The sequence below is a fragment of the Drosophila rhopaloa genome, unplaced genomic scaffold (assembly GCF_018152115.1).
Source record: "Drosophila rhopaloa isolate 14029-0021.01 unplaced genomic scaffold, ASM1815211v1 contig_167, whole genome shotgun sequence".
Taxonomy (NCBI): Eukaryota; Metazoa; Arthropoda; class Insecta; order Diptera; family Drosophilidae; genus Drosophila; species Drosophila rhopaloa.
In genome coordinates this window covers 6,443,634-6,507,393 of record NW_025335047.1, presented here as the reverse complement: position 1 = coordinate 6,507,393, position 63,760 = coordinate 6,443,634, and the positions used below count along the sequence as shown (strand labels likewise).

Sequence of the window (63,760 nt, the reverse complement as noted above, 5' to 3'; positions counted from 1 at the left end):
AACAATGAAATTGTTGCTGCGTGTGCAAACATAAAATCAAATTGTGTGTAGGTGTGTGCAGCTGTTGCGGCATACGGATACGGATACAAGGACCGAAAACAGACGCAGATACAGATACAGATACAAAGATACTCGGTAAGGTGTCGCATCTGCGGGCGAGCATTTGCCTTGATTTGATTTCGCCCTGTTTTACCTATTTGGGGGAGTCCATAGATATGCAAATTACTTGTCGGGCGGATGGCAGGTGATGGCTCCATAAAAACCGTAATCAATATGTCGGCCGAGAAAATCAGGGAAACGTGTGCCATTACATTCGCATTTACTTGGCAGTTGGGCAAATGAATTTAAATAAGCGCAGGCAGCAGCAGCCAGTGATTCGCTAACAAAGTGCAAATCGAGAGAAATAAATCACTGGGCCGCGACACGGAGCCACAAACTCCACGATCTGGCTAAATTAATCACTTGGCAATACATCAAAACAAACAGATCATGACAAATGCAGAGCGTAAATCGAGCAGGGACTTTCCCGGCCCCCGATCACTACTCCTTTATTATTCTGCGCCTCCGAAGACACCTCTTTATTGTCCGTCGCCTCAGCTCTTTCGTTTTGATACTCTCTGGTAGAGGAGAATTTCAGAAATATAAAGCAAATGGCACTAATAAATGAATAAAGTTTAATAATAAATATATCAATAATTCCTATATTTCTTGTAATTATTTATAACAAGCTATTTAAATATAAGGAATTAATTTGTATGTGGTTTACCAAATGTATTCAGTTGTGCTACGTATTTTTAACATATAAAAACACTGCCTAAATTTAATGTTATTTTATTGTTATTGGCAACCCCTTATTCATAGTTTTTCCCTTAGAAGAGCACTTCTTGTTCGACTTCCTTAAAATGTCATATCTTTTACTGCTGCTTCTTTAATTAAAATAATTTTAACGTTTGCGGGCTGCGCTTTTTCCACGTGAAATTCCACCGCAGAACAAAGAGGAGACCCAGACGACATAGTCGACGTCATGTTCGCTTGTCTAGAAATGTGTCCGCTGGCCAGGTTTTGCATTGCATCCAACACCAACTCCATTACTAGCCAGTCCCTGTATAATCCCCAGTCTCCGGCCAATGCCAACGCATAAATTATGCTTCGTTGTCGTGGCGGGAAAAAGTAGAAGTCGAATAGAGTCTGAGGTGACAAAAGGTACCGAGAACAGAGAACCGGGACCAAGAAATGGGAGACTTGCTGCGGGAAATTTCTTGGCAGGCAGAAAATAGATTTTCCTGACTGACTGACTGCCTGGCTGGCTGGCTGGTTGGCTTCATTGTCCGAGGCGCAATGGAGTTTTAATTGTCCAACGGGGCCACATAAATTTTGGCTGCGCGATTTAAGATTTTCTAAAACATTTGAAGTCAATCTATCGCAGCCCCTTAATGGTCAGCCAGGTGCCAAAAGGAGCAGCATCCCAGACATGACCGCAACAGTGAACAGAGAACAGAAAAGCAAGAAACACAATGTTTCGGCACAAAAACAGAACACATAAACTTTTGGCCATCAGCCAGGCCAGACGATGGCGATGTCGGGACAGGAAAACTCTTAAAGTGTCGCCGCCCATGGAACCAAATCGGTCGAGAGTGGGGAAATGTTTTGCATTTCAAATTGCATTTTAATCGCATTTCAACCTGAAATGCCATTAGACATAATTCGTTTAGCTGCATTTGTCATTGGCCCTGCTCTATGTGCTGTATGTTCTGGCCAAATCATTTCGATATGGCCATAGTTGGGGGCTTTTCGGGACTGTTTCGCTCCAGTGGAGGACAATTGACGTCCGCACACGTAAATCAACTTTGGCATTGATTTCCACTGGCTGACTGGCTGACTGAACGTCCCAGGATGATTGCGATTTGTATGCAACTGTCCAGATTATGCAATCACTCCCCCATGTCAAATTCGTCCTGCCGTAATTGATTGTGAGCCGTCGCCCATCCACTGGCATTTAATCAATTTATGCCCGGTGCCCGAATCGACATTCGAGGGTGCTGAATGAGTCCGTCGAGTTTCGAGTCGATCGATGCCGGTGCACTGCACCCGGTGCTCTGCCTTGGCACCTGTCACCACCTTCGATCGAATGATCAATCTGCACTGCCCAAAAACAGTGCCAACGAATTAGAAGGAATGAATACAATGTTGAAGACAATGGACCAATTTGCAAATTTTTAAGTCCTATCCTACATTCTCCCATTCTCCATTCTCCCGTTAGCAAGTCCATATCCGCTATACAGAATAAATGAAATACCTCATTCATAATTTTAAAACACCTAAAGAAGGCATTTCATTTATTTTTTTTAAATACTTTTCTTTAAGAAAGAGTTTAGATCTTTTTTTAAAAATTTCATTAAGCTGTATCTATATTTATTAAAATAAATTTTAAAAAATATTTATTATTTGTTTTTAAACTATTGGGAAATTTTTCTTTAATTATGACTCATATAATTCCTCAAGGAATCTTTTTAGGGTATTAAGTATTAAGGCTCAGTGTCTTTACAAGTTTCTAAATTTTTGCTTAGCTAAAAAGCATCTGCAAATAGTGGGGGCAATGTCTCTTTCTTCTGTGAGTTGTTCAGGTATAAATAGAGAACTCACCTTGCCGATGAAGGTGTTGAAAGGCAGGTCCACCGATTGATCGCCTGATCGGTGACATATCTAGATTTAAATTTAAATTAGCCCGACGCAACTTATCGATTTACCCAAGCTGACCCTGAGTTTGGCAGAGACATGAATTTCTTTCTTTTACGTTACATTATTTTTGCCCGGCCATCTGCTTGAAAAACTCAATTTCCTGCGCGAAGACTGGGGAACCCATCAAATGCTTTATTACGGCAGACCGCAACTTGAAATTTAACACACGTTGTACACACACACAGTTGGTTTTGACCCCTTCGGTCTGTCTGGGCTGTGCGCCGCTACTTTTTCATTTTTCGCATGTAATGTGTGTAATCAAAGTAACAAAATCCAAATCATATTTCCTTCATTGACCACAAAATGTGGGCGGCCAACCCTTTTCCCTCCGCCAACCTACCCATTCATCTTCGGTGCGCATATAAAACATTTTACTAGATTTATACAATCAATGCTCTCCGCCTCGGAACATTTCTTAACCTTGTTAGATACGTTTTTCCTCTTTTGGCTGTGGGCAAAATTATTGGTCTGCGCATATGTAATCATCTCTGTGGAAAAGTAGAGGTTGGTTGGGCCGAGGACACACCATAAAGTGCACACAATCAAATCGAAATTCGTTTTTAGGTACAACTCCTTTGAGGCTGTGGCTATATGCGACTGTCTTGGGTACGCTTTAGGGGTTATTCCTTTATCATCCTTGATTTCCTGTGCAGGACACTCTGAATTCTTACAGGCGGACGGGGTCTGCATTTGGCCATTTGATAGTCAGCAGGACTTTTTCGCATATGTCGGCAATTTTTTATTTATTGACATTGCGCTTTATTAAAAGGTGTTGGGCGGCCAGTCATGGCAACAAACCTTTTGGCAATCCCGACTATATTAGATTTTATAAGATATATTTGGTTTTTATTTTTTCTACAAGTTTTTAAAGTCGCCCCAAGGGAAATACTTAAATAAAATAGATGTAGATGACTAACTTACATGCAAATAACTCAAACAAAAGGTGTATTATGGAATGGGTTCCGTGGATTTTAACTAACAAAACTGCCGAATCAGCTGGTTCAGCAGGTTGGGGGCCAAAGGTCTGACACCAACACGTCGCTTGGCGGTGGGCGAGAGTTCATTATTAAAAGTTTTTAAAAGCAGATAAGTGCACAGACTGATAGAGATATACTCGTATCCCAGCTTGGCAAACACACCCAAATACACACGCAAAAACGAAGTAACACCGAACGAAAAAATGTGTAAAGCTATAAACTGTTCTTACTTTAAGTCAATAACTTTATAAATAAATTGAAAACTATCAAAAACAGCGATGAGTAGCCGAAATGCTAAGCTTTAGTTAAGGGAACCCTTTTATGTGTGATTAAAAATAAAAGATAAATTTATTGTGTTTTCTTTAAACACAATAGTCAAAATTAATCAAAGAAAAGATACGAATTATTATGCTTCATTAGTCTACTTAGTTGTTTCTCGCAGTGAAGTGAAGCGATAACGATAGCCCCTGCTCGGGCGCCACTTCACCTCTAATTGAAACATTAAGTTGCACATCACGTACGCGGTGTCAGACACTAGACGCCATCCAGGAATCGGGGAAGGAGGCCGCCTAGGAGTATGCTAAAATGCGGCTGCGGTGGCCTTTGGTTTTACCTTGGTCCTGGAGCACCAGATGCCGCTTCCCTTCCGTTACCCCCTCGACTATCAGGACTATCAACCACTCAGCACTTTATTTTTTCCGTGTTGGCATTTTAAAAAGGCATTTAAGCTGAGCTGGGTGGGTTTTTGTTAAGTGTGCAGAGTGATTATGCCGGAAATTTGTTTGTCTATGATTTCGTTCTGCTCAGTTTCGAAGAGGTGCCCGTGGCATGGGGCAAACAGGGTCTGATAAAGATCTGCTTCCATTCGCGTATCCACTCGGTCATCACTGTCAAGAGAGTTGGGTTTTAAATTCGGGTTAATCACTGGCACGAAACTCACCCCATTTGGAACCCACTATCACTGGGCAGGCGGCATGTTGTGTGCGGGGATCACCGTTCCCATCAGTATTCAAGTTAAACCAGAAGATGGCTGTTCCAGCCCGAGGATATATGGAGTATCCTGCATTCCTGAAGATCGTGGCTCCACCCTGTTCAACGTCGGTCAACTGCAAATGAGGGAGTAATTGAAATATCAACCAATAATTATTCACTACATCTACTTACATAAAAGAGCACTGTGGCAATTCGATCACCCAAAAAAATTGCCTGGCGATTACGTTCTCCCGAATAATTAGCAGATGCAAAGTCAAAGTAATCAGAGTGCGTGTGATAGTGTCCACCTATCCCATAGTTAATCACCTGCAAAATGAATGCGATTCAATATAGTAAAAGTTATAATAAATCCAAGATGTTACAACCTGAAATTCTTCGGAATCGGTCAAGTCAAAACCAGTCATGTCTTGAATCCGCCTATCGATTCGTCTGGTTAACTCGTCATTCTCCTTACTGAACCAATGTCCCTTTGCTGTCCTCACTTTGTTTTTGTTTTTCGGATTTGTGTTATAGATTCTGGCCACTTCCATTTTCCGAGAGGCACGACTCATCAGCAGGGACATTTCCCGTTTGGATAGAACTTCATGATAGAGCACCATATATGGATCCAGTCCGATTTGCTCAGTTTTTAGTGGTGCCAGACGAAGGAATGGTGTGGTAGTGAAGTTGTAGAAACAGTGCAGTCTACTGGACCTCTCGGAATTTCCCCTGCAGCTCACCTTATAGCCCTTTCCAATTGAAGCTTTCAGCTGCTTATTTTCCGGAAGTATAGTTTTTGGTTGACTGGCAATAAAGTCCATTGTTTTTAGTCTGAGTCGCAGAAGAGCAGCATCGTGGGGCTTAAGCTGCTGACAATTATCCAGCAGAATCAATGCTTTTGAGAAGTGTTCTAGAAAACCCTGATTATATTTGTTATTGCTAATGGTAGGACAACTTACTTAGATTCACGTGCATTTCAGCCAGTAATTTCAGGACCTTCACCTCCTTTATTGCCAGGTGCTCTGGGAAAAGGTCTTTCTTTAGGCGGTGGGGCATCTCCTGTAGCCAATCAACAGCTTTCGCTGATCTATTTTCCTTTGAAAGATGCTCACCCACTGCAAAAATATCTGCAGAACTCATGCTGGCACTTTAAGGGGTGGCCAAAAGATATTAACAATATTTTAAAGGCAAAAACTTCTAAATGATACCCACTTATACTGTTTTCCATCAAGTTTACCGTTGATAAAGTCACTTGTTCCTATGTTGTAGGTGCTCTGAATGCGGATTATTCCGGTACAAGCATCCCACAAGTCTAGTTTTGTGGGTAGTTCGCCCTGCCAAAGAGCCAAATTTCGCATTTGGGAGATGCCCACTGGTTGTTCCAAGTATTTTCGCCACTTAAACCAATCCTGATGCAGTCGTCGGATGAGTGAGAAGCCATTCAGAGGATTGGAGAGATAGGATATGGGATCCCGTCTACCTTTCTCGTTCTCAGCACGCATCACTGCGATTTGGCTAAGGAATGCTGTTTTATACATAGAAGATGTTATATACTGTAGAGTATATTCACCTCCTTATGATCTGCAGCTTCTGCTCTAGGGCCTTGGCATAGTTATTGAGGTTATCGATCAATTTCCTCTCAATATCAAGCAGCGGAACCATTGTCACCAAAGACAATGATTGACTCCTTTCCACAGGACTTTTTTCGAAGGCCATAGTGCTAAAAAGCAATACCGTCTGCAGGAATACTAGTAAAAACATCCATTGTGGTCTTCTTAAAGCCATATATTATATTATCAAAAATGTACTTTTGTAAATAGACATTTAAACAGGCCTACTTTATATATAGAACTTCTTACCTATACCTCGAGTAATCCAATAACTACAATTATTATGATTATATATATTTTTTGGTAGTATTTTTAAGCAAACTACTTATTAAAAATATTTGATGAGGTAGTAAACACACTAATATTTGAAAAATATCTTGCCGTTTTACAGCTAATATAAAAAGGTGATTCGCTTGTTCTATTGACTATATGACTGAGTTTTACTAAAAACTATATATATACATCTTAAAAGCAGAAGAAAGCGGAATATTTGTTTGTTTTAATGACCTTTATGTCATTTGTTATGACCTAGAAATAAGTATTCATAATATTTTTTGAACTAAAGTCTAAGCTAATTGCTGATACTACAAAATGTAGCAGGTATTTCCACTTGTTGATTATGATGAATGGTTTTTGGCTAAAGACACTTCTAATTATACAGCTCACGAATGTTCAGTACTGATTTCAAGTTGTTCTTATCGCTAGTAATGCGATTTTAATTGACAGCATGATCGATTTTTGGTTGACTTTATTGAGTTTTATAGTGGGCTATTATCACTTGTCTACATTTAGTTAACTTGAGAATCACTTTCGCCTTTTGAGGCAAGGTCTGCTGAATATCTGTTCGCGCTCTCGAATCCATTTGTTGCACACTATAAAAAATAAATTAAAGGATACAGAATCGCGTATTAATGTTTATAGCAGATATAACTTACCCCACTTAGATCCCACTATAACGGGACAGGCGGCATGAAGAGTTTGAGTATTGGGTTTACCGTCATCGTTGAGGTTGTACCACATTATGACTGATCCACGTTGGGGGAAGACTGCTGTCTGAATGTTTGGAAAGACGGTGGCACCGCCCTGTTCCACATCTGATAGCTGAAAATTATGATAAAAATAAAAATTATAAAGTACACAATATTGCCAGATAGCGTATTCAATAGTGTTGTTAAATATTAAAACTTTTTAGTATCAAACTTATACTCACATAGAAGAGTACTGTGGCAATGCGATCGCCACTCATGAGAGTAATATTGGAGTTCTGTTAAAGAAAGTAACCATATGGTAAGTAAAGCATTTTCAAAAGTACATTTACCTACAGTTTGGTTGAAGAAGTCGTAGTGCTTGTCGTAGTGGCCACCCAGGCCGTAGTTCATCAGCTGCAACATCTCGGAGCCGTATAGATTGAAACCGGTCATGTCGGAGATACGGGCATTCAATCGAACGGTTAGGGGGCTATAGGAATCGGGGAACCAGGTAACTTTGGAGGTCCGGGTCTTTACCACCTCGTTGCGACCAGAGGCGGCCTGGAAGACAGTGGCTCTTTTGAGACCCGGAGTGGCCATCCCCTGAAGTTCTTTGATTTCCGCCGCGGAGAGCACATCGTGGTAGAGCACCATGTACGGGTCCAGACCCACCAGTTCCATCTTGAGAGGAGCGAGGATCAGGAAGGGCGAGGTGGTGCTGTTGTACCGACAGTGGAGCCTCCCATCCACGGACGGTGGGAACTGACCTCGGCAGCCCATCTTGTAGGCTTCTGTTGCTCCCTGTTGAACCTGTAGTGGTTTCGATTTCAGTTAAATTTAGCCCTATCTGAGTGGGTGACTTTATCAGCCAGTCGACAATACCTTGGGTGCCTGATTTTTGGTGTCCGTCCTTATCATCGTTTCAATTTCCGACTTCTTCAGCAACAGTTTAATGTCATGAGGCTTATCAGCTAGTGCAATGTTGACAACTTTCAGGGCATCCGCGTTTTGGTCTGTTTGGAGCCGACTATAAAAACAAGTTTCCATTGGGATTGTGGAGAAACTCACTCAATTTAAGTAGGGCTTCGGCGTAGACCATTCGCACCTCGGTTTTGGAAACCTCCAGGGGAGCAGATATTGTATAAACCTCCATCAAAACTATCGACTGATACAGCCAACCAGCAGCTGCCCAATAGTTTCCCTGATCGAAGAGAATTTGTCCCATGGCGTAGGTGTCCAATGCTGTTAAACTCACACTGTAAAAATAAATAAAGAGTTAATGGTTGTTTTCCATTTTAATATCCATAAACTAATTTAATTTACTTGTACTGCCTTCCATCGAGGAGCCCATGAGCAATCTCAGCCACTTGAAGGCCATAGGTGCTCTGAATGCGATCCAAGGCGGTCACAGCCTCCTCCACATCCGTGCTGGTGGGCATATGCTCTCTAAGTTCCTGAATCTTCTCCATCTGCGTCAGACCCACAGGATCATCGATGTAGAGCTGCCAAATCGTCCAGTCACGATTCATGCGGCGAATGAGAGAAAACGAGTTCAGGGGATTGGACAGATACTCCTCCGTTGAACCACGGGCTCTGTCGTTTTCCAAACGCATGCTAGCTATGCTCCTAAATAAAAATAAAGAACAGAAAATAGTTAGGAAACATAGTTAGATGTTATGGGTCATCTTAGATATATTACTACAATTTAACAATTTCATAATATTTGTAATGGTTTCTTTTTCAACAAGGTAACATGCTCTAAGAATTTAGTTCGAATAGTATAAGAATTTTGGTGGAAACCCAAAAGTAATCGAAACTAACTAGTAATCGGAAATAAAATAAAATCAATTGAATTAGCTTAATTGTTTTAGAAATGCATATAAATATAAGCATTACAATTAGCCCGTGTAAAATTACCTTTGGAAATTAGCCACGGTCTACAGTATTACACACCTTTTAACGATATCCAGCTTTTTTTCCAGCTCGTCAGCGTAATCGGCCAGGTTATCGATTAGCTGCGCCTCCAGGTCGAGCAACTTGACCATTCCGGCCACCGAGGTGCAGTGGCTCTCCTCACCCTTCACCAGCCGGTGGAGGAGCACCTGGCAGGTGAGCAGCATCAGCGGAAGCAGCCACTTGGAAGAGCGCATCGTTTGGTACCTTTCTGGTCGGGGTTCTAAACGGGTCTACGTGCCAGAGCCAACTGTCGAAGCCACAAACAGTCGAAGTTGGCAAGTTAACATCGGGCCGAGATAAATATTCACCGTTTTCCGTTTATAGCGATTCTTTCGCCACCTGATAAGCGCCGCATTGATAGCGGCACGCAGCGATTTAATTAACCCAAGAGTACCGGAACAAAAGTAACGCGTTGGCACTACGTGCCCACGAATCGAGCTGCGTCATCGAAAGAACGTGCCCACTGACGAGATCACTGACCACCGGCAAGAATTGCGGGGTGTCTACACTTTCTGTAATGGTCAAAGGGGGGAATCACCCACTCAGCAGTACTTATAGTTGGAATCACTAGTCCAATGCACAGTTGAGCCATTCGGCTGTAATCTTTTATTGATAAATAAATATATGTGTACATTAAACTAATAAGAACTTGTAGATAACAATCCATAACTTGGTATTGGGGTCAACAAGTTTCAGATCTGATTGAAATATTACTTATTATATGCATTTAAATAGCGCAACTGTACCCAATTATTTAAAATTTAATTATTATTTAATTATTTTATTAATTATTTAATTTAGGAATCCAAATGTTAGGCCATTTTTTCCTAAACTATATAGCTTGATGTCACTACTCCAATTACTTTAAACTTCATTGGCTCACATTTCACATTCACAGCAAAAATTCCTATTTTATACATTTTTACACGCACAAATTCAAATCCTTGGTCGGCATGATCAGTAAATCCATGTATTGGATTCGTGGTCGGAGATGGAATTCGGGTACCGAATCTGAGTTCCTAATCTACCAACCCGATTCCCTGCGGCCAGTGCTGTTTTTATTTTATACCCTGGAAACGGTGTTCAACATGTTCTGCATGGGGTTTCACATAGAGGGCTTCATGACCGTCGATATGGAAACGCTCCACTGGGATGGCCAGTCGCTGCAATATTTTTACCTGGTCACTTTCTACATTTTTATGGTTTGGACTCCGTTTCAGAGCATTGGGATTTGCACGGGTCACAGGCCCAACGTTTGTGTGGAGATCTGGAAGTCATTGGCTGCCGCCATTGCCTTCATCATAATATCCCTGACCACGATGTGGGATGCAGAGCGGCAGTTTCATCTGTTCTTTGATACTGAAGTCAAGGAGGTATCGGGCAAATACAACGCGCCAGTTCCCGTTCACCGGTTCTTTTACTATATGCGGGGACAGTCCATTTCCTCGTTGGCCTGTGGACTTCTCTATATGCTCCATGCCACCATAATGATCGACGTCAAGTTGACCACGGACTTGAACAACGGCGAACATGGTGGTAACCACATGCCCATCCCCTTGTTTGTAATGGGCGGAATGGTCCACAGGAAGCTGAATTCCTACGAATGGTTCCGGGAGTTCTGCGAGAACAACACCATTGACTTATAGTTGCTCTTTCTAGAACCTAAAATTGTGGATTGTACTCGTGTATGTAATAATATTGATTTATGTAAACACTACTAATAATAATAGTCTTTAAGAAAAATGTATTTTTGCATTATTTTATTTTACTTTATAGGCTAGTTCATAAGTGTTAAAAGATCAAAATGTTATTGTATACGGAGTCCTTGCTTAAGTAACTGTTGAGGAACCTCACTAATATTTATAATAATCTAGCATATTTAATAGCATGTAAGATATTCTTTTCTTGAGATGGTCTGGTCTTACTTTGTTATCGGTCTCTCTCTCTTCTTCCTGACCACGAGCTGTCAACATGTGAAATAAAAGCGTATATTCCTATTGTGAACTAATTGACTAATATTCTATCAACCCAATTTGAAGGTGGTCTTACAAACCATTTTAGCGTGATCTATTCACCATCATTGTCTGGTCCTTCGAGCCGGATTACTTCCGCATCTACAAACTGTTTAAGTATATCTACACACTATGGAGCAACAGACGCTTAAACGCCTTACCCAAGCACGTGGTCGGCTAAAGGCGACCGTAACTCGCTTGGTCAATTACATTGAGAATCCACCTCCACAGAGCACTTACTCCGGAGTCGATGCCATGCTGGCCCGGCTAAATCAAGCCTTCAGAAGCCTTGAGGAGATCACTGACGAAATGCACGTGTACGATAATGTGGAGGGTTTCGAGGATCCTACCGAAGACTTCCAAGCCTATGAGGAGAAGTACCTGCGCGCGCTTACCTTATTCGCGTCGTTAAAGAGCGACCTTCAGCCAAGCGCCATACCTCAAGCGGATCACAACATGGCCATATTGCTGCAACAGCAAAGTGAGTTCTTGCAGCGACTTTCTGAGAACGGAGCATCTACCTTGGCCACGCCGCCGCCTGCTGCAGTTTGTTTAACTGAAAACCCGTTGCCGAAAATCCACATCAAACCCTTTGGTGGAGACTACAAGGAATGGCCAGCCTTTAAGGACATTTACGAGAGCACCGTCCACAACAAGACCCACCTGGGAAAGATTCAGAAGTTTCACTACCTTAAGTCTTTCATAGTTGGTGAAGCGGCCAATCTTCTCAGTCACATGTCCATTACGGAATCAGCTTATGATTCAGCATGGGAACGCCTCAATGATCGCTATGATCGCCCAAGGCATATCGTGAACTCCTTACTGGACACTTTCATGGCACTGGCTGCTGCACCCAACGGCGAGGTGTCTAATCTACGCAAACTTACTGATGGCGCCAATGAAATCATTCGTGGCCTAGATGCAGTTGGGGAGACCAGCCGTGACTGCTGGGTGATTCATCTTGTACTGGCTAAAATTGATCCCGACTCTAGAAGGAAGTGGATTGAGGACACCAGAGGCTCAGCGACACCGACCGTTGCCGACTTGTTTAGATTCCTTGATGATCGTTGCGAGGATTTTGAATTAAGCCAAGCTACATCGGCAATCAAACTCGATCCTGGCAGCCACACGGACAAGCCTGCCAAAGCGAAGCGCGCACTTATTGCAGTGAACCGTGGCAATTGTGGTAAGTGTGGCTCTGCTGACCATCAGCTGTATAGATGCTCTCAATTTCAAAATCTGAACACTGAACATCGGCGCTCCTTTGTGAAAGGAAAGTCGCTTTGCTTCAATTGCCTACGCCCTGGCCACCGATCTTCACAATGTCAATCGAAACATTCGTGCAAGCACTGCAATGGCCGTCATCATTCTCTTGTACATCCTGAAAACATGGATTCCATGACAGTTGCTCCTGCGGACACTGCACAGGCCAGTCCTCAAACTTCTGGATGTAGCTCAACTTTGGTCGCCCAGAAGCAAAACAGCAGCTCATTAACACAGTCACCGGGACTCAAAAGAAGCACATTGCCCACAGCTTTGGTGTATGTCCAAAACTCTAAAGGGACTTACACAATTTGCCGTGTGCTTTTGGATAGCGGCTCTGAGCTATCCTACGTTTCTGAACGATGCGTCAACGCACTTGGGCTTGCACGTTCACCCTCAAGAATACTAGTTTCCGGAATATCTTCCGTCAAGGCCGAAACTACAAGAGGATTGGCAACGCTGCATATCAAGTCAATGGTGTCACTCCAGACGATTGTTGTCGCAGCCCATGTGCTGGGCAAAATCACATCATCACTTCAGCGGGACGACATTGACGAAAAAGCTTTAAGGATCTACGATGGACTCCAGTTAGCTGATACTTCGTTTAACACATCTTCATCTGTAGACATTTTACTGGGAAACGAACAAATTTGGTCCGTTTTGTCAGGTGATAAAAAATATGACACCGCTGGAAATATTATTGCCATCAGCTCAATCTTTGGATGGATAATCACTTCCGTTGCAATGCCGCATCCATCAACCGCCAACACGCTCATGACTACTGTTGACATAAACGCCTCTCTTCAACGCTTTTGGGAGATCGAGGATAACACTGAGCATACACAACGAGACCCTTCGCACGAAAAGGTGGAGCAGCACTTTCTGACCACACATTCCCGAGACCCAGACGGCAAATACATCGTTGAATTGCCTTTTAAACACGAATGCCAAGAGTTCGGAGACAGCCTGCAGGGCGCTGTCTCGCGCTTCTATGCTGTGGAACGTCGCTTGCAGCGTGATTTGGAGCTACGCAAGCAATATTCAAAATTTATGAACGAGTATCTAAGCCTAGGTCATATGCGTAAGCTGGCCCCTGAAGAATGCAACACATCAGCCAAAACATTTTACATGCCACACCACCCAGTTCTAGGAAAGAAGCTGCGCGTGGTATTTGACGGGTCATTTGAAGACGTAAACGGACATGCTCTAAATGACGCCTTACACATCGGACCCAGCATACAACGCAACCTTTTTCACGTATGCCTTCGCTTTCGAATGCACAAGTTTGTGTTTTCGGCGGACATAGTTAAAATGTTTCGCCAGATCTGGGTTGCCCCTCAGCACCGCAACTTTCAACGGATCGTATGGAGAGAAGCTCCGAAAGATCCTCTTCAACACTTTCAACTCTGTACAGTCACCTATGGAACAAGCTGTGCACCGTTTCTTGCTGTCAGAGTACTGGAACAACTAGCGCGAGACCACCACGATGAGTTTCCCACAGCCTCAAAAATTGTGCTTGAGGACTTTTACGTAGACGATGTCCTCACCGGCGCTGAAACTGAAGACGAACTACTTAGCTGCCGCGACGAACTCATCCAGTTGATGTCCAAGGCTAAGCTTGAGCTTGGCAAATGGGTGTCTAACAGCAGCGTCATCAGCCACACCCGGCAAGACGAGCTCCAGATAACCAGTGCGGTTAAAGTTTTAGGAATGCTATGGAATCCCCAAGACGACGTCCTGTCCTACAAAGCTTCACTTTCTACGGAGCCAGATGCTACTAAACGGCAAGTATTGTCAGATGTCTCACGAATTTTTGATCCTTTAGGTATTCTGGCGCCTGTGGTAGTGCAGTTCAAGATCCTTTTTCAAGAACTCTGGCTACTTGACCTGGACTGGGATTCCAAACTCCCACCGAAGCTGGCTGAGTGGTGGCAGACCTGTCGCGACGATATCAACTACATAACAAACCTAAGGATTCCACGTTATGTACACAACGAATCGGAAAAAATCGAATTACATGGATTTTCAGATGCATCTATAAAGGCATATTCCGCTGTCGTCTACAGCCGTGTAAGCAACGCGGACGGCACCTGCTTGGTGTCCCTTATGGCAGCTAAAACACGCGTTGCGCCACTAAAGCAACAAAGTCTTCCACGGCTGGAACTCTGTGGTGCACTATTGCTCACTCGCCTTCTCCGGGCTGTTAAAGAAGGCTTGCATCACAAGGATATAGTTGTGCATGCTTGGTGCGATTCCACGATTGTCCTTTCGTGGCTGTCGCACACCCCATCGAAGCTGAAAACCTTTATCGCCAACCGTACTTCGGAGATCCTGGATGTCATACCACGCAGCGCATGGCATCACGTTGGCTCAAAGGATAACCCTGCCGATTGCGCATCGAGGGGAATGCTAGCAGCCAATCTCATGAGCTATGAGCTGTGGTGGAATGGACCACATTGGCTACACCTCAACGATCTGCTTGCTTCAAAGCTGCGTAGTGGCAACAATCCCACAATAATTTTGGACACGCCCATAATGGACGGGCTGAAATCCTCTTCACTATCCAGCCGTGTTGAACCTGAACCTGAAGCGTCCCCGATTGAGTGTCTATCGTTTCGAGTTTCTTCCTGGACCAAGCTGATTCGCTGCACTGCTTATGTTTTACGGTTTATGCATCGAAGAATGAAGAAACGGATTCCGTCAAACCTCACACTCACGTTTGAGGAAATCAGCGAGGCCCGCATTTATTGTCTAAGGCACGCTCAAGGAAGCTTCTCATCCGATCTACACCTGTTGCAAAGGGGAAAAGCTGTTGCAAATTCGTCAACACTTCGAACACTCTCACCCATGGTTTGCAAGGATGGCCTGCTTCGTGTAGGTGGGCGCCTCTCAAACTCGCTACTACCGGAGGAAGTCAAGCATCCAATTATTCTGCCGAAACATCATCGCATTTCTCTGCTAATTTTGGAACACGAGCACAGGATACATCTTCATCCAGGTGTGACAGCACTTTTCGTCATCGTTCGCCAACAATATTGGATAGTTGGCGCACGCAACATGATTCGCAAGCTTACACATGCTTGTCTCAAATGTTTTCGCCAACGCCACAAAACAACTGATCAATACATGGCTGACTTGCCAGCCGTTCGGGTACGTCAAGCATACCCATTTGAAAATACTGGGTGCGACTATGCCGGACCGCTTCTACTCAAGGTGCACAAGGGACGGAATCCACGAAAGGAAAAGGGATACATTTGTCTATTCGTCTGCCTAGTGACCTCCGCAATCCACTTGGAGTTGGCTACAGATCTCAGCACGGAGACATTTCTCGCTGCACTTCGTCGTTTTATCTCCCGTCGAGGCAAGTGTACCCACATCTTCAGCGACAACGGTCGCAACTTTGTGGGAGCAAAGAAGGTGTTAGACGAAATGTATAAGCTCATCCTGTCGCAGCAGCATAACACTCAAGTAACCCAAGCGTTGGCCAGTGAGGGTATCAAATGGAGTTTTATACCACCGCACGCACCCCACTGGGGCGGAAAATGGGAATCAGCTGTTCGCTCCGTAAAGCTTCATCTGCGTCGTGTCATCGGGAATTCTATCCTCACATTTGAGCAAATGCACACCCTTCTGGCTCAAATTGAATCCGTCGTCAATTCACGCCCTCTCTTCGCTACGTCAGACATCGAGGTTTCCTACTTGTCACCCGCACATCTGCTGATTGGACGCCCTTATACATCAGTTCCAGAGGGCGATCTTGGCCACATAGCAGTTAACCGACTGGATTACTGGCAAAATGTACAGGCAATGCTACAAGGCTTTTGGAAGAGATGGCATCAGGAGTACCTCACTACACTTCAACAGCGCCCAAAGTGGAATACGGAAAGGAAGAACATTGCTACTGGGGATATGGCGATCATCAAGGATTCAAACACACCCCCCGCCGCTTGGACTTTGGCGCGCATAATTGAAGTCTACCCAGGCAAGGACGGGCTGGTACGGGCCGTAAAGCTGCGAACTTCATCAGGAGAACTTGTTAGACCCATTTCTAAAATTGCCATCCTGCCTAATTCAGAAACTTAGTTTCAGGGTGGGCCGGGATGTTGAGGAACCTCACTAATATTTATAATAATCTAGCATATTTAATAGCATGTAAGATATTCTTTTCTTGAGATGGTCTGGTCTTACTTTGTTATCGGTCTCTCTCTCTTCTTCCTGACCACGAGCTGTCAACATGTGAAATAAAAGCGTATATTCCTATTGTGAACTAATTGACTAATATTCTATCAACCCAATTTGAAGGTGGTCTTACAAACCATTTTAGCGTGATCTATTCACCATCAGTAACCTTTGCTTTTTGCACTTAAAAGGTAGTTAAGTCACTGCACAATTTGCATGGGAAGCCAAAGTAGTAATTTAATTTAGTACATTACCAAAATGACTCAAGGTCTAAAAATATTTGTCACTGGAGAACACAGTCACCTAAATCATAGTTATTTGTTTACTCAGTTTACATAGTAATGTCTCAGTCCATAAAAAGATCAAAAAATGATACCTTAACGAAAATAGACAGTGTGGTTGGCCGTTACCAACCCGAAGCACTGCGTCCCGTGTTGTTCGTATTCTATACCCTGGAAACGGTGTTTAACATGTTCTGCATGGGATACCACATAACGGGCTTCATGACCATCGACCTGAGTATATTCGACTGGCAGGAGCAGGCGATCCACTACTTCTACCTGGTCACCTTCTACGTTTTTATGGTGCTGACCCTCTTCCAGAGCGTCAATATCTGCACGGGTCACACGCCCACCCTTTACATGGAGATCTGGAAGGCGTCGGCGGCATCCTTCGCCTTCATCCTGATATCCTTGACCTCGATGTGGGACGCGGAGCGGCAGTTCCATCTGTTCGTATCCCTGCCGGAAGTTCACGATCATGGTAACACCGACTATGTAGAGGATCCACCGGTGCACCCGTTCTTCCACTACCTTCAAGGCCAGTCCATCTCCTCGTTGGCCTGCGGAACGCTCTACTTGCTCCATGCCACCATCATGATCGATGTCAAGCTGACCGCCAATCTAAATAGAGGTCAGGAGAAGGGCAGCTACATGCCCATCCCACTTTTCGTCTTGGGACGTGTTATTCACTCGAAGCTTAACCGCTTCGAATGGTTTAAGGAGTTCTGCGACAACGAGACCATTCGCATATAGGGGCATTTTTTAGGAAATAATGTTAGTGCGCCAGAAATACTTTAAACTAGCAGATCCTTGTTTTTTAGACCGTAAAATTTAACAGTAACCAATGACCGTTTTTCAAAATTTCACTAGTTTTTATTACAAAACAAATATAATTTTTAAAATATGCTCTCGGTACAAAATCAATGAGCCAGGAAAGTTGCGAAAAATTTATAGTTACATATTGATATCATAAAGTTAACCTTGAATCAATTTTTTGTTGTCAAAATTTTATAATGGCATGCTTTTAGCTTTTACTTGGTGGTCCAATGTGTAAAACAATAATTATGAAAGATTATTTATGAATTCATTTTTTTAAACATTGAAACCCCTATTAATTTCGATCTTTAGGCGTGCCACAATGCAAATGGTAATCGTTTATCTCGGAGTGAGACCACTGGACCATGCAATTCTTATTGGTTAATGCTCGCATTGCTGAACAATTGCTATCTGCTTCAGCCATGAGTGAATCCAATGAAAGGGTTTTTGCGGAAAACCTAAATACGGTTTTGTATGGGAGCCCACTTGTTGTTGTGTGTGCCAAGGTATGGCAAAAAGGCTTTAAATTTTACACTTTTATGGAGCGGCCAATGCCGGGAAATAAAATGGATGGGGCCGGGTCATATGTCCTGCCGTTGATATCGGCTTAACTTTGCCATAAAACTGTCAGCGTCATGCCTTTTGCGGGGCCGGGTTGTTGGACAAATGAAATAAATTTTACAGCCAAATGGACAGAGCAGCCAAACAAAAAGACCAAATGCACGAAGGCCCAGAGATTTGTGTGCGTTTCTATATGAAGTGTGGGTGTGTGGAAGGCAAATCTAATGCGGACAACAAAAGCACCTGTGACCTGGAAAATGTCCCACTGTCCAGCCACCAAGTTTATGTCCGTGACCGTAGACGGTTCCGGTTCCGGGTTGGCTTTACGGGTCCGCTGTCAACAGCTGGGCGGCCCTTTAAGCCGCTTTTGGGCCACTTTAAGCCAGACACGGGTAAATATTTGCTCGAAGCATTGTTGTGCCGCCGAGAGTTCCACCCCGGCTCCAAATCAAACGAAGGCAGGAGGATGTTCATCAATTAAGTGTCATCAATCATTGGCGCATGGATCAAAATCAGTGAGTACAGCGACGGGCAAACATGTCACGGTACAAAATATCGTTTAACCTAAAATGCCAGGACCACAAAACCTATTTACTCCAGCTCTTGTGGAGTTGCCTTCTCAGAACCTCAGATCATCCCTCATTCGAGTTAACCATTTTGAACACCTAAATACACAAAAGCTAATGCATTTTCGGAGGGGTGGCGATTTCAGTGGCACCTTTAAGGGCATATCAATTACAATTGGTGACCCTGTCGGGTGACCCACTGAATTTCATCGCGGGCATAAAACTCAAAACGCTTAAAACTTTAAACGTTCGCCACTTGCTAAAGTTTGGCCATGCTTTATGGGCCGGCCACTAAGCTCAAATCAAGCGGAAATTCGAACACTCGGATTCGGAACGACTTGTGAAACAATGCTCCATTAATGGCGCCCAACGGTCCGCCCGCCAATCTTTTCCAATTCGAAATCAATGTCGAGCGGTTGCAGTTATGATTATTGCAGTTGTCAAAACTTTTTGGTGGAATGGTGGTGGTGCCTCTGCTGGATAATGGGCTGGGCAAACAGAAAGGAAAGGTTTATGCAAATGCCGGCAGGGCTTTTATACACTGGCAAACAGAAGGCGAGCGGAGGTCCAAGGCGATGGTTCGCTAAAAAATGCTTATGACTTGTGTAAACAATTTGGCCACAGTCCCGTGGTCCTTAGATATCCTGCCCGGCTCTCCAGTTACGTGTAGGTATGCCCCAACCCCATTCGCAAAACTCTGCTCCTGCTCCTGCTCCAGTTAGAGAGAAGACCGAAGGAGTATCTCCAGATCTGGTGTGTAAAAATATTTTATGGACTTTGGCATTTGCTGGGGAAAAGTTACTTTGCCCGATAAGCGAGCGTGTGTGACTTCCGTTTGTCCTTGCATGTCCTTCTTTTGCTGAAGAGAAGAACACAAACACACACACAGTTACACACTTGCTCGCACACATTTTTATGCATTTTCTTAGCGGCCATTTTTATGCCCGCACACGTTTTCCATTAGACATCAACAGGACTGTCATTTCCTTATTTCCCTCTGCGTTTCCTTGTTTGAACTCTCAGCATGGGTTAGCTGCCTAGTGGGTGTGGATTTTGGACAAGCTAACTTGAAACCTGTCACTCCTGCCACTAATTGAAAACTGGGTCAATTGCCGGGTAGCACATTAATCAAATGCGGAAGCCCCGCTTCGTTTTGCATTCGTCATTAAAGCAATTATCATGTTGGGACAATTACTCTTTGTTAGAAAGTTCCTGCTGCCAGCGATTGACTGAGAAACTGCTGGCTGCCAACTTCAAGCTGGGAAACTTCAAACTGCGAATCCATCCGCCAAATGAGAACTGCGCCAAGGTGGCATTAATCTTCATAAGCGTGACAAGTTCATTAGAATAGCAAACACGGCATTCATTTCCTACTTATCTGTTCCCCCATCCCGAGAAAATGCTACCCCTTGATGAGCTGCTAATTGAGACAGCGACTCCTCCTGAGCTTATGCATGGGCTTACATTTGATCAATAGGAGCATAAAATAAACAAATAATAAATGCTAGCTGTGGCAGGGAATGAGCAAAAGAAATAACTATGACTAATTATATAGAAAATCCAGGTATATATTGCTTTTGATTGTATAGTTTTTAAAGCGGATATCAGGTTGCTGGTAAATTTTCTATTTGAAATTGAATTCCTTTTGTATAAATCATTTTTTGAATATATAGCATAATGTTTCTAAAATTCTTAGATATTTGATTGAGCAAATATATAACTTTATGGGTACCCAAATAATTTAAAGAATACGTACTAATTGTAGGGTTTCAGTTTGCCCTATCTTGTATGGTTACAACTTTTATTCAGGTTGTAAAACAGTAAAAGGGTATGTAAAAATGATCCTTTATCCCCTTCTTTAACCCACTATACCCCTTTTATTTTCCACCGTGGTTCGCATAATTCCGCGGATATAATTTTTTAGCGAGGCGCTGGAGCGCGACGCGTATAATGCGCATAATTTCTATGCCACGTTGGTCACCCGAAAAGTAAATGTAGACACAGCAAAGTTGGCCGGAGACGGGGAACCACCGAGGTCGACCTTTGTGCCAGCACCACCCCAACTAAAACAACAACTGCAAAGGCTTTTGGCAATGGTTTTGCCACGGGGCAAGGGAAACTGGGAGTTGTGCCCATGAACAAAAGAGGTACATGCGAAAAATAAAACCTATTACCGGAATCATAATTATCTTTTATGGCCGCGTCTGTCATGACGACATTATGGCGTGGTCTACTCCTGGTTATCCATCCCTTTTCCCTATCCTATCTCCTATTTTTTTTTGCACAGAGAAAAACAGAGATAAATATCAATAATATCATTTCATAATGGACAACAATCGCATTTATTCAATCCAAAATATTTTTTTTATTTTTAAATTGATAATATATATATAAATAATTTAATTGTTGTAAGTCACATAAGACATAAGCTAATACCGAATTGGTTAGGATTTATTGAATGGTTTTCCAGTGCATTATACTGTATCTTTTTCTCTATCTCTCTCTCTGCACGTAGCAATAAAAAACCGCGAAATGCGGCCAAGTAGCGGCAGAAAAAAGTAACATAAATTACACACAAACCCCCAAAGCCCATAGTGGGGTTAAGCCAGGAGGGAGGGATGTGTGCGTGTTCGGGGGTCCCACAAATTATGTAGTCGGAATAATATTTTCATTACAGCCAGGAAAACAGTTTCGATTCCCCCTCGCAGACATCTGTCGCCACTTTTGCCTTGGCCGGCTGAAAACAGGTGTTTCCTAATTTATTGGCTTGGCCTGCAGACATTCCCCATTCCAAATAATAATTGCCATCTCACCACTGCGGAATGTACTTGTACCTCCTGCGAATTTATTATTTAAAATGGGATGGGAAGTGGAAAAAACATTGTCTGCGGCTGGCAGACAAATCAAAGTGCCAACATTGCTTGTCATGTGTTTTTTAATTTCTAATATTTCACGCGTCACACCCACACCCATTGGGAAAGTACACCCCATCCAATTTTCACCACCCCAATGTAATGCTAATGCCTGGCTGACAGAGGCCGCTGCCATTGTTGTGCACTTTGCTGCAAATTATGCGAGACACGTCGCCCCAGCCGCATTATTCGCATCTGAGCAGATCGAAAAAGGCCAGTACTGTGGACGTCTGGAGGTGTGCCCGAGGTGCATTTCCCTATAGAAAAGGAACAGGAAAAAAAGGGAGTTGGACTCATCCCCGGGCATCAATGGCATGGACAGCTCTACGTGTGATAATCCGAGTCCCGCTAAAGTTTTCTTAACTCGGGAAATCAGTTTTAAAGAAATACTAATACCTCTTAAAGGAGTTTTCGGTTTCAGTAACTTAAAATAAAATATTTTTTAAATTTAAATTATTAAATAAGTGATTGTGGTAATCACTTATATAATTGTCTAAAATTATTTAACATTATATTTTGAGACTTAAAGTAAGTTTAAATGAGTTGAATGATTTAAATATCGGGTATGGTACATACTTTGTTATGAATCCTATAATAATTTTGCATTGGAACTACTAAATACCCAACATTTTCTCAGTCTCAGTAACTCATGCTACCCTGTGAAATAAACAGGGCATATGGGGGTTTGTTGCGGTGGCTGTTCATTTCGCCCAAGGCCAAGTGTGTGGCATTCCCCTTTTAAAAAAGCGCAAAATGCACGTGCTTCCTTTGTGCGAATGCTGTTGTTGTATTTGTTGTTGTTGCTGTAATTGCTAGCCGCCGCCTGTTGACAGGATACTTCAACTATTGTTTGCCAGGATCCCCGACTCCTGTTTAATTCAGCATGAAATTGGTTTGTATTATGATTTTGCAGTCGCTCGCCTTTGGCGTTTGGCGAACACCTCAGCAAGTGTCGGCAGTCTTAAAGCTTTAAAACAGCACTCTTCCATAGAACAGAAATCCATAAAAAATATTTTCCTATTTGAGTATTTACTGCTGAAAAAGTTCACTTTGATGCTGCTTTAATTAAAAACTGCGCGCTTCGCGTAACTAGCACTTGATTAATTTTTGGTTGCACGCAAAAGTAACGCGAAAAAATGCAAAGCAAAACAGAGACCGAACCGCAAAAAGCGACGCAGAGTCGCAGGAAGGCAGGAAAAAAGGATTCAAATTAATTATGTCCATGCTGTGCTCCGGGGTTCCCGTCCTGGGTTCCATTCCGGGTTTTTGGACCGCTTCCACTTTACGTTATCAGCGCGTGCTCTGCATACGAGGTGGATAAGAGGATAGGGAATGGCCAGCCAGGAGGAGGAACCAAAACCAGGACCCAAATCAGGACGGGGACATTGCACGCTGTGCCCCCGAGAACTCGCCGCCATTCATTTCGGTGAACTTTGCAGCTTAGTGGGCGGTTGGCTTTGATATTGAATTTCCGCGAAATGAAATACGGAAACTGACCAGTTCGGATGTTATAGTGCAGGAATGGGCGTGATCACCGTATTTGTGTGATTTACAGGGCAGTGCAGTTCCATAAACCTAATGGTCAAAAGAGGAGGAATCAAATTGTTTATTGAATTTTAATAAAGAATTGAATATCTGCATTGAATGGAATGGGTTAAGTAAAAGATAAAGTAGTGAGTATACTTTGAAACAAAACAGCAAATTTTTAAGGTATATATAAATATTGCATTAAAAATTTTCATTTTAACGTTGATCAAATTTTGGACCCATTTTCATGTTAGTTATTTCTAAGTTTCCGATGACTGTTAATAAGGTGGCTCCCAATTGGATTCCCACAGTCCATAACTTTACCAAATTTAATCCGATTTCAAAGTGGCATACCTCTAAAGACTTGTGGTTTCATTCCCTAAAAATCTGCATTCAAAATTTTCAATTTAACGTTGATCAAATTTTGGACCCATTTTCATGTTAGTTATTTCTAAGTTTCCGATGACTGTTAATAAGGTGGCTCCCAATTGGATTCCCGCAGTCCATAACTTTACCAAATTTTATCCGATTTTAAAGTGGCATACCTCCAAAGACTCGTGGGTTCATTCCCTAAAAATCTGCATTCAAAATTTTCATTTTAACGTCGATCAAATTTTGGACCCATTTTCATGTTCGTTATTTCTAAGTTTCCGATGACTGTTAATAAGGTGGCCCCCAATTGGATTCCCACAGTCCATGTAGTAATATTTACAGTTGTACAATTACTTGAAAAACAAATGAGTTAAGCCTATAAAATACTGGGCATTTAAGAAAACCTTTTTCAAAAATGTTTGTCACCTTAGTTTAGAGCAAACACGTGTTTAAGGATTGACACCGAATAAAGTCGCGACATGAGTGGAAATCCTTTCAGATTTCCTGCGTTGTTCTTTAACCACGTAGTCCTTAAACCTGAGCACACGTACTCACAGATACAAAAACCACCACAAACAGATGTATAGATACAAATTCACATACAGTGGCAGGCTCTTCATTTGGCTTCGGAGACAAAGGAAACAAAACTCGTCCCTGCTCAGATATTAAATACAATATTAATAATCTCATATGTGCGGGTGGGTGGTCCCCGGGTGACTTTTGCGTTGCTTTTTTGGGTGGGTGTGTCGACAGCAGCCGCCAAGAGCCATCAGTCATCCACTCAGCCACACACACTCGATTTTTACCTTACTCGGGAACACTTCTAGACTTCGAGCCGCAGACTGGCGCCAGGCCAAAACAAAGAGTCATCAACAAAAGCGTAGTATCTCACTACCCCAGCCCTTATAATCAACCCCTATCCCTTTTCCCCAAAACGCAACCAACAATAGCTAATGTAAATGTTTGTCTGCTATTTGAATTTTAATTACTTTTCGCCGCGATGGCAGAAACTATTTGATATCCCCACCGAGCAGGGCCAAACCGAACTCACCTAAACGTAAACTTTTTAATGGAATTCCTGGCCAGAAGACCAGAAAAACTTTCCACTCCCCATTTGCCGGGATTCGAAAGCCAATCGGTGGACCAGGCCCAAAGCCAAAGAGCCAAGATCGTAATGCGCCTTAATTGAAATAAGTCCCCGACCAATTGTTAGACGCGCAGCCACTTAAGCTCGTCCAAGCCAAGGTGGAACTTACAGAGAGAAAAACCAAATTCATTAAGCTTCGGCTTTTTTTCCAGAAAATAGGTGATGGTGGAAAAACTTAAGCAATAAAGTGTATAATCAATTGAATGTTAATAAAGCCAAATAGCCAAATCGTATTAAATATTCGAACTTAAAGAATAAATATGAAAACACAAACAAGGATATTGTTAAATGTATTTATAGGCTAAAGTAGCGTTTGTCAAATAATTAAATAATAATTAATCAAATTTGTTTTAACTTTAATATTGACAATATTAAAATCATATATAAGAAGCTGTTCATCTGAAGCTCCCCGAGTTTCATGCCTCAGTGTACTTCTTTCCACACTCCCAATTGCACAATCAAGAATGAGCCCCAGTCTCCTTTTGGGTGGCATAAATTTTGGAATTGTTAGCCTGGGCCACTTGAACGGAAACGACTAATTCCCGTTGCCCAGATTGAGATGGAGCTGTCCCACTCCCGATTCACTTTACCCACTCCATCTTGGCCAGCTCCTTTGAGAGTTGAGACTGGTCTGGTGTCTGGCATCTGTTCCACAGACAGAGCAGAAACAGAATCGCGCTTCCTTGGGCGGCACAAAAATATTCGGCTGGCTCCCATGACTTGGAAATGCTTTTTATCGGATTGAGACGTGCGGTGTTCCTTCTACTTCGACTTCTGTGGTGAAACTTCGCAGGAAATTCAATCAAAGGTACAAGTTAATCCCGCGTGAGTTCATAAAGTTCACAAGCCAATTTATTTGCCAGGCACCATAAGTTTCTGGGGCAGCCTAAAGTTGTACCTTTAAAAAAGTCAACAAAGGTAAGGAAAAGTTTTTTCTTTTCAATCTTTCACAAGCTTTTAAACTGCTGTTACGTACTTACACTTTTTTGCAGTAGCTATATATTTCCTAACAAAGCATCAATAAATACTTAACCATTATGGACACTTTAAAAATAGTTAAATACTTAAATTAAATTAAATATGTAGTTGGTTCATTAACTTATTTAAATTATTTTTTTGAAGTCCTTGAAATGCTTTTGGCATGGTTTTAAACTGTTTACTTAACTTAATGAAATTTTTTTTTTTAATTTTTTTTAACCGTGTGTTTTTAAAGACGCACTTAGCTCGATTCAAGCATATTGAACTGATTTATCGAAAAGCACGCAAAGCAGCCAAACGATTTGTTTTCCCTGTGATCTCGCTCAAAGCAACGCAGCATAAAATCACGCGCCTTTGAGCCTTTTGAAGTCTCGAGAAAACTGAGCGAGTTTTTGGCTGCTGGAAGACAAAAGAGTTAAGGGGCTAAAAGGCGGATTCTGGAGTGTGCTTCGATTGTGTCTTCAATTAGTGTTAAGAGCTTGTCAAACAAGCAGCCAGATTAAAGCAAAGTCGATTTCCCGGGCCCCAAGCTTAGCCACCATCCTTCGATTTTCCTCTGCTAACATGCAACTAACCATGGCGAACACGTTTCGATTGTGGGCGTATCGAAAAGGATGGGGAAGAAATAAAGGACTCGACTCGAATCGATGGCCAATAGCCGTGAGCTCATTTCACCTCCGAAAAGGCAACAAACTGGCAGACGAGGGCAAACATCTAATTGCCTGGACAGAGCAAATAGAACAAGGCACTGGGGACTACTTAGGACTCGGGACAACGATAAAGAGGTGAAGGATTAATAGCAAATAAATTGATGTTGAAATAGCGATTACTAAAAAGGACGTAGGATAAACATTTCATTTTCTTGCTCACCCATAAATCACAGGAAAAATTTACCTATGAAAGGAAGATGTCATCGTGACAGGAGCGGGGAAAAAAAGACTGGACAAAACAAATTCCCATTCAGGCATTATCATATGAATTTCTTTTCTTCGGTCACATCCCAAAAAAAATAAACAACAAAAGCCAAATGTTGCATAAATTCGGCTGCCACTTGATGTGTGTATTACAACAAAAGGTGAGCCAGTTCGAAAATGAGGGATGGGATTCCGAGGGTGGACCAATATTTTGGGGGTGACCAATGCCGGACAATGCAAATCTTGACCAAAGAGCAGAAAGCGAAGCGAAAGGCATTGCTTGCATAAATTTTCATAAATTTCAGGCTTTGATTTATTTCATATATGGATTTTTTCTGAGGGAGGGCTTGGCCATTGATCTTTTTGTGAGTTTCTTTTTTTGAAGAACCTTTAATCAAAGTTTCCCGAAAATTTGCTCAATTTTCACATTCATTTCTGCAGTGAGAGTGTCTAAGCTTAAACAAAAAGAAGAAATTGTTTGCATGTCCAACAGAAACAATCAAATCGCAATTTACTGGCTCATGGAAAACCGATTTATCGTTGGCGAAGTTAGTCGGTCATAAAACATCCATTAACTTCATGTCAATGGTGCATACGCACACCATATACCCAGCCCCGTATATATTCCCTCGATTCCGATTCGTATTCCGATTCCGATTCCTGCCGGACAAGCGTTCATTTGTGGTATTTTTCACAGGGAGGGGCTTTTCACTGTGGGGCGTTGCAGTGTTGTTGCTCGGTGCAAATTACTGGGACTCAGAATCGGTCGAAACTCAACTGTGGCCTCTGCAATATGTCAGCGTTTTATTGTGGGGAAAGTTTCAAGGGGTAGCAAAGGTTGTTTCGGCATCAGCCGATTATTCGTAGTATAGAATATGGTAGGCAAAACCGTATTGATTTTTAGTAAGCTGAAGAGGATAAGATCATAACTTTTCTATTAAAAACCTATTTAAAGAACAACTATGGCTTAGATCTATTAGTTCTCTGATTCTTTAAAATAAAATTTATTTTTAGGATAGCAGGAAAAGGGATACATCCTTAAAATTAAATTAATTAAAAACAGAATAAAGTTAAGCTTTTGAATAGCATATTTTTGAACCTTAACTTAACTTCAAAAAATTGTCTTCAGCCAGCTTTTCCACTCCCCTAACCCATTTTTTACAGGGTATTTTAAATACGTCTCTCAAACTTTAAGCACAATTTTCCCGCTCCATCAGGCTCTTGCCCAGTGACACGTGATAAGAAATGTCATTCGGTTAGACTGTTAGGGAGGTGTATTGTGTAATTGAGGGCCGAAGGGCCAAAAAACTGTTGAAAAAACAATTGCACACGTAGGCAAAAGCAATTTGCCAATTGCCGCAAAGGAAATGTCGCCAAATGTATCTTACACTTTTTTTTTGGGAAACGGAATTTCTGAGTTTTGTCTCCCGTTCGCTGGAAAAGTCCACAATCATTTCACCCAAAGAGAGTTAATTGCTGGCGTCTGAAGTGAATTCTTCTCGCTGTCATTTGCAATGCCAGGAATACCAACTCCCGTTCAAAAGGGGGCGGAAAACTGGAGGGGGAGTGACACTTAATGTGAGCCGCCTTGGCAGAAACTTTTGAATTACCTCAGTTACCCAGGAGTGTTGAAATGGGTGTAGGGATGGGGAATCGGAATGGGAATTGCTACGGTTACAACATTCAAGCCTCGACGCCGTTTTCATTTATGCCGTTTCAAGTTGCTCAGCCAAGCATCCGAGTTTTCCGGGTGGTGGGTAGGAAAATGTTTGTCTTTCATTTGGCTCATCCTCCGAATTTCCTTGGCTGGTGGTGTCTGCTTAACAAATTCTCTACGATTATTACCTGCTGTTAAAAATTTCATAATCTCGCAGATAATAATTTAATGCGTCGTTTTAGTGGCCAACATTAAAAAGTTTGCCAAGAACATTTTCCGAGATAGGGAAAATTGAAAGGGAGTGGATTGGGGCAGAGGGTGGCGATGAGGTGGCGAAAGAACCTTGTCTGGCATTTAATATTGTTGTAAGCAGGTGATTCCGTTTCCCCTTTGCGGTCTCGGGATGACAAGCAGCTGGCCCTGGACTGGCTCCAATTTAAACTCCAATTCATAAGCCAACCGATGCAGATATAATATAAGCTTAACTAAATACTTTACCAAAAAGTCTCTCTTTTAACTTTAATAAGATAAACTGAAATCTACAACATAAATAAGAATAGTTCCAAGCCGAAGTTTATATACCCTTGCAGTTGTTACAATCTACAACATTTCGAATTCTATGCCTATATTACTAAAAACAATGAAGCTATGTCGATCTTCTGCTGCATTTCGATATCGTTTCTATGGCAGCCTATGATATTGTTGTCCGATTTTAATTTAATTAAAACCGTAATTCCTTAATATTTAAATATTACAAAATCCCAAAGAACAAACAAAAAAACTGAAATTATAATACCCTCTGCAAGGGTATAAAAACCGAAAAAGTTTCCAATTTGCATGCTGCAAATACAATGTTGCCGTGTAAATTACATTTCTACTTAAGTGCTCTCAGTTTTAAAGTTTGATGCTCGCTGCTATTGTAACCAAATATACAAAACTTACGCTTATTGGTACCTGTTGCATACGGAAAAAAAACATTTTTAGTTAATCTTCTGTACTCAAATCAGACCATCCAGGTAAGTATTTATTATTATGTTATCGCCTTTTTGATATTGTCATTTGAAAAAATTTTAGAGAACAAAATTGCAAGTTTAATGAGGATAAGTGGATTGGTAAGTTGAGGTTTTTTAATGTATTAGTTCATCAAATATGTTACAGCAGTATATGATATACATACGAATGTACATTTTATGGGCAAGTTCGATTCACTCCTAGGGCCGCATTTTTTCTTTGATCCAGTTTTCATATTCTGCAACGTTCGTGTAAAGAGCAGGCCAATTACTGCCGCATTGCTGCCTACCAGAGGACACAATGCCCTGTAGGATCCAAGAACCTTTATCATATGACATCAGTGGTCCACCGGAATCCCCTCCGCAGCTATTAACACCGCTTCGACCGCCGGCGCAAATTTTACTGCCATTCACGTGCATATATATAGATTCGTACTTTTTCATACAGGTATCGTTTTCGACAAAGGGAACACGCACTTTCTGCAGCGTGGGACTTCCCGTGCCACCATTCACAGTGTGACCCCAGCCTGCCACAGTTAAGAACTGACCGTCATTCAATATTCTGCCGCCTACAGTCGAGGGCAGACATATTGGCCGAATTGTTGGTGAATACTTAACCGCACTTTGCAAGCGGATTAAACCAATATCGTGCCAGTACTCTGAATCGGGGACATAATTTTTGTGAACATGGATTTCTTCAATGGCCACTGATTTAACTCCCCGTGAGCATATTCCTCCCAGGCAGTCCTCAGAGGTACGAGTGTCATGCTCGCCCAATCGAACAGATACCCTGAAAAATATTATTGACAGTGATATAAAAAATATTTGCAATGAGCCTCTTACAAAGTTCCAAACGGTGATGCATAGCTTCCAACCAGACAGTGAGCTGCTGTTACGACGTATCGATGATTGAGCAGCGATCCCCCGCATGGCGTTTCCGGCTCAGATCCATAGAAGCGTCTATACTCCAGCAAAACCATCCATGCAAATTCACTGATAGCGGTTTCATTGCCACCAAGGATTTTAATATGCGCGATATCACCTCCACAAGTTAATGGCTGGGGAAGTAAATAAGTGCTATCAAAATCGGTATCACCTGCGCAGCAGACAAAGTTGCCATCTCCACATCTGGATTCTTGAATGAATCGCGACTCCGAAAAGGTCCTTTTGCTCTTCGTATTCACGGACTTCAGTCCAAAGCAGTTATTGATATTCACACAATATCCTTTCCGTTCATTGGGATTTTGGCAGAGTAGATCTTCAAAAGAGATAAAAATAAATCCCAAAGATTTGATTTGTATTGAAGGTATTTAATGTTAAAATATAAAATAATAAAACCATAGCAATTCGATTTATTCAGAACAACTCATTAAGTTAAAGTAATGTAGGAAAAGGAACCTTTAAGTCACAGTATTGCTTCACATACGACAAAAATAAATGATTTGCTAATTTGTGTACCCTTTTTCACGGAGTATGTTTTCATTCCTTCTTTTTTTGTTTTAAAGGATGTTTTTTCAAAGCACTTACCATCGGCACGGAGCTCGCTGACAACCAGTATGCACATAAAAACCGTAACGAACACTTTCATTTTCGCTGGGACTGTCCTCTATCGCACTCGCCTTCGATCTGTTCAGAGCTCTCTAACTTCCGACTGTTAAATATATCAGTGTATGAGCTTTTATATACTATAATAACGTATAATCTTAAAGCTTTGGGAATTTTCAAAATTTCAATGGGCTTGGACTCAACGGAATAGAACTCACAGCCTAGCGCAGAGGTTAGACCATCAAAGGTTATGTTTGATAACGCTAGATTTCAAAATGAAATGGACCACATAAACCGCAACAATACAGACTCTCTGATAAAGAAATTTATTTATAAAATTGGGTTTGGACCAATAGCTTTTATGTTTTTTTAATTTTTAATTTCAAGTACAGATTTCAGTATTTGAGGACTAATTTTACTACTTTCTAATGTATGATTTAGGGATTGGTGTTAAAAAAATTAAATACAACTTGGTAAACTTTAAGGTTGCCACTTGCTAACTAAACACGAAAACAAGCAAACTTCGGCAAGCCGAAGTTTATATACCCTTGCAGCTTTTCCAAATCGACTACATTTCGATTTCTATGACTATATTACTAAAAACAATGAAGCTATGTCGATTTTGCGCTTCGTTTCTATGGCAGCTATATGATATTGTTAAATAAAACCGTAATTCCATAATTTTTAAATATTACTAAATCCCAATGAACAAAACAACAAAGATTTTCCGATTGTTCCATGGGAACTATTAATATATTCACCAGATCTGGCTCATTCCGACATATACTCTACCTGCAATACAAAAACAACTTTTGAGAAGTTTCAACCAGATGGCTTTAAAACTGATGGACTAGTTCGACTCGCCTGGTGATGCTGATCAAGAATATATATACTTTATAGGGTCGGAAATGTCTCCTTCACTGCGTTGCAAACTTTTGACTGAAATTATAATACCCTCTGCAGAGTATAATAAGAAATATATTATCCAAAATGAAACATTTACTGAAAGGTTGTTAACACACTTAAACAACTTTTCTGAATAGAATAGTTGATCTCTTTAATTGCTAAATTACTTTAATCCATTTCGTATGCGAGTGAAAATAACCCTTTTAAAAATCTATTAAGCTTGATCCAACGAAGAGTAACTGAACTTGCCAAAGTTCCTCTATCCCTTCTGTTCCCAAATGTGCGAGCATTAGCACGGCACATCGAAGTTTATCTATGACCAGGAGGACCACCACCTCCATTCCACCAATCCTTTCTGCGTGGAAGGTATGTGTCCTTGCGCCTGTCTGCCCAGCATGTGAACTTTTCAAAGTTATGCGCATTTCTGCTGACCATTGGCATTTTGCAGCTTTTGTTTTTGCCCGAGGACAGGAGCTCCTGTGGATGGAAAGTTGGGGGAGTGTACCGTCGTCCCTGGACAAAGACAAAGGTCGAGGGCGGCAGATGTTGCCCAATCGTTTTGTCTGCTGGCGCATCGCAGCATCGGTTTTGGGATTAATGCCTCGCCTGCTCCTTTTTTTCCCAGGTCCTGGCCAGTTTATTGAAAAGGTGACGTTGCCGCTGCTGCATCAGGAGCAAAAGTTTTGCCAAAGTTTGCCTGAGTTTGGCTCCTTTTTTTCGCCCTGTTCCTCTGCCGGCTGCTGCTGTCGATAATATCGATGCGGAACATATGTGAACATGTCGTTTGACACATTTGTCAGTTGGCTTAAAGTTTCCGCAGGAGAAGGGCATCATGGAGGGGAAACCAATCGAGTTAAGCTGCAATTGGTTGGGTATATTCGATGTGGGTAAATGTGCGGCATTCAAAGACAATTATTGGAGTGATTTTCAGCGGAGCAAACAGGTGTAAATGGTAATGATATTTTTGGCATTTGATTTAAAACAAGAGAGAACGCTATAGTCGGTTGCCCCGACTTTCAGATACCCGTTACTCAGGTAAAGGGAGTGCGAGGGAGATGGAGATAGAAACTTTGATCACGCATAACTTTTTAACGAATGGTCCGATTTGAAAAATTTCTTCTACATTTCGATAGGTATTAATAAACACAATAAAACTGCGTTTTTACTTTTCCGAAATATTTAAATTTTTAAAATCGTATATAAGCGATTGTGGGCGTTTAAATGGGCGTGGCACCTTTTTGAAACAAACTTGCGCTGCGTAGGAACTCCTAGAATCTGCATGCAAAATGCCAATCTTCTAGCTTTTATACTTTCCGAGATCTCAGCGTTCATACGGACAGACAGACGGACAGACGGACAGACGGACAGACGGACAGACAGACGGACAGACGGACATGGCTATATCGACTCGGCTAGTGACCCTGATCAAGAATATATACACTTTATAGGGTCGGAAACGCTTCCTTCTAGCTGTTACATACTTTTGCACGAATACAATATACCCTTTTACTCTACGAGTAACGGGTATAAATATGGTTATTTATAAGTAACCTTTTGCAGCTTGATGGTTATAAAATTAAATTAAATTAAAATTGAATTAATAAAATTTGGAGTTCAAATACTTCAAAATCTGCATTTAAAATGTTGAACATATTTTCTTTTATTGATTTTATTTTTGATAGAAGCTTAAAGACTTGCTTAAATCCCAACTATTATCGACTAAGTGCACACAACCAGGACTAAATTTGCATCTAAGCAGGCACTCACACTGGCAAGTCAAGGCCGAATTTTAAGCCACTTCACAGCAAATTAGATGCTTTCAACAGCTTCTCACCAACATACACAGATGAGAAGATATAGAAGGGGACTGTGTCTGTGATCACATCTGTTGACAAATGACTGGCAATGTTCAACGGTGTTTGGCAGCACTTGTGCGCCTCATTATGTGGCATTTTGGGCTAACCGCTTTAATTAGCCCAGCCCACGGACACAGATACTCCACACGCAACACACAGGAGAGCAGAGTGCAGGATGCAGGATGCATTGTCCTGTTCGCCGGCTGACCAGCAAAGCCACTTGAGAGCCACCAGGCAGTGGAAATCCTGTTGAGAGCTCGAGTCACAAATCAACCAAAATATATTATGCACCGCAAATTGTGCGGTAATTACTCGCACACACACACACACTCGCAGGTTGGGAAGGGAAGGGAAGGGGGTGAAGCGGAGACAGTTGCTAATTTATGGCGCACAGTGTAGCATACTTTCCAGCACCTGCACAAGACATCGACTCCGCGGCGACAATGGCGGCGTTAATTTGCCTGCTAATGAGCCACAAAAACAAGCACAGCCAACTGGCTTAATTATGTTAATTTCCCCCTGCTGCCACCCACTACAACGAAACACACAGCGAAAAAATATGAACTGTATTGTCAACATGATAACATTACACTATTTTATTAGGCAAACTAAAATTTTAATTTATTTACATTAGTCTCATTAAATAAATATTGCTTTTAGAATGTCAAATTGATCTTATAAATATAAATCGTTTTTTATATAACATACTTAAATAACTGAAACCATAAATGATTAATTTAAAAAAAATTAAGGGGTCAAGTTAAAAATAATTTTTGAATACACAAAATGATATTAAGTCTTAAAATTTACATAATTAAATTAAATTGAATTTAATAAAATGTATCTATATTTTAAGTGTGTATTATGGGTGGACTTAAATATTATGAAAAAATATTATTATTTTTTCCATATGCACTGTCAACGCTGCGTATACGTGATGTGGCTGCCATCAAGTTTTAGTGTCTGCACTTTTCGGGGTTTCCTCGCTCTCAATCGCCAATTCGTATCAAACGCAATTTTTGCACTGGCGCCAGTCGTATTCAGGAATTTTCTTTAAAGAACAAATTATTTTGCGGGGGTTGGAAAATGGGGAAGGAGGACTGTGTCAGTTTGTCGCTTCCTTTGCTTTCATATTTTGAATACAAATTGCTTTATTTGCGCTGCTGCGCCAATTTCAAAGTAGAGCTCCCTCTCCTCATATTTTTTTTAGCCACCAACCTCTCTTTGACTTGTCAGATTTGCTCTGCTGGAGTTATAAACAAGTGAGTTTGCCATTTCATACCTTTTTCCGCTCTCCACTACTTTTCAGACTGGTTTTGAATTTTATAACATGCTAAAGGGAGGTTTTTTTTTTTTTAATATAGGTGTATTTTGAGTTGTGGGGACACAGCAAGAGCAATTGCTCCCCAGCGAGCGTTTGTACCGGCAAAGTTATTTGCATGCCATTGTCCCTGGTTTACATTCTGTTTTTTTCCAGCTCCCTCCCATAATAATTGAATAATATTTGATACTTGACAAATCGTCTGATTCTAATTTGACATGCTGGCTGACAGGCGAGTGAGTGAATCAAGGTAATGGGACACAACATTGTTGGCAAATGAATCTTATTGCTCGCAGAGTTTTATGCGCGGATTAATGTCATCCGACTTTACGAGTCCGCATCTCTAATGCAACCCCTCCGTTTCCCCTCCTCTAAGACAACTTTGTTGTGTTTGGGCCATAAAAAGAGATTGGGAAAAAGCGACGGCAAACCGCAACCAAATTAGCCCTGGTTTATGGCTTCACATGCAGATCCGCTGCCGTGGAAGTTATGCATTGGAAATTTGCTTTTAATTAGCTGCTGACAAATTCGAGGACCACATTTCGCATTTGGAAAATAGGTTAGCTTCAACTTTGTAGCTCTGAAACATCCGCTGCAACCTAAATTTAGCCATTAGTGTAGATATGGGACTGCTCATATATCTGGAGGAAATTGGAAAGATTTGAAATTCTGAAGACTCTATGAAATTTGTAGATTAGAAACAAGTCATTGAGGGGCCCACAAATCTACCAAAAATACCAATTAAATATTGACTACATTTATACTCTAATTAAGTCTGTACTTTTTGTTGTCTTTTATGGTTGCTCTTGGAATTTTGCTTATATGTCTAATATAAATGAAACAATCAAATAATTTTCCACTCTCAATTCAGGTTGCATCCCATAAACTTCCAAGAATCGTGAAAAAGCAAAAATACTTGAACCCATATTGATAAACACTTTTATATATTTTTTGGGTGCGCAAAAAACGAAAACATTTTTATGAGCCGCCGTCTCCGCGGATGTAGAGGTTGTATAATTTTATGACAAATTAATACAATGGGCACGGCCAGAACGTATGCTGTATATACTAGAGGGGGTCGGGACATTTATGCGGTTATTTATCATTTTTAGCTAATATCGAATGAAACATTATTATTATTATTATATTTTGCACATTGCGCCTCATAAATGTGTGGAAAATGTTTACGCCGAGCGAAAATGATTCATACAATTACCGAGCGGAATGTTAATGTTGTTTTTGCCCCGCATAAATATCTAATATCGAATGGAAAACTGAAACCGAACGAGCCAAAGGTTAACAACATTAAATGGGCTAGGCCATAAATAAATAAATGATTTAGAGCCAATAACTCATGACGCAGTACACTATAAAAAGTGGAGCTGAATTATAGCGAAACATATGCATGAAATTTAATGGATAGTCTAAAAGCGAAGCTCTTTTATTAATTGGTTGATGATTCAGTAGAATATCTTAAGGCGAGCGCCTAGAATATTGTTGCTTACGTTGTTTTGGTCCAATATCGTAAGGGGAAATGCTGTTCTACTAACAGATTCTGTTTTGCCTCTGTTATATTTCTCTTGACTTATTTGCCGGATGATGCCAACATTTTCTCTGGGCTTTTAGTCGCCAGGCGGCCGTCGGAGCAACCACAGGTTTTTATATAGAGTGCACGATTTCGAGGTGGAGTGACACAAAGTATCTTGTCTTTTGTCGCCACATCGATGGGGAAAGTTTTGCTATTAAATGCTGCCAATTGCTGTGATTCATATGCTGTCAGGAGAGCTGGCAACTTTTTATGACAAACGGAAGACACTTGAGCAAAGTTTTCGCCCATAAAAAGTACAACTCGACCTGTCTCAGCTGCTGATTTTGGTTAATGGCTATGCCTTTGAACTATTGATGAGCCATTTGATACAATTAGCCACCCTTATGTAGAGACAAGTGCTTCCTTTGCAACTCTAATGCCCAAAAGCCGCCTCCCCGTTCCCTTGTCATTATTTATGTGCTTATTTCGTTTGGGTAATACTTGAAAAATAGCCACATTTCGCGCACCTTTTTGCTCTTTTTCCCGTAATGAGTTTTACTCCTTTTTCCCTGCTCGGTTTCCTCATTCCCGGCACGTTGCTGCATCCATCGACTTGACAGCCGGCCGAATGATTGAACGCGTGTCCATCAAAAAGTGTGTCTAATTGCTTTTTCCCGCTCCAACAAAAAACACGAAAAAAAGGAGAAAAAACGGGGTTACATTTCTGGGCAAAGGTAATTTTTTTGGTCTGCCATTTAGCTAGCTGTCCTATTTTGTAAATTTTTCGAAATTTGAACGGGGGTCTAATTTGATTTGTTTGGGGGAGGCATAGCCACTGGGCTACTTTTAAGGGTTAAGGATACTTTGCAAATTAAACAAGCAGAACATTTTAGGATTTTTAGGGAAAAGAGCTTATGAGTATTAATAATAAACACGAAAGGAAACTGTCTTTGACAAGACGATGTTTTAAATCCCTTGTTGTCACACCGAAAATTGATGACGTCGTGCATTGCACATAAACATATGACAGCTTTATGATATAGTCCTCGACTTTAGAAATCCCGAAAAATCAACTTGAGTTTCTTCTTTTTTTATCAAAACCTTGGTAGCTCGTTATAAAATTTCCAATCGATTGGCATTTATATACGGCTAATTTTCGCAGAAAATTTGTAGATAGAATTAATAGAAGCTTAAATCTAAACTTCTTCATTTATTTTTCAACCAGGAAAAATTCCTTAATGCAGTACTCGAAAATAAAATACTTTTAAAGGTTATATGCTAGGTAATAAAGCAGGCAAAATTGCCAATGATCTCAACAGCTGCGTTTCATAGGCTCCTTTTCCCTGAGGTCCTTCCTACTGGCTCCTTTCCTTGGGCTCGTGTTAATGTTATGTAAGTAATTTACCTCAACTACAATCTCTGTTTCTGTGCGTGTGCGTGGGCTTAATTTACTGCCTTTTCCCCACATTTTTCCCTCTCGGTGCTAAACACATTTACGTGTTATTCAATTTTGCAAACTAAACGTAAAAATATCCTGTTTCGCCCACTCCTGCCCCAAAAACAAACCAGAAAAACAACAACAGGAAATAGGCCTGGTGGAAAACTGTGGGGGAGTTGGGTGGCAGAAAGGGAAAAACACTTTCACTGCGGCAAAGTGTGTGTGCGTGTGGAAAAGTAAATATCAGGTTAATGGATTTGACGCCGCAGTTTGAGTTTCACTTTCACTTTTGGCCTGCCTACGTTTTTCCGCTGCTTCTGTTTCTTCTGCTGCAGCATTTTCCACTCAATAAATTCGCTCGACGGCTGCGGCAACGTTTTCCTGCCGATAAGCAATTTTCCCAGCAGCTTGCTTCATTTGTTTCTGCTTAGCGCAGCCAGAAACGAGTGGAAAACACCTTAGATGTCATTGTCTTAAACGCTGAAAATTGCTTAATGTGCCAGGAAAAATCGTTTTGAGAAAGCAGATGGAGGTGGGCATCAATATTAGTTATGGCGGAGAGGCTGAAAATAATATTGGGAAAATTTTAAATTGAAAAAAGAAGTCCGCATTTTTTTCGTAACTCTTTAACGCAAGAGAGACTAAAATTATCATCCGCATTTGTATAATCAGTATTTTGAAATAAGATTTAAATATTTAATTCCAAATGATGGCAATAAAAATATGTATTTCCTCTTTTTTACTACACAATCATTACATATTCGCCATTGATTACGCTTAAAATTAAATGGATTTTCGGAATTTTATCAGAATCGAACACATGTGATGTTTTCAATTTCACAGAGCCATTTCTTCAATTTCTTGCATCGTAAACTGCGCTTATGTCTGGTCATCACATACCACCCTCCAGTGCCTGGCTCAGGATTCCCATATGCAAAGTGGGGAAAGGATAATGGAGATGGAATCGGGGAAGGAAGGAGTAAGGGCAGGACAAGGTACAAATCACACGCGATCTCCTTGCGATGCGGAAAAGGAGCAGAGGCAGAGGAGTCCGCCAAGTCGCTAAGTCGTTTTAATGGCCAATAAAAGCAAAATGTTGTCACTTTTTTCGAATTTGTATAAATTTTCATTGCCCCGGATAAGCCGTTCTGAGCGCACAGTTCTCGCTTTTCTCTCGCTTTCCTGATGCTGAAATACTACGTGCAATTTTCCCCGTCCTTCGGAAAAATGGCTGAAGGGTTGCCGGTTTGTTGTTGTTTACGATGTACAAACTCTTTTTTTGCAACTTATCGCGTGCAGCAAGTGGGATTTCCCTTCGGAGTCTTGGGATGAAAATGGGCGCTGACTTTTATGTTTGCCTGGGCTTTGATTTAGTTTCGGCGGGCGAATCAATTTGTTTGCATGCGAATAAATAAATAAAATTCCAGGCGCTGGCACAAATCGCCATCGGAGGCCAATTTGATCGGTTTAAGCAGTTTTTACGACACTCGCTCGTGGCTAGATTTGTTCGCATTATGTCGCCATGATTATAATTTATTATTATCAATTGGCTGTGTGTCTGTTAGCCGCTTTCGTATCTCTACCCTGCCACTTTTTAAATGGCCCAAATCAACCGCTAAGCCTCGGTTCCACTTAATCCCGTTGCATACTTTGCGGCTCGGAGTTGGGCTTGATAAAATGGCGGATTGGAATAATAAAACTTTAAACATTTATATTAAAGTATTAATTAAGTTTGTTTCTAATGTATTTATTATTTATAATTCTCTGCTTCATATTATGGTTTTATTTTTTGGACTGCTTCAACATATAACAATTTATTTTATTCAAGTTTGGAAAACCAAAAAATGATTATTATATCTTGCAATTTAGAGCACCAAAAAATATGGCATGCTACCCAAAAACAGATGGTTCCTTATTTCATCATGTTCCTATCGTAAAGATTCCCACCACATCAATTTACCTTTGTTTAATGAAAGCTTTGCTCCCGTATTTTACAATCCAATCAAAAATTGCGAACAGGCTTCAAAGAAAATTATTGTTTATACCACGGTCTTTGCATAAATTTAATAATATCTATTTTACCTTAGGGCATGCACGAAAGGAAACAGGTTTATGGATGTCATAAATTGTTGTTTGCCGCGAACATGCGACCTTTGCTTTTCCACATGATTTTTCCCAATATAAAGAACGCAACTTTATGGCTATTTAATGGATCGAATGCGAAATGAGTTTGCCATGAGACTGAGGGCTGAGGGATTGATAATGACGTTGGTGCATTTGGCTAAAACGAAAGCGAAATTAAGGCAAATTAAATGAGCATTTCTCTGCGTTGCTTTTTGCGTCTCGCCGACGATTTGGCCGCGTTCCAAAATGATATGCAAAAGTGTTTTTAATTCGCAGCAAGTGTCGCTGGCTGACTGCAATTTATGGAACTCATGAAATGGTCTGGGGGAAGTCCCTCCTCTCTAGATTTCCCCTGCTTAGCCAAAATGCTTAACCGAATTCAGGTTGGCCACCCTGCCAGCATTTTTAATTGATTGAACCGACCATGTTCTCGAATCGAATGCTCTACGTTATCAATTAATGCGCTGCATTTTATTGTTAAGCACATTAACGCAGTCACGCAAAGTTACCCCGTTTTTCCCACCGATTTTCTGCGATAATTGCGCCTGGTCGGAGCGTGTAAATTTTAATCCAATTGTGTGCTGCCGAGCTTTCATACACACACACACTCTACCGTATATGTGTGTATTTATTTTTCCTAGCAGCTTTTCCGGCCGAATGCATTTGATTGTATTTTTCACTGCGCCGCCCCCACCTCTGGCCACGCCCCCTCGACTACATGATGCTGTTCATTGCGTTGGCCAACTGAAATTTGTTTTTCGGTTTTCGCCGCTCAAAGGTAAAACAAATGGGAGTGGTTTTGCGTTTAATATCGAATATCAAATATCCTCGTTTTATTATAATTCCAGTTTTATGTTAATTAAATTACAATTAAATTGCATTGTTTAAAACTAATAGCTATATTTGGTTTTTTTAATACTTCTTAGGTCCGGTATAAAAGCAAAGTTTCTTGAGAAAAATATAACTAATTTAACTTAATCAATACGTTCCTAAATATGTACTATTCCCGTCGGCTTTCAAAAATACCGCGTAAAGGGAACAGCAAACATTTCTGGTCGATTTTTGGCATTGTAAACTACATAAACACCAGGAATTGACCCTGGCAAAAGAGTGAGGAGTGGTGCATTTTCGGGCCCGCCATATGGTTCGGTTCAATTTAATAAGGTAAACTGTCTCATTAAATTTGGTAAATCTGAAACCTATCTAAGTGGGTGGGTGAGTAACCAAAGGGATGTAATACTGTCACAGCAATATCCTTATAAAAGTCACGCACATGATATCTTAGCCTGCGGGGAAATCCCTTTCATATCAACCCATCCTCTCTCATTAATAATTCCGCTTAAATGCTCTCTAATAATTTCCGCATAATTCATTGAGGCAAACGTGGAACGTTTTATGCGTCACTTGCGATAAGGTCGTCCTTTTGTCGTCGACACCGCAGATCCTGTCGCTGTTTGCTCTCCACAAATACAAACACCATCCACACACACACACTGACACCTCTGCCACCTCCTGGATATACCTATATTCATAGCCGATTGATAACCTTAATAAAATGCTTCGCATTATGCCAATCGATTGCACACCATGAATGTGTTTATCCTTTGCTCTGCTCCGCTGTACTCCGTTCTCCTCATTGTACTCCACCCCCCACCTCCGTTTAGATCCTGACAACGTGGGCGGTGGGAGAAGTTTGATGCGGGGGCGTGGCACACATCAAAACCGGCTGTTGCCAACAAAGGAAACGATGATGCGAAGTTGTAGGTGCACAAAGAAAAATTTTTATTAAAATCAGTGTGAGTTTATAGTGATTTTAGTCACTGTTAGCTTTTATTAATAATGTTAAATTAAATTTAAATTCTGCAATAAGGTAAGTTTGAGATTTTAAAAGAAGAGTTTTGATTAGTTTAAAAGTATAAATTTTAAGCCAACTTTTGAGTTAAATAAAATTGATATCAGCAAGTGGAAAATATTATATTGAATATATAAAAATAATATTCAAAGTAAAATATCTCGGAAATTGAAAACACTCTTACATGTTTAGTTCTCGGTGTAGAAACTCTTCTTGTGACTACCTTGTTGGCCTATTGAGCGGCTCCCCTATATCCGTTTCCCTTTCCCGATTTTCCATGCTCATTTACTGCTCTGGGGAAGGGGGGGGTCAGAAGGGGGCCGGGAAATATAAGTAGAGGGGGCGGCACGGCAATTGTGCAAAAAGTGCCAATAAAGCACATTCTTTGTTCGGCTCGCAAAGTGCTCAACAAAGCGGGCAGGAGGATAACGTGTTACGCAAGCTTAGACAGCGTCTGTGTGGGTGTGTGTCCATAAGTGTGTGTGTGGCTGAGTGTGCAAGGATAATAATAATAACCTATGAATAGGTAACAACTGTGAGAGAGCTCCAAAGAAAGGTGGTGCCCTTGATGCCCTGTAAGGAATATCAAACATTTTTGTAAGGAAAATATTGTAAATTTAAAAACAAAGTTATTACAATTTTATGATGTCTTAATAGAGTAACTATAGTCTTATTCAATTGTATATAACAAATTATTAAATGAATTTATTAATATATATTCCCATTCGAACTTCTCTGTTAGCAAGTTCATATACATATATAAACAACAATATATTAATTTTTGCATTATAATAATCGTATCCCCTTCTTGAATAGAGGGTATCCCTGTTGGAGGATGGCCTTTATGGAGTGGGTAGTACATCGTGGCTCAGCCCCCGTCGTTGATTGCACTGTAGGTGGCTCCATCTCCGTCTCCAAGCTCCACATCCAGATGCCCTTTTCAGCTCCTGAACCTGTGCTTGATTGTTTAGCTGTTGTGTCTGTGTATCCATCAGATACCCGATTGTTTGCCCAGCCCCTGGACGTGGATTCGGATATGAATGTGGATGTGGATGTGGTCCCAGAGAAGGAACTGAGGTGCAGCAGTCAGACGCAGACACACCTCATTGATTTTATTGTACTTTTTTCGCATTGAGGCATTGAAAACGCTCATAAAAATGCCCACACAATGAAAACGATGATGCGGCTGATGGTCCCCCGGGATTACGATTAGGGGGGGTATTCCATAGGAAAATTTAACCTGTGGTTTAGCTCTTTAATGGACAATGGCCGGCACACACTTATTCCCTTGCAGAATCCCATTTTGGTATACATACATGTGCACCGAGAGTGTGCAAGAAGAGACTTCTACACATACAAATATATGCCGCAGAATTGAAATCTGCTACAACAGTCTAATCAGAAAGAAATTTTACGATGTCTTGGAGCAGGGATCGCATACACAATATTATAATATGAATCGTAAAAGATCTTTTTTATTTTTAAGCTGTAAAAAAAAACGAAATTTAATGTTATGTATTTAAAGATTAATATTCAAAAAAAAATATTTAATATTAAAGACATCAAATGTATTTATAACTCAGAAGCTCCATTAATCACACTTTATACATATTATATTTTAGAAAAAATAAAATATCACCTCTAAATTAATGATCGCTGCTATTGTAATCAAATATACAAAATTTACGCTTATTAGTACCAATTCCATACTGAAACACACATTTTAATTTAATCTTCTGTACTCAAATCAAGGAAAGTATTTATTATAATATCGCTTTATTGACATTGAACAAAATTACAAGTTTAATGAGGTTAAGTGTAAGTAAGGTAAGTTTTTTTTTTATGTATTAGTTCATCAAATATGTTACAGCAGTATATAATATACACGAATGTATACTTATGGGCAAGTTCGATTCACTCCTAGGTCCACATTTTTTCTTTGATCCAGTTTTCATATTCTGCAACGTTCGTGTGGAAAGCAGGCCAATTAGGCTCACCGCATTTGTGCTTACCAGAGGACACAATGCCCTGTAAGATCCAAGAACCTTTACTATATGACATCAGTGGTCCGCCGGAATCCCCTGTGCAGCTATCAACACCGCTTTGACCGCCGGCGCAAATCTTGCTGACATTCACGTGCATATATAAAGATTTGTACTTTTTCATACAGATATTGTTTTCGACAAAGCGAACACGCACTTTCTGCAGCGTGGGACTTCCCCTGCTACCATCCTCATTGTCAGTGCGACCCCATCCTGCCACGGTTAACGTATCACCGTCATGCAATATTCTGCCGACTACAGTCGAGGGCAGACATATTGGTCGAATTGTTGGTGAATACTCAACCTCATTTTGCAAGCGGATTAAAGCAATATCGTGCCAGTACTCTGAATCGGGGACATAATTTTCGTGAACATGGAATTCTTCAATGGCCACTGATTTAACTCCCCGTGAGCATATTCCTCGTAGGCAGTCCTCAGGGGTACGAGTGTCATGCTCGCCCAATCGAACAGATACACTGAAAAATATTATTGACAGTGATATAAAAAATATTTGCAATGAGCCTCTTACAAAGTTCCAAACGGTGATGCATAGCTTCCAACCAGACAGTGAGCTGCTGTTACGACGTATCGATGATTGAGCAGCGATCCCCCGCATGGCGTTTCCAGCTCAGATCCATAGAAGCGTCTAAACTCCAGCAAAACCATCCATGCAAATTCACTGATAGCAGTTTCATTGCCACCAAGGATCTTAATATGCGTGGTATCACCTCCACAAGTATATGGCTGGGGAAGTAAATAAGTGCTATCAAAATCGGTATCACCTGCGCAGCAGACAAAGTTGCCATCTCCACATCTGGATTCTTGAATGAATCGCCACTCCGAAGTGGTCCTTTTGCTCTTCGTATGCACGGACATCAGTCCAAAGCACCTGTTGATATTCACACAATATCCATTCCGTTTATTAGGATTTTGGCATGGTGAATCTTTAAACGAGATAAAAAATAAATCAAAAAAATTCAATGTTAAAATATAAATATAATAATTCGATTTATTCAGAACAACAAGGACTCATTAAGTTGAAATAATTTAGAACAAGAAACCTTTAAGTCACTGTATGGATTCACATACCACTAAAAATAATAAATGATATGCTAATTTTTGCACTCTTTTCACAAATTACGTTTTCATTCCTTTTTTTTTTTGTAAAGGATGTTTTTTCAAAGCACTTACCCCAGGCACGGAGCTCGCTGACTACCAGTATGCACATAAAAACCGTAACGAACACTTTCATTTTCGCTGAGACTGTGCTCTATCGCACTCGCCTTCGATCTGTTCAGAGCTCTCTAACTTCCGACTGTTAATATATAAGTGTATGAGCTTTTATATACTATAATAACGTATAATCTTAAAGCTTTGTGAATTCTGTGGGTCAAAGATAACATTAACTTTGATCCCAATTCGTTTTTAAAACACAATTTAAATGGCTTTGGGCTTATCAGCGATTTGAACTCACAGCTTAGCGCAGAGGTTTGACCATCAGAGGTTACGTTTAATAACGCTAGATTTCAAAACGAAATCGCTATGTTATAAAAAAAGCCGTAAATGAGCAGACTACCTGATAAAGAAATGTAACCTTATAAATTTGGTTTTTTTTATCAATCTAAAAAGTTAATAATCTCATCCACTCGTAAAAAAATTATAAAACTTTTAAGCGAAGCTAAGCATTTGATAACATCAGAAAGAAGCGAAAATATCTTGCTGCATCGCACCGAATAATTAAATGTTAAAAATGTTGTTGATTACACGAACACAAATGATAAATATTCGTTACAAAATTTGATATATGATATATATATGATCGTCACGACTTTCTTACCTCATTAAGGTGTTTCTGTTGGATCTATTCCTGCGCCAAAGAAACCTGACGTCTATTTTAAGTAGTCCCCGAAAACGGCAGCTGGTGGGGAAAGCAAATAATCTTTTGGCTGGCTGCCTGCTCCCATCGGATTGCACTTGCTGTTTTTGGAGATAGACTGTCAAAATGGGTACGTTTTAGTGCGATTCTCCTAATGAGCTGGTTGGGCAAATGACTTTTTGTAACTCACACGCGGCTCGAATGAAAATGAAATGAAAAATGCATTTTCGAAATGCCAAAAAATGCCGAAAACCGAAAAAGTTTCCAATTTGCAATTTTCCTGGCCAAATGAGTTTTGAAGTCTAGACCCGCTTGCTGCAAATACAATGTTGCCGTGTCTTGTTGCATCCTGCTGGCCCCCTTTTTTTCCCCCTCTGGTGTTAATTTGTTAGCACGCTGCTCTCGGGGCAGACAGTGATTAATTACACAACAAAAAGCCAGCATAAAGCCAAAAATAGTCAGGCGAAAAGCAGAACCAACTTTAAAGTTAATTAGTTGCCATGTCCAGAAATAACGCATTTTGGATTTCAAATAGTTTCAATTCCGCAGATGCGTGATTTATCTCTGCACTTTTCCGCCTTTCGGTAGGGCTTCTTTTTGGCCGCTCTCACCTGGCGGGCGGGAATAAATTTTAAATTCTGGCCCAACCGCACTTTCCGCATTAAATCATTTCCAGGCCATTTCACAGCCGCCGTTGCCACCGCAATGAAATGGCGCCCAACCGTCGAGAGCCACCAAATTACAGTCAAACAAATTTCACAGCTCATGGTAAATATAAAAGTTAATTTTATGATATAGTCGAAAGGTTTCCAAATATATTACGAAGGCTTTTTTAAATGATCCTAAGACGGGCGTAAATTGAAAGTAGAAGAAATAAGACATAAATTTAAATTTACAGTAAAACCAACTTGATTGATTTTAAAATATTGACAATTCGATAATTTTATCTTTAACAAATGCTCCTTATTATAAAATTTCGTTTACTCTGTACACTCATGCAGCATTCGGGCATTCATTCAACCGTTTGCTCATTCATTCATTCGTGGCAATCCGCAGGTGAGAGCAGCCACGTGGAATGCCCCACGCCGTGAATTTTGGCGCTTGGAATATGCAAAAATTACACAGTCGAGTGCATCAGGTGGTGGATGGGGCTTCGGTGGTGCTTTGCTGCATTGGAGTGGTGCAGTCTGGTGGTGCTGGCCACTTCAAATATATCACGCGTGAAGCCTGCTGTCTGCCGCTTGATTGACAAACGTTTTCCCCGCCATTTTCCCCTGCCATGCAAAAGGTGCATCCGGCGCGTTTAGAAAAGATAAATTTAAGTAATTGTCAATATTTCAAGCGACGTAATTGCTCTGGACTCGGTCACTCCTGCAGCGAAAAAAAGGACAGCACAGAATAAATCCCATTGCAGAAGTACACTCAAACAACGGACCCCATTCCTCCTTTTGGTTTTCCCCCCAACTTTTCCCACTTTTCCAGTTGCGGCTTTATGCAGTTCTATGCCATTTTACACTTGACGTTTTACCAATTTCAGAGTTCTTTTTATTGTGCACCCTGCAGTTAAGGCAATGGTAGGTATGATTTGGACCCTAACAGCTTTTTTAAGGCATTTATTTTTTTCCAACTAATTATTTTAAACAGGCTTACATTAAATATAGAGATAAATATTTGAATTACTATTTGATTATGACCAACAATAGTTAGTTGATGAAAATCTTGTTTAACCTTTTATATTTGCATAGAGTTATGGCATTAATTATATTTTCACATACTGCCATATAGGGTATCTTTAAGTTAATAATGACTAAAGCATAAAATTCGTTGGATTCGATTTTTTTGTTGACACTCTCTTCCTTTTTTGTTGCTGGTCTTGATCTTTTTTGCCGGGTTTTTTAGCTGCAGTGCAGCAGACAATTTTGTTGCGTGTTAACAACTGCAACAATTTAGGTTTAATTGATGCGAGCTGCAGCAGCAGCAAGTTGAAGTGTCGGACTCGAACTCGAACTCTTTCTGCCCACAGGGTTTTGCCCCCTTTTCTGGCTTTTGTGCAACTTTTTTGAGCGCTTTTCCGTGAGGTTTTTTGGCCGCTTCCGCTGTGACGAGAACTGTTAGATAAAAGCTATTTACATGTTGTTATTTATGATTTTGCAGCTAAAATGCTCGGTGAATTATTCGAGCGGGCTGGATGTTTTTTATTTATTTGCCACTCGTCTGCTCCTTTGCCAGCTTGTTTACACTTCAAAACTGTGAATAAAATAGAGTGTAAGCGGCAACAGTTGGTTATTAAAAATAATATTTAAAAAATGCACAGAACCCCTGGCTTTATTGAACACTAATCCATGAATGAGCATGTTACATTGGGGGATAATGGCCCTTTGGTAACCACTCCCACACGTTTCAGATTCAACTTTATTACTTTCCGCTGACTCATGAGAGTTCTATAGAGAAATGCGGAGAAAGAAAGCGAAACTCATGCAAAGGTTGACTTGATTTATCGCCACTCTCCACATGTGCTTGACTATTTGCTCCTTTTTCGCTTTTTTATGAGTTGCTGGCGTGGCCCACGGGGCGTATGATGAATATGTAATGGCAGTGTGTTATCCACTGCGTTGAAACTTTGATTTACTAACTGCGAAATAAATATTAAATTTTCAATTACACACAAGGCGAGCGACTGCAGGACAACTTTGGCTTTGACTTTTTCCATGCAATTACCTCCGGACCGGGATGTCCTTCCACTTCGACAGCGCAATCAAGGAGCCAAGGAAAACAGGACCTGCCACAGGTTCGACTTGCTTGCAGTTTGTCTGGCCATTAAAGGAAATTGTCTGTAAAAATGTGGCCGTATTTCTTTTTGCAAGGTACTTAAAATTAAATTATTGGACACATTAACGTCTTGACTTTGCTCCAGCAGTAGCAGACAAGGCCAGACATAGTGGGTGGTTTTTTGAGGGGTTGATAGTGGGTGGTGGGTGGTGATGGTGCAAGTAAATGCCACGTAATGACGTCATTAAAGCTAGTGAAATGTGCTTTTATTATTGTGGCGTTTGTCGACCAGACTCCAGAACACTTTCCAATGCCCCCCATCGGCGTGATCCAGTGCACATGCTCATTAATCTTAATAAAGTTAACTGTGCGACAAGTTTATTAAAAGCGATCCAGTGGCGCCAAGGCTCAAGGTGTTTTCAGAATAGTATTCAAAAGCCAGACGGGCGCCTTTAAAACCTTAACAGATGCATTGTCATCGTGAGTCGAGATATGGCTACTAAAACCTGGAATCGAGGACAACACATGCTCATTAGCATAAGCTAACGAAATGATTAGAAATTTCATTAGCCATCAGGCTTTCCACCCACTTGACATTTCGCCACCACCCTGAAAACTTCGCCACCTCTGAAATTGCAAATAGTATCAATCGAGAGGCGGAAAAAAAGGTTCGATTTTTAGAAATGAATCCCTGGGTGGTCCTATGTATTTACACTAATCGAATAATAAGACTTAATTTAAAAATACATTTTAAAGTGAATATTACCAAATGCACAATAATAGCCCTTACACAAAGTAAACCAATTTTTAAGAGAATAAATATTATTTCAAAAACTGATTAGGCCCACATTAAAAATGGGTGCTCGAATTTTTTTCAAGTACATTTATTATATTCAGGGAGCAACTCCCTGTGACAGCCAGCAAATGAGGCGTAAATGGAATTAAATAGCAAATGCAAGCGCGAAAATTGTTGCTGCCGCTTATTGGATTACTGCCACTTTACGTGTGCGAGGCCTTCCAACAATGTGCAAATTATTTAGCCAATTTGCGGAATTAGCTAAACACGCAGTCAGCTAAAAGTGACAAAGAAATTCGCGGATATCAATCGAGGAATTTCAATAAGGAGAATAGAACGCTCCCCAGGATTCTTTTTGCTGAGGCCTTTAAATCATCGGGCACTTTAAGCCTGCCCGCAGCACTCGAGAGTCAAACTTTCTCATGCATCCCTGTTTGGGACAGGACACGTCACACACACAGATACACACCAACACACCCACACCCTGAAACTAAGCAAAATGTCTGCAACTGTTTATTGTTGATAAATTGCTGCTGAGGAATTAGTGCGACTGCGACGATGATGGAAGACCAGGACCCATCCTGGAAGGCACTTTTCTGCTCCGGACTGTGGGCTTTCTAAGCTTTCTGCTGGACTGTCCTGGACAGTAACTCTGCACAGAGAGAAATTATTAGCTGACTTTCTAATTAACTCTATAAGTTATGAGAAACCAACTAATGAAGACTTCCCCAAACAATTTATTGTAAAATTATGTTATGAAAAGATCAACAGAAACTGTCCTTAGATATTCAGTAAAAGCTAACACCAGTTAAAATCATTGTTCTTAAAAAAATGGTAACTGTTTCAAATGATAAAATTATTCTTTTAAATAAATGGTAATAGAAATATTAATTACATTACAATAATTACATTGCTTAACTTTATATTAATTTATCAAACTTGGTGTTAAGGTTAGGTTATTTTAGGAAAACTATTATAATACAGTTTCAATATAGAACAATTTACCCAATATTAGGCTATATTTTTCTCACTGTGTGGCCGCTTTGCGTTTGCCACCAGCTACACCTCACACTCGCCACAGAGTTTTTAGAAAATGCAAATTTCACATACTCCCAAAACGGGGGGGTTATATGGAAGTGGAGAACTGGAGATGGAGAACTGGAGGCCCGCAAATCTTTATGCCTGCTGGACTGCAGAGTGACACATGTCGGCAGCATAGAATCCGGAATCAGAGCGCTTTACTTTTTCTGAGCGATGGCCAGCAGAGCCACAGATACGTAATATCCATCCACCCTCAGACCCCCTGATCTCATAATAAAGTTAGCTATGCGGCCCCAGGGAAAGTTTTCGGTTTGTTTTGGCATTTATTTAGTTTTAGTTTAGTTTTCGGAGTGGAATGATATGCAAATTTGAGTAACTGCAAAATGCAATTGAGGTGCCTGCATAATAATCGAGTTGGCCACATGCCACGTTGCTATTCCCCCGGAGAAAGAGTCATTAAAGTGGCTTTAAGCCCGGCCGCTTGTGTCCACTTAACCTTAAGTGATCAGGTATTAACTGGGGGTAACTTGTCTCAATAAATCCCGGGGACGGCAAATCGTCGAGCGCATAAATCTTGCACTGTCCACTTTTGTCACTGACCGGAAATGTCCAATAAATTGTAATTTTTCCCTAAGCTTTTCCCAGTTTTCCCGCTCTATCTGGAATGTGTGTGTGTTCCTACTTCTGTGTGGGTTGCAGCTCAATCATCGTTTAATATTTATGTGCTGTTCGATTGTGAAGTTTATTGGATTTGTTGCTCTTGTCGGGCTGGACTTCTGCTCCGATAATTGCAGCGTTTGTCCTTAGGAAGTTGCAGGTGTGTGCCCAGAATTTATTGAGGCTCCTTTTGGGGGGCGGTGGAAAAAGAGTCGATTTCTGCTCAATTGGCTTGTTTAGTTGTTATTTATGGGCTTTTGTATGGCATCTATTTGGGGTTCAGGGGATGATGCCTTAGATAATTGCTTGGTTATTGGGTGACATTTGTTTAGTGAGTGTTTTTTTCTCTGCCAAGAAAAAAAAGCAAACTCAGCTGGGCACTAAATAATTCCCTGTGATCTATGAACCCTTAATTATATTTGCGAAACCCCTTGAGCCTTAAAAAAAAAAACCGTTTCAGTACCCAAAAGCATCCTTTGAATTATTTAATTGAACCTGTTTTAAAACGAAATCTCAAGTCATTTTTGCCTTTTCTATATTGTTTCAAATTTTTTACTTTTTGAATTAGGTGCGTAAATATTTTTTGGATTCCATATTATAGTACCATAAAATGAGATATAAAGCTTAAACAATTTTCTTCTATAGAATATAATATATAAATTTGTAATTGGCTATCTACAGCTCTGAAATTTATAGAACAGCAATTTCTTTTCATATTGTCTTTTCTTTTGTGAAATGTAATCAAAAGCGAATTATGAACAATAATGGAAATAATGAAGCCATCCTTGATTTGATAGGTTTGAAAGTAAATTGATTGTACCTTCATTAGGCGGCAAGTGTTGTGGATTGCCTGCATATGTTGCAGATCCTTTATGAGGAGATTTTGGGGATGGGTATTGCAAAGCGGCCCACAAACGTGTCACATCAAACGGAATTGATTAAAATCTAAAATGAAATAGTGCTCGGTCTTATTGTCGTTTGAACGGATCTCGGATTTTCGGTTTGCGGATACGTTTTTGTTATTGTCGCCGCAGCACGTACTCAACGATTGCCCCTAAAAGTATGCGCACACCCACTCGAATGTGAATCCTTTTGTGCGACTGAGGGGGGTGGCAATTCAAATTTCAATCAAATGCGACCAATACTCGTACCTTTTGGGCACACATGCTGACCACAAAGTATTGTATCATTTGCTCTCGCTCGGGGACATCCATCCCATTCATATACCCATCCCTATGACCATTTCCTTTCCCCTTAATCCCCCTGTTCGATCCGAAATCAAATCAAAGGCCAGAGCAGAAAGGGTGCAACTATTGCCAGAATCAGATAAAATTTTCATTACCTTATGGCCGCACATTATCGGCATGCGGCCATCGTCTCCGACTCCGTCTCCTTGGTCCTGGACTCAGGATTTTGGTTCGGACTTGGAGACTATTTCGGTTCGGTTCGCCGGGGCACAATGTGCTGCTGATGACGTCGAGTGCCGCTCCTGCAGTCGCTGTTGTTGTTGTTGATGATGCTTATTGTGTGAGCCATAAAAAACAAGCGGAAAAAATCAAGCTTGGGAGGTAATTTGCAGACTAACGACTTTAAAGATACCTTGTATTTTTCTAATGACGCAAATTTTAACTATATGTTAGAGGTTTTAAAAATAAAATTGTAAACATTTATTGGGTATACCAGGATCTCATTTAAATCTTTACTAGTTATATTGTATTGTAAATGACTTTTCTGACCTTGCTCAATATTTTTGGGTATTGTGACATTTAATTCAATACATTCAAGCCCTCTAAAATGCCACAAGCATTTGCTTATACCAAATAAATACCAATACTTACATCATTGTATTAAAACATTTTTAATCAAAAAGACTCATTTTATTTTAAACATCATTCAATGGTTTTAAGAAGTATGCCAACAACTTTACTCTTGTTATTTAAAGGTAATGTTAATTTTAAGATTTACAAGTTTCCTTTCATATGTGTTTATCTTTCTTCGTTATTTTTGTATATTTAAAATACCCTTTAATTCTTAAAACACGTGGTATCAACAACTCAGAGAAATGAGAAAAAGAAAGAGGTGGAGCGACGGCGGCGACTTTTTATACAACAAACGACAAACGGAAAGTGTCCAACAGGAAATAAACAGGCGACGGCGACTCGGACTTGGTTTTGGATTTGGATTTGGATCTGAACACGGACTACAGCTCCATCTCCATCTATCTCCCCGACCATCTTCAGCTCCTGGAAAAGAAGACCGACACGGATTCGAATTCGGACAAATCCCAGCGAGCAGCGGCGAGAATAAAAAGGGTAATAATTTTATCTAGCATTCAGATCAGACACACGTCTGTCCAGCTACACAGTCCCTGGTCCCTTCTCCCAGACATTTTTATTCCCTTTTTTTTTTACTCAGTTGCGGTGGCTACTTGAAACTTTTGTCAACAGCCACTTGCAATTTTGCATGAGCCAGCTTATGAATAAACGAACTCCTTTGGAGTATCCTTTTCCCCCAGCTATTTTCTATAGATTTTCCGTGGGACAGTTCGTTCACCGCTCAGGATTCAATTACAAGTACCTAAAGCAGCGGTAAGCTATAGTGACAAACTGAGGCCACTAAATGGAAGGACGTTTCCCAAGGACTACAACTATTTCCGCTGCTGTACGTGGGCCAATCTATCAACATAATTGATGGCTTCGATTAGTCACAAGGCGTTCTGTTTTTGGGAGAAATGGAAGCGAAGAGTTATAGAGAGCTCAGTGCACAAATCGGCGATTAATTAAATATTTACTCGGTGAGCTCAGCGAGGCAATTAATCTGGCACGGCGATCCGTATCCGTAGGAATTATGTGTATCTTTGTGTTCGACTAATGAACTGATGCGGTGGCGATAGATGGAAAACTTTAAAGGGTTTTCCCCGGCCCGGTCCGCTTTTCCAGCTTTCTGCCCGCCATTTGTCATGCATCTCGTGTTCAACTGCACGGAAAAAGAAAACTCTCGACAACCAAGGAGTTCTCCTTCGGCGGACGAGAAGGCCTCTCCTTCCAAGGATATAATTTATAATTTTCGCAGGACGAAAGGGGCGTGGGAATGGGTGTCGGCAAAGTGCGTTTGTCGCCAGAAAGGGACGGGATGCCGCTGCTCATCATCTGGCCATCCCCCTTGCACTTTGCCCCTCAACAGGGGGGCCATAAACACAACAGGGGCGACGGCGGCGTCGCATAATTCCGCCATAACACCATTACATTTTGGCCAGGACGACAGTGCCACCTTGGAAGCGGAGCTGCATTGGAGTCAGACACTGAAATCAAAAATTTAAAGGAATTCGTAGCCTGTCTAAGAAACGTGGTACTTTAAATATTAAATGCTTAGTAACGCCGTTTATAAAGTGGAACTAAACTTTTTAAGATGAATTAAAATTTACATTTTTTAAAAGCCTCGTTGGTCTTGATTAAAATATTATAAATCCTTTACCTCTTTTAAGTTTACAGGTCCTTATAGTCAAAAAGTATGCAGTTCGAAATAAACAGTCTATGGTTTTATTATTTTTTAATTATTTTTCAAACATTTAATATTAGATAGTGTGTTTTGAAGTATTTGGATATATTAAAATATTTATGGTAAATATATTTTTAAACAGCAGATTATTTTCACAATAGAATCCTTGTTGCTTCTGCGTAACTATTATTGATTGCTCAATGTGAATTAAAATTTTAATTCCGATTTTCGCAGTGTATGCCCAGACATGCCGTAGTCATTGCCATTGTCGTAGTCGCTGTCGTCTCGTCCGTGTACCTTGGTGTCATAAAAGGAAGCAGGCCAACAACTGCAGTAGGAAGTGGCGAAATATCGGGGATTGGATCGGAGTCTGAGTTCTGAGTTAGTTTCCATGTATCGCTGCCCTGTTGGCTGGCTGACAAAATGTAAAAATGTGGAAATGTCCTGCTGCTTGCTCGCCCGAGTTCAAAGTCAATTGTAATTTTATGGCAAAGTGCTACGCAATATGAATTACATCGACCATACACTTTCGGATATCTGGGGTAGCATTCGCCTGTCGTCAGGTGGAAGTTCACAGTCCAAGCAGGAAGTTGAAGCAATCTCTCCTGCAGAGTGTTTTGCAGTCGAATATATTGGGTTTTCGCCATTACATTTGACTTTCTTGGCTCATAAAAATGAAAATAGTAATGTGTGCGAATTTATTGGGCAAACAATGGATTGCATTGAAGACAAAAACGAGGGATAAATCTTTTTCCTGGCTTTCTTACCCACTGTCACTCTTAATTATAACCCTTTGGTTCTGCTTATCTCCCCCAACAGCCAGAAAATCGAATTAAAAACCTTCTTTTCACGTACTTTTATTAAATGGAGAAAAAATCTGAGCTTAGAACTAGCTGAAAAAAGGTGGAAAATGCGATAGAACTCAACCCCTAAGCCGAATCCTTTAAAAAATCATGAGCGAATTAATCCTTTTAAATGGCTTAAAGCCCGAAAAATTGCAGGACAAAAAATATTTAAAAGTAATGAGAAATCCGTGCCTTCATTATTTTGATGGCTGATTCAACCTGACGATTCTACGGGGCCCCTTATCAGCCCATTCCCGCCCCTGCAGATGGAGTTTTGAGCCGTTTTATTTTTTTTTGGGAGTTTTCCTCAAGAGTTTTCGGACAACACGTTGTTTTCATTGCTCATTAGCGGCGACAGCGCGAGTTTAATTAGCAGTGACGCAGCGTCTGAGTTTCGCAGGAAACCCTTTGAGAAGGGTTCGGCCAAATTGCTTCCGGCAGTTACCAACCCCGGCATCCTACCCAGAAATCCACAACAACACCTAGGCCTTGAGAAAAATTGAGCAACACTTTGATTCAATGAGCGACCAAAGGTCGAAAGTTGGACTTCAAGTTGGTGTTTTCGGGGGGGTTGAGGGCATTTCCTTCATGGAGGGTTGCTCCAACTAATTGCCTTTTCGACATGCATTTAATCTCTATTAGAGCGGAGTGATAGAAAACTTTTCCAGCATACCGACCCACATGTGGAGCGGTCTTCATAAATTATTAAGGGGTTCGGGGTGTTCGATTGTCCGGCCCTCACTTTTGGCATTTAAAACAAATTGTTGTTCGACGCTAGTTCGATTATTTGGCCCCCAAGGGAGGGCTGGAAAAACGGAAAAGCGGAGACAGGACTACAGGAAAAGTTTCCCTGCAGTCTGTCTGTCAGCATGTGTGTGTGTTGATAATGATGGAAGTCATCACATGTGAGGAGTTTTTCTCCGTTTTTTTTTGGGTAAGGTGTGAGCTTGCTTCTTACATATCAATAACATTTTAGGTAAGCCAACCCCTGGGCAGCAGCTGTGTCGACTGCTGATGACCTTTTAATTGAAGTTTGAGCTTTTGTTGTACTTCCATTTTTATTCCTGGGGGAATGTAATTTCATTAGATCGGCTACTGCTAATAGCCTCTCCGGAATTTGCAGCCATGCACACAAAAATGCAAATAAACGCGACCACTCGGCATTCAATAACTTGCGTTCTTCAGTTGCGAAATCAAATTTTACGACGAGCCACGGGAATCCCTTAATAAACATCCGAAATCTTTGCCAAATTAGCGAATTCCAGGCCACCCAACGAACCCCCAGCCAACCGTTAATTAAACCCTTTTTCGGCTGCTGGGAAATCTGTGGGCAAAGTTTTTCCATTAAAGGAAAACTCAGCCAAGGCAGCCGCAGGCAACGAAATCAAAAAGTAAAAATTTATGAAGCGTTTAATTGAATTAATTAAAAGCAATAATACCTTGAAATAATTGCGCCTAATAGAAAAACTTTGCCACCGATTGCCAGTTGAAATGCTGAGATACAGATACAGCGGCAATAAGAGATACAGAAACAGATGGGCTAGATCTTGGTCTTGTGTTGTGGGCCGACTTTTGACTGACAGAGTTATGCGACAAATCCTGGACCAACAGCCGCACCAGCCATAAGTCAAAATTATCAACAAGATGGCCAGGCCAGGAGCAGGACCAGAATCAGGACCAGACCGAGAAACTAGGACCTCCAGCCAGTCAACTGTCACGCACGTAGGCCACGCAACATTGCGAAAAATATGTCTTTGATGTCATAAATCAATTACGAGTGGGATTGCCGCCACGTTGGCAGCAAGTTTTTGAGCCCAGCACCAGGACACACCAGGATGTGATCCTTCGCAGCAAACAACTTGTTAGAGGTGACTCCCCCTCTCGGCGGTTTTAAGTCTCGAGTTTAAAACGTGACTAAATTGAGGGAACGAAAAGTACTTTGCCGGCGGAGTTAGCCGAATTAAGTGGAGCAAATGAAGCGCATGAATTCCGTCAACTGCTTTAGACATCCACCTCTAAGTAACATACTTGAAAAACTGAAAGAAATTTAATAAATTGGTCTTTAATATTCTAATTATCGTAAAGAATATTCTTACTTGCTATGTTCATATTTTAATTTGATACTTTAAATGAACCCGATTAAATGAACAATTAATTTAACATATTGTCTTCTGATTGTCGCCAACCATTAAATTTTGAAAAATTCGAAAATCGATTTTACGTTCTTTTTCAGATATATCAAACAAAACATACATAATTTTTTTAGGTATGATTATAAAGCACTTAATAAAATTCAGTGGTTGCAAACTATCTTTTAAGTTTAACGTTAAAACTATTATTTAGTTGATCAGAATATGTTCCAAAATTAGTTTTTTCAGTGTGCCTTACCTTTTCCGTCTCCGCTCCCCTGAGTCTTTTGTTCCGTAATTATGTCGCACACATGGCCGCTGAAGGAGTTGGGGAAGATTCATCACCTCGAGTCCTGTCGAGTGCTAAATGTCAAAGTGACATGTGTGCGGATAGCGAGGAACGAGATCCGGAGAAGGCCTGTGTTAGTTTATCAAACATAATTAAGAAGTTCTCTGAGGGAAAAAGAAGGGGCCACAGAGAATAAACAGAAGTTTAATTATTTTGCAAGTTGCTGCGGCCCGGGGCAAAAGCAATTGAGCCAAGGGGCTCACCTTTTGACTTATGATGTATTGCGTGCTCTATGACAGCTGACAGATGACAGCTCACCTCTTGACAAATAGACGGAATCGGAAAAGGATTCCGCAACTCTTAAAGCAGACTGGCCCGAGAAAACTTTCTTAAAGCGAGCTCCCACTAATTACTAAAAGTTTAGAAACAAGTTTTCCAGTACATTTGCATAAATCAAACAATTAGTCACGCCGTCTATAAAGAGTAATCCGAATGCCGGGTTATACCCAACTATTCCCAACCCAAAAACTACTGTCCACTGCGAGGAATCTTCTTATTTTGGTCCTTAATGTCTCCCCGCGGTGTTGTTTTGAGCCTCGTCTTACAACGTTCCCGGCTGGAAGAAATCCGGGGAAGGTGTCCTGCCGGATTCCTTCTCTAATTTATGCGACATTTACTAGTTTGCCGTTTTGGCATAATAACTTCTAATTCACCTAACCCGAATTTCGACCCTTTGGGGTGCTCGTGTGAAGTCGAAACGGAAGCCTCAACCACTCAGCACTTGGAGAGGCACTAATTTATGGTTTTGGGCATTGAAATTTATGGACAAAAAGCTGAACAAAAATACAAAATACTCGTATTTGTTTCAAGTATAACACCAGGCCCAAGGTAACAAACACTGAAAAAGTTTTGTGGATTTGACTTTGTGGAAGATTTAATACTCTAAATGTTGTTGACATTACGAAATTACTATGATTTCGTGTTTATCTCTTCCTAATTATACAGTTCGTAAATGTATTTTGAAGTTTATCTCAGGAAAAAGTAAAAAAAACACTAAATTCTGAATGCTAATTAATAAAATTATGATAAATTGTTTTGAATAAATATATTTGATGAGATATGTAATTCTACTTGTACACTAAAATACATTTTTTCTTGTACCATCATAAAACGCCAAGAACAAAGCAGATGATTAAAAATAAAAGATTAACGACGTTTAAAAATAACTTTTATCGAACTCCACAAAGCGGCCCAAAAAAAGTTATATTAATCTCGAACCAATTCCACTCCATGCTAATTAAACTGGATTTTTACCACCTCCGATTAATCACACAGTTCAGTAACCTTTCTCATTCGGAGAGTATCGGGAACAAATGCGGAACTTGTCGAATAAATTACATAAGTCGTTCAGTATCTTTTACTTTACTTGTTCTTTGTGGGTCTCTGGGAAGTTCGCTGCACTGGCGACTTACTATATCCCCACATCCCCTCTGAAAATCCACCTCTCTGTCTTATGAAATTGTGCAACTTTTTGTCTGACTCGTTCTAAAACGGAAAAACTCGTTTACAGGCCTCCTAAAAGAATCTGTGTTTGTTAGCCGTGCTTTAATTTAGCACTTTTTATTAACAAGTATAGGCGTCACACCTGGTACTTTCTGATGCACTTTGAAAAAAAAGAACTACATTTATTGCATTAGATATTTTTACCCAATTATTTTATTAACCGATTTATACGTGAATCAAGAGTTTGGCAGAAAGAAAATAATAAAATTTAGTTCTGTTTTAAAGATCGATGCTGTGAGAAATATAGAATAAAATAATTTTTGAAATAATATGTTTTTATAGCCAAGATTTGGACTGTAGCCTCCCTAGAAAAACCCATAGACAAAGTTAAGTTTTTTTTATTGGCTAGCCTTAGTTTATGATCTAAAAAACAGTGAATATGAGATATAAAATTTGACACTTTTCTATGTGCTATCAGTTTTTTCTCTGTGCTCGGTACTTGCTTCTACCATATTCTCGATTTTAGCCGCTTTCGCCCGCCCATCGCATTTGGTAATCAGCAGCAGAGGCAGCAACAACTGCGATGGCCAAGTTCAGTGGCCTCGAAGTGTGTTGAAAACCGTTTTGGCCAGCTTTATGATGGCTGGATAATGATTTGTTCTTGTGTCTCTCCACTCGATTGGCCAGTAAAACTGGGTTAAGCGTGGTCAGGTAGATACCAAGTAGATTGCCAAATTTCATAGCTCCATGAGGCTGTGAGGCAATCTACATCCCGTTTTCAAATTGTTTATTCTGGATTTCGGGGAAACGATTGCCACACTATGCAGGGCACTATGATAAGTACAAGAAAATGCAATTACCCGGCCTGAAAATCAAATGTCAATCACGTAGTTTGTCGTAGTTTGGAAACCTGTTGTTGGCTCTCTAACATTTCAATGACTTTGAACTTTTGTTTGCGCTGGTTTCTTGAGTTGTTGTGTAGCATTTACATATTGATTGTTGGCGTGACCCATTTGTTTGGGGCCCTCGAGAGCGGCCCACGCCACTTCCACTTTCGTTGACTTTCTTTGTCCGTCGGATCGATCGCGGCTTAATCAAATAAAGCCTCCCTTCCGAAGCCCCCGAGATCTCCAAGTGTTCCCCAACCAGTTTGGAGCTTCGTTCTCGCTTGGTTCTCGGGGCCTGGCTTTCATAAAAAGTCTTTGACCAACTTTCTTGGGCTTCATTCGCGCTCGTCGTTACCATGAAAGCGGTTCTCTGCGCGATATTCGTCACTTTACTGGCCACTTTTGGCCGTGGTTTGCCCACTCAGTTGGAGGATGAGAGTCAGGGATCCTTTGCCGGCAAGGTTTCCCAGCTGATTGCCCTGCAGCTGCTGAAGTTCAACAAGGACATCGATGCCAATCAGGTGCATTCGCCTTTGGGAGTGGCCTCCATTTTGGCCGTCTTGGCGGAGGCTTCTGAGGGAGAGACCTACTCGGAATTCCAGCAGGTCTTTGGTTATCCCAAGGATCGTACTCTGCTGAGGGCTGCCTACAAAAGGATCCTGGGCAACTATCAGAACAGGGATGCTGCAGTGGCTTTGCCCTCCTTCCAAACCTGGTTGTACATCTACCGGAACAACAGTGCCAGGGAGGAGTTCAAGGATGTCCTCGAGAAACACTACTATGTGGATGTGAAGGACATCAGTCGGCAGGATTACGATTGGAATGAGCCCAACACCTCTCTTCAACTGTCAGAGGAAAAGGACAACACAGATTCCACTGAGGGAAGCACTGAGCAAAGTAACAGCAAGGATGTTATTGGATTCGAGACCCTCAAGAGGATTAACTTGGATGACGAGGATATCCCTGCCATTCCAGCTGATGGCTATGGCCAGGAAATCATCGATAAAGAGGCCTCCAAGTTCGATCGCGACATAGATGACAAACAGTATGTGGAAAAACCAGTTGCCCAGGCTGAGGCCGAGCAACTGCAAAAAGAACAGCAGCAGGCGACCACCACAGAATCTGAATTTGAGTCCCAGCCTGAGGCCACCACTACCACTGTTGTTGCTGTGGAAAAACAGGAAAAACCAGACATGGCAGCCGAGGAAAATCCAGCCGAGAAGCAGCAGAACAAGCGCAGCGACCAGGAGGAGAGCCAGATCAAGAACCTGGAGGAGAACGAGACGGTGCAGGAGGAGGAGAAACTGGCCAAGATCATATCCGATCCCGCAGTGACCGCCGGTGAACCCGAGAAGGTGCGCCTGCCCCTCCAGAAACTGGAGAGCGCCGTGAAGGCGGTGACCAAGGATGGCGCCGATGAAGTAATGATCGCTCTGGAGTCGCAATTGGCAGCCGTTAGTCGGGTGAGTTGATACATTCTAAGAAATAAAGGTTCCAGTTCAAGATAGAAATATTTATAAATATTTGTGTAATAGAAAGCATTATAAACTGCCAACTGTAATAAGCCAATAGCAATAACTTACACCATTTAATATCTTTTTAAGTTTATAATTTATTATATCTATAGTTATTAAAATTTACTTATTTTTTTTAATCTTTTTTTTTTAGATTTATGGCGCCCGTAGCTTGTTCCGACAGGACGACATCGCTTCCGCTTTGAGTGCCAACTCCATCACGGGTCGCTCCGCAGGATCCAAGTCCAAGATGCTGCTCTTCAACGGGCTCTACTATCGTGGAAGCTGGGCCAATCCCTTCTACCAACTGCGCGATGGCAGCGATGAGTTCTTCTTCATGACCAACGAGGATGCGATGAAGGCGCCAATGATGCACGCCCGCGGCCAATTCCAGGTGGCAGATCTTCCCCAGGTCAAGGCTCGAGTTCTGAGTTTGCCCTATGAGACATCCCGATATGCACTGTGCATTGTCCTGCCCGACGAAACGGAGGGTCTGAGTGATGTGATATCCCAGCTGCAAACTAGTGATTTCCTGCTGGCCAAGAAGCAGTTCCAAATGAAGGAGATGCATGTGTCTCTGCCCAAGTTCCAAGTGGAGGAGACCTCTCGCTCCGAGGCGATGCTCAAGCAGATGGGTCTGAAGAAGGTCTTCTCGAGGACCGAGGCTCAGCTGGGTCTACTGTCCGAGGATCCCGACGTGCATGTGGATGAGATAGTGCAGTTTGTGAATGTGCGAGTGGACGAAGGAGGCAGTAGTGCCAATTCATTGTCAGCCGCCAACACGCAGGCTCGTTCACCCAGCCTGGAGTCCACTGTACTGCCTGTACCAGAACCAGAACCCGAACTGCCCGGAGTAGAACGCTTCGAGGTGAATCGTCCTTTTGCCTACTTCATTGTGGACTGCCAGGAGCAGTTTGTTTTGGCCTCTGGAAAAATCTACACGCCCGAGTTTAAGGAAGACCTGCCGTCAGTTTCCGTCGAAGTGGAACTGGAGCAGTCTTAGTCTGGTAGCTTAGTATCACATAAGTTTCGTAACGAATTTTCACCGATCCATGCAATAAACGTGCACAATTCATTTTCCCAAAAAAAAAACTTTCCCAGCGCAATCAAAACAACAATTAATTCGCTTACAGATGAGCAGCAAAAAGCAGTAGCATCAACCCCCGGGATTCAATTGTCCGTCCGTAATGTGAAATGTATCTGAGGCAGGGCATCGCTAATTTCTGGAAATTTGTCATTGGGTGACGAGTTATACGAGTGGAACGAGTTACGGGCCCGATGATATTCTCAGGCCAGTCGAGCATGAAGCGCATCCGTGCCACGTGCCCAGCGAACTTCGCTCCGGAACGAAAGCTGACAGGACTCTTCAAGTGGTCAATGGGCTGCAATTAAAATTCTCATTAGAATGCATGATGTCTTACTATCTCTGGTTCGCAGTCTGGCCAGGAAGTGCGAGCCCCTTGTTTCCTGCGAAAACCACCGAAAACGCATGCGAAAAGCAAAACACAACACGGAGAAAATGTGTCTGGATGTCTGAAGCCATAGAAGATACTATGGGGAGGGGGGTTTGAGGGTCTGGAGGTCTGGAGCTGAAAGTGGCGCCGGCCTGGCGGGCGCCAAAAAGCAGAGGTAAAAACAGGAGTAAATGCGTGCCATGATTACAGCGATGACGACTTCCACCCCGAAGGAGGAAAAGCAAGGAAAACCCCGAGACACAGAGAGAGACGACTTCGGGGGAAAACTGCGACGGAGACGATGATGTTTCATCTTTTCCACATGAAAACTCACGTAACAAAAATTATGATAATCATAACTTTTTCCACCCACATCTCCTTTCCCCACTCGAGAGCCTTTGTTTTGTTAGCCGGACAAAGGAGCCATGGAAAGGTATTCGCCTTGGACCTTGGACCATGGACTGGCGTCTAGT

At 41.2% G+C, this 63,760-nt stretch overlaps 8 protein-coding genes across 8 annotated transcripts; 4 read left to right on the top strand and 4 right to left on the bottom strand.

Moving 5' to 3' along the window:
- Nucleotides 1-4,387: 4,387 nt before the first annotated feature.
- On the bottom strand, nt 4,388-6,554 carry LOC108038077 (prolyl 4-hydroxylase subunit alpha-1). The gene is made up of 7 exons (XM_017114797.2): nt 6,259-6,554; nt 5,901-6,203; nt 5,648-5,835; nt 5,075-5,598; nt 4,881-5,015; nt 4,657-4,822; nt 4,388-4,603 (listed from the first exon to the last, which is right to left on the bottom strand). The coding sequence occupies exons 1-7, from the start codon at nt 6,471-6,473 to the stop codon at nt 4,503-4,505; spliced, it is 1,632 nt and encodes a 543-aa protein (XP_016970286.2). The 5' UTR covers nt 6,474-6,554; the 3' UTR covers nt 4,388-4,502.
- Nucleotides 6,555-7,028: 474 nt separating this feature from the next.
- On the bottom strand, nt 7,029-9,453 carry LOC108038066 (prolyl 4-hydroxylase subunit alpha-2). Its single transcript, XM_017114786.2, has 8 exons — nt 9,220-9,453; nt 8,590-8,892; nt 8,335-8,522; nt 8,149-8,279; nt 7,621-8,076; nt 7,509-7,562; nt 7,234-7,399; nt 7,029-7,170 (listed from the first exon to the last, which is right to left on the bottom strand). Exons 1-8 carry the CDS (start codon nt 9,414-9,416, stop codon nt 7,103-7,105), a joined length of 1,563 nt encoding a protein of 520 aa, XP_016970275.2. The 5' UTR covers nt 9,417-9,453; the 3' UTR covers nt 7,029-7,102.
- A 656-nt stretch (nt 9,454-10,109) lies between these two features.
- LOC108038088 lies at nt 10,110-10,868 on the top strand. The gene has a single exon (XM_017114808.2). The coding sequence runs from the start codon at nt 10,176-10,178 to the stop codon at nt 10,866-10,868; it is 693 nt and encodes a 230-aa protein (XP_016970297.2). The 5' UTR covers nt 10,110-10,175.
- A 498-nt stretch (nt 10,869-11,366) lies between these two features.
- LOC123037504 lies at nt 11,367-16,580 on the top strand. The gene has a single exon (XM_044458551.1). The coding sequence runs from the start codon at nt 11,367-11,369 to the stop codon at nt 16,578-16,580; it is 5,214 nt and encodes a 1,737-aa protein (XP_044314486.1).
- Nucleotides 16,581-17,009: 429 nt separating this feature from the next.
- LOC108053424 lies at nt 17,010-17,947 on the top strand. The gene has a single exon (XM_017136064.2). The coding sequence runs from the start codon at nt 17,018-17,020 to the stop codon at nt 17,708-17,710; it is 693 nt and encodes a 230-aa protein (XP_016991553.2). The 5' UTR covers nt 17,010-17,017; the 3' UTR covers nt 17,711-17,947.
- Nucleotides 17,948-29,618: 11,671 nt separating this feature from the next.
- LOC123037503 (serine protease 7-like) lies at nt 29,619-31,005 on the bottom strand. Its single transcript, XM_044458550.1, has 3 exons — nt 30,945-31,005; nt 30,261-30,675; nt 29,619-30,207 (listed from the first exon to the last, which is right to left on the bottom strand). Exons 1-3 carry the CDS (start codon nt 31,003-31,005, stop codon nt 29,619-29,621), a joined length of 1,065 nt encoding a protein of 354 aa, XP_044314485.1.
- Nucleotides 31,006-43,907: 12,902 nt separating this feature from the next.
- Nucleotides 43,908-45,281, bottom strand: LOC108045997 (serine protease 7). The gene is made up of 4 exons (XM_044458549.1): nt 45,221-45,281; nt 44,559-44,973; nt 44,000-44,505; nt 43,908-43,945 (listed from the first exon to the last, which is right to left on the bottom strand). The coding sequence occupies exons 1-4, from the start codon at nt 45,279-45,281 to the stop codon at nt 43,908-43,910; spliced, it is 1,020 nt and encodes a 339-aa protein (XP_044314484.1).
- A 15,364-nt stretch (nt 45,282-60,645) lies between these two features.
- On the top strand, nt 60,646-62,925 carry LOC108045999. The gene is made up of 2 exons (XM_017125531.2): nt 60,646-61,782; nt 61,988-62,925. Exons 1-2 carry the CDS (start codon nt 60,676-60,678, stop codon nt 62,834-62,836), a joined length of 1,956 nt encoding a protein of 651 aa, XP_016981020.2. The 5' UTR covers nt 60,646-60,675; the 3' UTR covers nt 62,837-62,925.
- Nucleotides 62,926-63,760: the final 835 nt, after the last annotated feature.

Bases quoted from the DNA above. Each gene is read 5' to 3' on its own strand.
- LOC108038077 (XM_017114797.2), bottom strand. From the start codon at position 6,473: ATGGCTTTAAGAAGACCACAATGGATGTTTTTACTAGTATTCCTGCAG. The intron at 5,836-5,900 runs GTGGGTATCATT...CACCCCTTAAAG, and splicing joins CTTGATGGAAAACAGTATAA to TGCCAGCATGAGTTCTGCAG. The intron at 4,823-4,880 runs GTAAGTAGATGT...CCTCATTTGCAG, and splicing joins TTGCCACAGTGCTCTTTTAT to TTGACCGACGTTGAACAGGG.
- LOC108038066 (XM_017114786.2), bottom strand. From the start codon at position 9,416: ATGCGCTCTTCCAAGTGGCTGCTTCCGCTGATGCTGCTCACCTGCCAG. The intron at 8,280-8,334 runs GTGAGTTTCTCC...GGCTCCAAACAG, and splicing joins CGAAGCCCTACTTAAATTGA to ACCAAAACGCGGATGCCCTG. The intron at 7,563-7,620 runs GTAGGTAAATGT...TTTCTTTAACAG, and splicing joins ACGACTTCTTCAACCAAACT to AACTCCAATATTACTCTCAT.
- LOC108038088 (XM_017114808.2), top strand. From the start codon at position 10,176: ATGATCAGTAAATCCATGTATTGGATTCGTGGTCGGAGATGGAATTCG.
- LOC123037504 (XM_044458551.1), top strand. From the start codon at position 11,367: ATGGAGCAACAGACGCTTAAACGCCTTACCCAAGCACGTGGTCGGCTA.
- LOC108053424 (XM_017136064.2), top strand. From the start codon at position 17,018: ATGTCTCAGTCCATAAAAAGATCAAAAAATGATACCTTAACGAAAATA.
- LOC123037503 (XM_044458550.1), bottom strand. From the start codon at position 31,005: ATGAAAGTGTTCGTTACGGTTTTTATGTGCATACTGGTTGTCAGCGAG. The intron at 30,676-30,944 runs GTAAGTGCTTTG...TCTCTTTTGAAG, and splicing joins CAGCGAGCTCCGTGCCGATG to ATCTACTCTGCCAAAATCCC. The intron at 30,208-30,260 runs GTAAGAGGCTCA...AATATTTTTCAG, and splicing joins GCATCACCGTTTGGAACTTT to GGTATCTGTTCGATTGGGCG.
- LOC108045997 (XM_044458549.1), bottom strand. From the start codon at position 45,281: ATGAAAGTGTTCGTTACGGTTTTTATGTGCATACTGGTAGTCAGCGAG. The intron at 44,974-45,220 runs GTAAGTGCTTTG...TCTCGTTTAAAG, and splicing joins CAGCGAGCTCCGTGCCTGGG to ATTCACCATGCCAAAATCCT. The intron at 44,506-44,558 runs GTAAGAGGCTCA...AATATTTTTCAG, and splicing joins GCATCACCGTTTGGAACTTT to TGTATCTGTTCGATTGGGCG.
- LOC108045999 (XM_017125531.2), top strand. From the start codon at position 60,676: ATGAAAGCGGTTCTCTGCGCGATATTCGTCACTTTACTGGCCACTTTT. The intron at 61,783-61,987 runs GTGAGTTGATAC...TTTTTTTTTTAG, and splicing joins AATTGGCAGCCGTTAGTCGG to ATTTATGGCGCCCGTAGCTT.